The 72,089-nt window shown below is 43.0% G+C and overlaps 1 long non-coding RNA gene and 1 pseudogene across 1 annotated transcript; both read left to right on the top strand.

Moving 5' to 3' along the window:
* The first annotated feature begins 29,336 nt into the window (after positions 1-29,336).
* On the top strand, positions 29,337-53,629 carry LOC132397785 (uncharacterized). The gene is made up of 3 exons (XR_009513445.1): positions 29,337-29,365; positions 30,766-30,880; positions 53,526-53,629. It is a non-coding gene; the product is annotated as an uncharacterized LOC132397785 (long non-coding RNA).
* Positions 53,630-59,839: 6,210 nt separating this feature from the next.
* Positions 59,840-61,270, top strand: LOC132397650 (tigger transposable element-derived protein 1-like; annotated as a pseudogene).
* The last annotated feature ends 10,819 nt before the right edge of the window (positions 61,271-72,089 follow it).

Below are 72,089 nucleotides of genomic sequence, written 5' to 3'. Positions count from 1 at the left end.
TACAGTACATGACCACAACAGACTCACAGGTGAAGTGTCACTTCACCTGGAAGGACTGTTTAGGGCCCTGAATGGGAGTGCGGAAGGAGGTGTAAGGGCAGGTGTAGCACTGTACCACTTGCAAGGATAAGTGTCAGGAGGGAGATCAGTGGGGAGGGACGAATGGACAAGGGAGAAGCTTAGGGACGATCCCTGGAGAAAGCAGAAAGTTGAGTATAGGGAAAGATGTGCTTGGTGGTGGGATCCCGTTAGAGATGGCGGAAGTTTTGGAGAATTATGTGCAGGACACAGAGGCTGGTGGGGTGGTAGGTGAGGGCAACCTATTTTAGAAACATAGAAACATAGAAAACCTACAGCACAATACAGGCGTACTTCGGAAATTACCAAGGGTTACCTATAGCCCTCTATTTTTCTAAGATCCACGTACCTATCCGGGAGTCTCTTAAAAAACCCTATCATAACTGCCTCCACCACCGTCACCAGCAGCCCATTCTACGCAGTCACCACTCTTTGCATAAGAAACTTACCTCTGACATCTGCTCTGTACCTACTCCCAAGCACTTTAAAACTGTGCCCTCTCATGTTAGCCATTTCAAGCCTAGGAAAATGCCTCTGACTATCCACACGATCAATGTCTCACATCATCTTATACACCTCTAGCAGGTCACTTCTCATCCTCTGCTGCTCCAAGGAGAAGAGGCCAAATTCACTCAACCAAGGCATGCTCCCCAATCCAAACAACATCCTTGCAAATTTCCTCTGCACCCTTTCTATCATTTCCACATCTTTCCTGTACTAAGGTGACCAGAAGTGAGCACAGTACACCAAGTGGGATCCTATAAAGTTGTAATATTACCTCTCAGCTCTTAAACTCAGTCCCACAGTTGACAAAGGCCAATGCACCGTATGCCTTCTTAATCACACAGTCAACCCGTGCAGCAGCTTTCAGTGTCCTATGGACTCAGACCCAAAGATCACTCTGATCTTCCACACTGCCAAGAGTCTTACCATTAGTACTATAGTCTGCCATCATATTTGATCTACCAGAATGAACCACCTCACAATTATCTGGGTTGAACTCCATCTGTCACTTCTCAGCACAGTTTTGCATCCTATCGATGTCCCGCTGTAACGGATAGCCCTCCATACTATCCACAACACCTCCAACATTTATGTCATCAGCAAATTTACAAGCCCATCCTTCCACTTCATCATTCAGGTCATTTATAAAAATCACAAAGAGAAAAGGTCCCAGAACAGATCCCTAAGGCACACCACTGGTCACCAGCCTCCATGCAGAATATGACCCATCTACAACCACTCTCTGTCTTCTGTGGGCAAGCCAATTCTGGATCCATAAAGCAAGGTTCCCTTGGATCCCATGCCTCCTTACTTTCTCAATAAAGCCTTGCATGGGGTACCTTATCAAATACCTTGCTACATCTACTGATCTACCTTCGTCAATGTGTTTAGTCACATCCTCAAAAAATTCAACCAGGCTTGTAAGGCACGACCTGTCTTTAATAAAGCCATGACCTAATCATATTATGCCTCTCCAAATGTTCATAAATCCTTCCTCTCAGGATCTTCTCCATCAACTTACCAACCATTGAAGTAAGATTCACTGGTCTCTAATTTCCTGGACTATCTCTACTCTCTTTCTTGAAAAATGGAACAACATCCGCAACCCTTCAATCCTCTAGCTCCTATCCCTATTGATGATGCAAAGGTCATCACCAGAGGCTCAACAATCTCCTCCCTTACCTCCCACAGTAGCCTGAGGTACATCTTGACCCATCCCAGTGACTTTTCCAAATTAATGCTTTCCAAAAGCTCCAGCAGATCTTCTTTCTTAATATCTGCATGCTCAAACTATTCAGTCTGCTGTAATTCATTGCTACAATCACCAAGATCCTTTTCCGTAGTGAATACTTAAGCAAGGTATTCTTTAAGTACCTCTGCTATCTACTCTGGTTCCATACACACTTTTCTACTGTTACACTTGATTGGGTCTATTCTCTCACATCTTATCCTCTTGCTCTTCACATACTTGCAGAATGCCTTGGAGTTTTCCTTGATCCTGCTCGCCAAGGTCTTCTCATGGCCCCTTCTGGCTCTCCTAAGTTCACTCTTATGGTCCTTCTTGCTAGCCTTATAATTTTCTAAATCTCTATCATTACCTAGCTTTTCGAACCTTACACGAGGTTTCCTTTTCTTCTTGACAAGATTTTCAACAGCCTTAGCACACCACAGTTTCTGTACTCTACCCTGTCTCATTGGAACATACCTATGCAGAATGCCACACAAATATTCCCTGTACGTTTGCCACGTTTCTGCCATACATTTCCCTGAGAACATCTGTTTCCAATTTATGCTTCCAAGTTCCTACCTGATAACCTCATATTTCCTCTTACTACAAATAAATGCTTTCCTAACTTGTCTGTTCCTATCCCTCTCCAATGCTATGGTAAAGGAGATAGAATTGTGATCACTATCTCCAGAATGCTCTCCCACTGAGAGACCTGACATCTGACCAGGTTCACTTCCCAATACCAGATCAAGTACAGCCTCTCCTCATGTAGGCTTATCTACCTATTGTCTCAGGAAACCTTCCTAAAACTACCTAACGAACTCCACTGCATCTAAACCCTTGCTCTAGGGACATGCCAATCGATATTTGGGGAACTAAAATCTCTCAACATGATTACCCTCTATTATTACACTGTTCCAGAATCTGTCTCTTTATCTGCTCCACGATGTCCCTCTTACTATTGGGTGGTCTATAAAAACACCCAGTAAAGTTATTGACCTCTTCCTTTTTCTACCTTCCACCTACAGAGACTCAGTAGACAATCTCTCCATGACTTCCTCCTTTTCTGCAGCTGTGACACTCTCTGATCACCAGTGCCACACCCCTACCTCTTTTACCTCCCTCCCTGTCCTTTCTAAAACATCTAAAGCTTGGCACTCTAAGGAACCATTCCTGTCTCTGAGCCATCCAAGTCTCTGTAATGGCCACAACATCATATCTCCAAGTACTGATCCATGCTCTAAGCTCATCCACTTTATTCATAATACTCCTTGCATTAAAATAGACACATCTCAAGCTATTGGTCTGAGCATAACCCTTCTCTATCACCTGCCTATCCTCCCTCTCGCTCTGTATCTAAGCTTTCTCTATTTGTGAGCCAACCGCCCCTTCCTCCATCTCTTCAATTTAGCTCCCACCCCCCAGCAATTCTAGTTTAAACTCTCCTCAACATCCTTAGCAAACCTCCTTGCCAGGATATTTGTCCCCCTCAGATTTATGTGCAACTCGCCCTTTTTGTACAGTTCAGGCCTGCTCCAGAAGAGGTTCCAATGATTGAGAAATCTGAATCCCTGCCCCCTGCTCCAATCCCTCAGCCACGCATTTTGTTCCTCCAGCATTTTGTGTGTGTCGTTTGGATTTCCAGCATCTGCAGATTTTCTCTTGTTTATGGTAAAACCTCAGGCCTGGTGTCATCTGTTTCAGAGTGGCATGCTTATGTTGTGGGATTTGCTGACTGGGCTTACTGAGCCAGGGAAAAGAAAAGGAATGATGTATTGCTACCCAGCTGATTTGGAACATCAGCCATTTCAGCAAGTTCCCTATAGACCTTCACGGGTGCATTAGCGAGGGCTATGTAAATTTGATCAGGTGTATGCTGCTTGAAGAGTCTTCAAAAATTAAACAAGGATGGTGACTTTCCAGGAGAAACAGCAAGTGGTCCATTAGCTCCAAAGGCCTAGCATTGCCGAGAACAGGCATTTAATGTGCTCAGAATCCGATTGTGTAGATGTCTGTAAAAGGTGAGTTTTCAGCAGTTGGTATTTCTTATGTTCTAGGAGACTCACCACTCTCTCATTCGTGGAGTTGCTGTGTGACGTTACCACATTGTATACTTGGTGTTGTTGATTGTGATTTCTCATGGTGCAAACTGGGCCTCATCTTGTACAAGCCAAGCAACTCGAGAGGGTTCAAAGTGACTGTGTTGGCCGTCATGGTTAATAATTGTGGAATTATCCTAAAACATCAGGATCACCAATGTTGTGTTTTGTAAGTAAAACAAACTGAAGCGTTTTAGGTTTAATGAAACCTGTAACACATTTTATTGAACTCCAGAACCTAAACACAAAGTTGCGCTAAAAACTTCATGTAATAGCATCATCATGTCAGACCAGCCTCTTAAAGTGAAACCCCAACTCAATGTCAGTTGTTGAGAATTATATGACCATAAGATATAGCAGCAGAATTAGACCATTTGGCCCATCAAATCTGCTCTGCCATTTCATCACAGCTGATCCAATTTTTCTCTCAGCCCCAGTTTCTTATCTTCTCCCTGTATCCCTTCATGCCCTGACCAATCAAGAATCTGTACATCCAATTTATGTACATTTATCCCAGTTACAATTCCCTACAGATTCATTGTCTATTTAGAAATCTGATGGTGGAGTGAAGAAGCTGTTCTGGAATCACTGACTGTGTTTCTTCTGGCTCCTGGACCTCCTCCATTCAACTTGCTATCATCCAAAACCCATCTATTTCAGAAACTTCGTCACATATAAATGGCACTTGCACTTCTTCATAAATATCCTGGTAGATTTGGGGTAGTCTACTCAATCTTTCCCAACATGCTAATCCTTTCACTCTGCATCATATAAATTGTTGGATTTCCTTTTTAAAGTCAGTTGGTCAGGTCCATGGATAGAAAAGGTTTAAAAGGATATGGGCCAAACAAGTGGGACTAGCTTGAATGAGGATTTTGTCAGCAAAGATCATTTCAGCCAAAAGACCTCTTTCCATCCAATATAGTCCTCTGATCCTATGGCTCTAACACAAGCTTATTGTCCTCTAAATGAGAAATTTAAAACTCTACACCTGTCACTAGTTGGGGTGCCATCAAAACTATATATAATTCAATGAGTTAAGGGCTGTTGAACTAAAAATTTTGCATAGTCATTTTATTTTTCAGAAACCTTAGATTTCAAGGTCCTTCATGAGAGACTCATCCAGAAAGTCATAAGGCATGGGATAAGTGGAACCTTGGCTGTTTGGATAAAAAAATGGCTTAAAGAAAGAAAGCAGAGAGTAGTTGTTGAAGGAAAGTATTCTGCCTGGAGGTCGGTAACTAGTGGAGTACTGCAGGGATCTGTTCTGGGACTCCTGCCATTAGTGATTTTTATAAATGTCCTGGATGTAGAGGCAGAAGGATGCGTGAGTAAGTTTGCAGATGACACAAAGATTGGAGGAGTTGTGGATGGAGCTGTAGGTTGTTGAAGGTTACAAGAGGATATAGACAGGCTGCAGAGTTGGACAGAGAAGTGGCAGATGGAGTTCAATCCGGACAAGTGTGAGGTGATGCATTTTGGAAGGATAAACCAGAAGACTGAGTACAGGATTAATGGTCAGTTACTTAAGAGTGTGGATGAACAAAGGGACCTTGGGTTTCAAATCCATACATCCCTCAAGGTCTCTGCACAGGTTGATAGGATATTTAAGAAGGCCTATGGGATGCTAGGCTTCATTAACAGGGAGATTGATTTCAAGAGTAGAGAGGTCATGTTGCAACTCTACAAATCTCTGGTGAGAACACATTTAGAGTATTGTGTTCAATTCTGGTCACTTCATTATAGGAAGGATGTGGACGCCATGGAGAGGGTGCAGAAGAGATTTACCAGGATGTTGCTTGGTTTGGAGAACAAGTCATATGAAGCAACGTTAGCAGAGCTGGGACTTTTCTCTTTTGGAGCATAGAAGAATGAGAGGGGACTTGATAGAGGTCTACAAGATTATGAGAGGCTTAGATAGGGGGGATAGTCAGTACCTGTTTCCCAGGGCACCAATAGCAAACATCAGAGGGCATATGTACAAAATTAAGGGAGGGAAGTTTAGGGGAGATATCAGGGGTAAGTTTTTTACACAGAGGGTTGTGAGTGCCTGGAATGACTTGCCAGGGATGGTGGTGGAGGCTAAAATATTCAGGGTATTTAAGAGCCTCTTGGACAGGCACATGAATGAAAGAAAAATAGAGGGATATGGGGTTGTGTGGGTTTAGTGCTTTTTTAAAAGATTATATGGGTCAGCACAACATGGAGGGCTGAAGGGCCTGTACTGTGCTGTAGTGTTCTATAGTTCTATTGTTCAGTAACTGTCCTGTAATTTTATGATGTTTTTATGAAAATATTTTAGAACAATTTGAGTTTATAATACTTGCATCTCTCTGCCTAATCACAACAACCAAATGTTTGTAATGCGGCTTTTTAATTTTAATGATGACTAACACAAATAATCAACTCTTTAATATAAATTTGATCCTGAAGGCACAGATTTTTTTTGCTCCCATTTGCTGTGGTCATCTATTGTGTCCAGTGCTCCTGATGCACCACATTGGTGAGACCCATCATCGTCATCATATTGTGTGTTACTTTTCTCTTATTTTCACACTTCCCCCCACAAATTATAACCCAATAATGTACATCTGTAAATCATCTGCCCAATGATTTATCCTGATTAATTTTAAATAGAGTTCAACACTCTTGTAGGAAAATGACTAAAGCAAATTATTTTTAAGAAATGAATTTTTCTATGTTCTCTCCTGCTGAATCCATTCCAGATCCTAAGGATAAATTAGTTAAATATTGAAGACAAACATCACACCAGTGATGGTACCACAAACTTCCTTTTTGTACTAAGGAACTGGGAGTTAACATGGCATATTATAATTCAGATTCTCTAAATCAAGATAACAAAAATCATTAACACTAGAAATACAGCAGATGCTGGAAATACAAAGCCACACACACAAGATGCTGGAGGAACTCAGCAGACCAGGCTGCTTCTATGGAAATGAATAAACAGTCAATGCTTTGGGGCAAAACCCTTCTTCAAGACTGGAAAGGAAGAGGGAAGATGCCAAAATAAAGAGAGGAAGGAGGATAGCTGGTAGGGAAGCCAGGTAGATAAGAAGGTAAAGGGCTGGAGAGGAAGGAATCTGAGAGGAGAGGAGAATTGACCATAGGAGAAAGGGAAGGAGGAGGGGCACCATGGGGAGATGATTGGTACAGTGGGTGAGAAGAGGCCATAGTGGGGAATCAAAGAAGAGGGAAAGGCAGGGGAACAACTTTTTACTGGAAGAAGAAATCGATATTCATGCCATCAGAGTGAAGGCTACCCAGAAAGAATATGAGGTGTTGCTCCTCCACCCTGAGAGTGGTTTCATTGTGCATAAGAAGAAACCATGGATTGGGAACGAGAATGGGAATTCTGCTTTTGGTGGATAAAGTTTTGATGGAGGTGTGTTTCTTATTTTTGTTATGGGGGTTCAAGATTGATTACCTTGCCTAGCTTTCATCTCGTACCACACAGTATATCACACCTAAACCAGGATGTAAATCCCTTCTCAGCAAGAATTTTCTTATCTCATATGCCAGTGAGGGTAAGAATAGGATACTCTGCGGGATGAACACGTGGCTGAGGAACTGATGTAGGGGTCAGGGTTTCAGATTTCAGGATCATTGGGACCTTTCCTGGGGCAGGTGGGACCTGTACAACAGAGACGAGTTACATCTGAACTACAAGGCTAACAATATCCTTGCGTGGAATTTTGTTAGTGCTGTTGGGGAGGTTTTAAACTAGATTTGCAGGGAGATGGGAACCAAAGTGCCAGAGCTGATAGTGGAGTGGGGGTGAAAATAAATTCATGCAAAGTCAGAAATGGAAGGGTTGTATGTGGTGGTAATAATCTTCTGAGGTGTGTCTATTTCAATGCAAGGAGTACTGTGGGGAAGGCTGATGAGCTGAGGGTGTGGATTGACATGGAATTATGACATTATAGCCATTAGTGAAACTTGGCTACAGGAGAGGCAGGACTAGCAGCTTAATGTTCCGATGTTTCAGACGTGATAGAGGCAGAGGAATGAAGGGTGTGGGAGTGGCATTGCTAGTCAGGGAAAATCGTACAGCAGTGCTCAGGCAGGATAGATTAGAGGGCTTGTCTACCAAGGCCATATGGGTGGACCTGAAAAACAGGGAAGGTATGAGCACATTAATGGGGTTGTATTATAGACCACCCAATAGTCAGCGAGAATTGAAGGAACAAATCTGCAGACAGATAGCAAACAACTGCAGGAAACATAAAGAGCAAACACGAAGAATTCTGCAGATGCTGGAAATTCAAACAAAACACACAAAATGCTGGTGGAACACAGCAGGCCAGGCAGCATCTATAAGGAGAAGCACTGTCAACATTTCAGGCGAAGACCCTTCTCCTTATAGATGCTGCCTGGCCTGCTGTGTTCCACCAGCATTTTATGTGTGTTGCAGGAAACATAAAGTTGTGATAGTAGGGGATTTTAATTTTCCACATATTGATTGGGACTCAGGTCTAGACAGGTTAAAGTTTGTAAAATGTGTTCAGAAAAGTTTTTAAAATCAAAATATAGAGGTACAAACTAGAAAGGATGCAATATTAGATCTCCTATTAGGAAACGAATTAGGACAGGTGACGGAAATGTGTGTAGGGGAACACTTTGCTTCCAGTGATCATAACACCATTAGTCTCAACTTGATCAGGATAAAGATAGATCTGGTCCTCAGGTTGAGGTTCTAAATTGGAAAAAGGCCGAATTTGAAGAAATGAGAAAGGATCTAAAAAGCATGGATTGGGATGGGTTTTTCTCTGACAAGGATGTTGTTGGTAAGTGGGAGGCCTTCAAAGGAGAAATTTTGAGAATGCAGAGTTTGTATGTTTCTGTCAGGATTAAGCAAAAAGATACTAAGGGATAAAATTGGTCCTCTTGAAGATCAGAGTGGTTGGCTATGTATGGAACCAAAAGAAATGGGGGAGATCTTAAATGGGTTATTTCACATCTGTATTTACTAAGGAAACTGGCATGGAGTCAATGGAAATAATGCAAACAAGTAGTGAGGCATGGAACCTATACAGATTGAAGAGGAGGAGGTGCTTGCTATCTTTAGGCAAATCAGAGTAGATAAATTTCTAGGACCAGACAAGGTATTCCCTAGGACCTTGAAGGAGACTAGTGTTGAAATTGCAGGGGCCCTGGCAGATATATTTAAAATGCCAGTATCTACGGGTGAGGTGCTGGAGGATTGGAGGATAGTTCATGTTCCATTGTTTAAAAAAGGCTCTAAAAGTAATCTGGGAAAATATAGGCTGGTAAATTTGACATTGGTAGTAGGTAAATTATTGGAAGGAGTACTGAGAGATAGGACCTACAGGTATTTGGATAGACAGGGACTTATTAGGGAGAATCAACATGGTTTGTGCGAGGTAGGTCATGTGTAACAAATCTATTAGAGTTATTCAAGGAGGTTACCAGGAAAGTAGATGAAGGGAAGGCAGTTGTCTACATGGACTTCAGTAAGGCCTTTGACAAGGTCCCACATGGGAGGTTAGTTAGGAAGATTCAGTCGCTAGGTATACATGGTGAGGTAGTAAATTGGATTAGACATTGGCTCAATGGGAAAAGCCAGAGAGTGGTAGTGGAGGATTGCTTCTCTGAGTGGAGGCCTGTGACTAGTGGTGTGCCACTGGGATCAGTGCTGGGTCCATTGTTATTTGTCATTTATATCAATGATCTGTGATAATGTGGTAAATTGGATCAGCAAATTTGCTGATAATACAAAAATTGGAGGTGTAGTGGCCAGTGAGGAAGGTTTTCAAAGCTTGCTGAAGGATTTGGACCAGCTGGAAAGATGGGCTGAAAAATGGCAGATGGAGTTTAATGCAGACAAGTGTGTGGTATTGCACTTTGGAAGCACAAGCCAAGGTAGAACATACAAGGTAAATGGTAGGACACTGAGGAGTGCAGTAGAACAGAGGGATCTGGGTGTACAGATACATAATTCCCTAAAAGTGGCATCACAGGTAGATAGGGTAGTAAGGAGAGCTTTTGGTACATTGGCCTTTATAAATCAAAGTATTGAGTATAAGAGTTGGAATGTTATAGTGAGGTTGTATAAGGCATTGGTGAGGCCAAATTTGGAGTACTGGATGCAGTTTTGGTCACCAAATTACAGGAAAGATATTAATAAGGTTGAAAGAGTGCAGAGAAGGTTTACAAGGATGTTGCCGGGACTTGAGAAACTGAGTTACAGAGAAAGGTTGAATAGGTTAGGACTTTATTCAGTGGAGAGTAGAAGAATGAGAGAAGACTTGATAGAGGTATATAAAATTATGACAGGTATAGATAGAGTGAATGCAAGCAGGCTTTTTCCGCTGAGGCTAGGGAAGAAAAAATCCAGAGGACATGGGTTAAGGGTGAAGGGGGAAAAGTTTAAAGGGAACATTGGGGGGTGGGGGCTTCTTCACGTAGAGAGTGGTGGGAGTATGGAATGAGCTGCCAGATGAAGTGGTAAATGCGGGCTCACTTTTAACATTTAAGAGGAACTTGGACAGATACATGGATGAGACATGTATGGAGGGAAATGGTCCAGGTGCAGGTCTGTGGGACTAGGCAGAAAAATGGTTCGGCACAGCCAAGAAGGACCAAAAAGGCCTGTTTCTGTGCTGTAATGTTCTATGGTTCTAAGAATGAGACCCTCGTGGCCCTATCATTGGAAACTGCAACTGAAAATTAAAGTCAAGGTCAAGGTTATTGTGATCAGTGCAATAAAATATTGAGTTACAGTAGCATCACAGGAGCATAGCATCATTTAACCATGCACCCACCACTCCCTGTAAAACCTTACCTCTGATCTCTCCCACAGCCGCCCTCCCATACTTCACTCAAATCACCTTAGAATTATGCCTGTTGGCATTAGCCATTTCCACCCTGGGAAAGGTCTCTGGCTGCCCATTCAATATATGTCTATTATCATTGTGTAACCTCTATCAAGTCACCTCTTACCCTCCATGGCTCCAATAAGAAAAGCCCTAGCTCACTCTATCTATCCTCATAAGACATGCTCTCCTGGTAAAACAAGCAGCATCCTGGTAACGCTTCACTGCACCTTCCATATTCTTCCTATAATGAGGCAACCAAAACCGAACACAATGTTCGGTATAGAGTTCCAAGCTTATAGAGTTATACAAATGAGATTCTTCACAGGGCAGGTGCATATGAATAAATGTCTCTACTAAGATGTTAGATAAGAAATCTGTCCATGTTATCAACCTTCTGCAGAGACTACAACCTGTGAAGCATCAAGAATGCTGAAATAATCTGTCTGAAGTCAGTTTTACTTGGATCAGAACTGACTGTATATCCAGTGTTTATTTCTGCACATCAGAGGTATTCAATAAACATGACATCAAAGTGCTTTAGGGTCTTTCTGGGAAATGTGATAAAGTGTTACATAAAGTATGTGTGAACACGCAAAGTAAAAGTCAAATGGGAATTTTTGGAATTAGTTTTAAAAATCCTTGCAAGTAGTGAATTGTGGTGATTGTCCGTAGTGTCCAGCAATGACAGAGAACCTGTGGGGGGAAAATTTAAAGTGGAAAAGCTGTTTCACTGTGACAGTCCCACTCCCAACCTCAGAAATCTGGACCCCAGTGGTATGAACAAGTGTCACAAATCAGATCTTTCTTGGTTGCAGCGGATGGTCATGGTTTCTTCTGTGCCCTGTCATGCCTTCACTCTCCATGGAACGTTGTAGAACCACCTTCCTGGTGGTTCAACCTCACTGTAGACCTCATCTGCCCAGTCAGCTGGAGCTGTCTTCACATGCTAGGACAAGCATGTCCCTGTCTCAACAGGGTGTAGAGCCACCAGCTACCCTCATTATTACTACATTGAGGAAAAAAAGGAGCCAATTTATTCATATTTTCATTACATCATTTCATATGGATTTGTTAGTCATACTAAATGGAGAAGAAATTTCAAGCCATAATCATTAGAATATTTTTCTTTGCGGAGATTAATTCTGGATCTTTGGAAACCACCATACTAAGTACTTAACTAACAATTCAGAGAATTAGATTTACTATCACTAGCATATGCTGTGATATTTGCTGTTTTGCAGCAAAAAACAATGCAATACATAAAAGATAATTTGAATTATAATAAATATATATGTGTAACATGCTGTAAGGTTTCAGCAACCTCCCTGTTTGCTGTAGAAATTGTGGAAATCAAAATGCAAATCATTATCATATTTTTTGGGACTGCCCTGTTATCAAAAACTATTGGAGGGGGATACACTTTGCCCTACAAGACACCTTTAAATGTGAACTACCCTTGGAGAGTAAGACCATATATTTTGGACATATACCTCAAGAGTGGTTGAAAAAAGATAAATATTTAATGAATATACTGTTGGTGGCTGGTAAAAAGACTCTTACTAGGAAATGGTTATCACAGGAGAGCCCAACTTTAAGTAGATGGATGGAAATTACAATGGACATTTACAAAATGGAGAAGATAACAGCTGTTAATCATAGCAGCTGTTAATCATAAGCTGGAACAATTTGATTCATACTGGGAAAAATGGTTTAACTACATAATGCCTCATAGGCCTGATTATATTCTCACAAATCAATGAATCTGTTGTATAAAAAAAGATCACTCCCTACTTGTACATAGTTCTTTCCTTTTGCTTGTTTTCTCTTTCCACTCTTTTCTATAAATGTATACCCCAGATACATACTTTGTGGAGATTTTGTGGTATATATGATTATATGGTCTGAAATACATCTTACGGAAATGTTTGTTTGATGAAGTTTAATAAAAAAAAATTACAAAAAAAAGAGCATTGAGATGGGCATCGGCTGAGGGAAAGAGAGCTTAGTTTTAGTATTTCTAGTGAGAATTGGGATAGAATTCTTCAATTAGTTAATACATCATCGTTATGTGCCAAACATTCACTAATACAATTTAAGGTCGTACATAGGGCCCATATGTCCAAGGATAAATTAGCTCATTTTTACTCTCATATAAGTCCTATTTGTGATAGATGTCATTCTGAAATTGCGTCTTTAACTCACATGTTTTGGTCGTGTTCATTTTTGGAGAAATATTGGAAAGATATTTTTGATATTATTTCTGCGGTTTTGAATATTGATTTACAACCTCATCCTATTACCGCAATTTTTGGTTTACCAATGTTAGATTCACTGCATTTATCTTCTTCAGCCCGTCGAATGATTGCATTTCTAACTCTGATGGCTAGAAGATCTATATTGTTGAATTGGAAAGAAATTGATCCTCCCACTGTATTTAATTGGTTCTCTCAAACTATGTTATGTTTAAATTTAGAAAAAATTAGAAGTGGTACTTTTGAGACTTCTATTAAATTTGAAAAGTTATGGAGACCATTTATTCAACATTTTCATATGATGTAATATGACCCTGTGCCAAGTTCATTTGATTTCCCAGTTTTCAGCTTATGTATTTTGAGAGGACCGGAAGTGACGGCATTGATGAATACTTATTTTTGTGAGATATTATAAACAGCCCGTTTTTTTTTCCCTTTTTTGTTTTTTTTTCTTTTATATTACTTATTAGTTATAGTTATTAGATTAGATTAGCCAGTTCTGCATTATATAAATTTTTTTTTGTTTTTTTTTCTTTCTTTTTTCTGTTTTTTTTTCTATTATACATTATGAAATATTTAGATTTACTATGTCCATACATATATCTTATGGCTTATGTCTTGGTAAACTCATTTATATTGTAACTATTATGTATGTTTTTTTTTCATATGTAATGGAATGTCTATGTTGGTAATTTCTTTATCAATATATCATCTGTATTCTGTCCATATTACTAATATTAATAAAAAGAGTTAGAAAGAGATGGGCATCGGCGAGGTAGAGAATTATCTTCCTCAAAATTCCTTCCTATCTTTTGCACACAATTAGCCAGATCCTCAGAGAAATGGTATATATGTCAACCACATGTTTCTCTGGGATTTTCCATTGGCCTTCCACTATACAGCAGGAAATTGGGAGGGCATCTGTGATTATCCAACACGAAGCTTCATGTCATAGAACACTACAGTACAGAAACAAGCCCTTCTGCCCACTTAGTTCATGTCAGGCTATTAATCAGCACCTGGAACATAGTTATCCATGTACCTATCTAAATTTGCCTTAAATGTTAAGATCAACCATGAATCCACTACTTGTGCTGCCAGCTCATTCCACCCTCTGAGTGAAGAAGGTCTGCTTCATGTTGCCCTTAAACATTTCACCTTTTAGCCTTAACCCATGACATCTAGTTGTAGTCTCACCCAACTTCAGTGGAAAAAAAACCTGCTTACATTTACCCGATATATACCCCTCGTCTATCAAATGTCCACTCATTCTCCTGTGCTCCAGGGAATAAAGTCCTAACCTATTCAACCTTTCCCTATTAGTCCATGAGCCAGGATCCCAAATTTGGACCATTGGTACCATCTGGGGGAAATAATTCTTATAGTGATTTTTGGCAAGGTATAAACCCCTAGTACTAGCAAGTATGTGATAGCATTGCAGTGGTGGTAGTTTTCTGTGTGTCGCACCTTCATGCTATAAGAACCATGATCCCATGGTGCTTTGCCTATGAAAAGATGAATTATGCCAGGTACCTGTCCCCTTACTTTGCTCAGATAATGAACCTCCCAGAGAAGAATCCTTCTGTGTATGAGGCCTTCAAGGCAGGCTAATTCTCAGTGCAGCTGTCAAGTAACAACCCTTTTGGGCAGATCCCTGTGGGTCAGGCTATTGAAGCCTCAGTGAACAAAGACACACAGACACCTGGAGGCACATCACAGTTCAGCCTGAATGCTGGAGCTATCAAGCGTTACTACATACAGCTGAACACTGCAGTGCATTCCTGAGATAGTTAAGGGTGATGGTGCAAATCAGAGCTTTGTCATGTGGAGATACAGCGGCCAAGAATCTGGAAAGATGAGGAAGCAGTTTCAGCAGTGGTTAGCCTCATACGTGAATGGGTCAACCCTTTTGAAGAGAAGCGGGATCTCATTAGCATCTCTACGGCAATGGCAGCCCCCAAGGGCATTACCTCTGACCTGATGAAAGCATGTGAGATTGGTGAGCAATGCTATGCAACCTTCAAGGATGAGAGACTAGAGGAAGACCCACCAGCAAAGAAATTCCATGACCTAATGAAAACCAACAAGCTGAAAACATTTAGTGATATGTGTAAGAAAAGTGAGGTGAAATCAAATGGGAGGACAATCACCTTGAAAACAGACAGGTCTTTATTTGGACACATCAGAGTGATGGCACAAGGGCACAGTCTACGTATGGAGGATATCCATCCTCATTTCCTAGGACCATTTCCCTGAGCCCTGTCCACACCAGAATGATTGCTGAGAAAGATAAATAAAGCTACTTTAGCCACAACCTTGCAGAAAAATGTAGTAGTAGAAGAGCAACTCCTAGGAAACTGCAACAGTGGTTGATGGAATGAGCTTGGTCCAAGGAGTGAAAGGTGATCAAGTTACTTTCAGAGATGTTGCCACAACGATTCTGGGTATGGCTCTGAGGGAAGGCAGTCAGAGTAGATGAGAGTAGATGTTGTGTTTGACACATTCAAGCAAAACTCTATCAAGAATAGTTAAAGATCTCTATGGGTGAAGAGACTGGTCATGAGTTGCAAGGTATCACAGGCACACAGATGGTGAGGCAGTGGAGGAGCTTCCTGACCAAAGTCAGTAACAAAAATAGTTTCATTAGCTTCATAGTCTATGAATGGAGGAAGGCGGAGTACAGAGCAAAGCTACAGGAGAAGATTCTGTATGCAACTGTGAATGACAAATGTTACAGAATCACATCTTAAGGCAGTGAGGAGTTGTCAGCTCTTCAGTGTCAACAAGAAGGAGCAGATGGCCGCCTACTTCTCCATGCTGCCCATGCTACAAGAGAGGGATACCAATCTGTAGTGATCGGCTCAGAAGACACAGATGTCTTTCTCATGTCTTTAGCATTTTGTGATAAGATTGAGGCCCCATTTTTCCAGAAGTGTGGCACTAGAACACGTACAAGGCTTGTAGACATCAGGAAGGTTGCTCCACTGTTGGTACAAAGGTTTGTAGGGCTCTCATCGGGTTGCACGCATATACAGGATGTGACAATGTAAGAGCTTTTGCAGGCAAAGGGAAGACTAGTGCCCTAAAACTTCTGACCAACAACAGGGAAACTCTGGACACATTCTTTGAGTTGGGTCAGGAATGGGATCTCTCCCCAGAACTGATGGACAAACTAGAGGCATTTACATGTCTCCTGTATGCCCCAAAAGCATCGACCACCAAGGTCAATGATCTCAGGTATCACCTTTTCTGTGCCAATAAAGGTGAAATCGAAAGTCATCAACTCCCACCATGCAAGGACTGCTTAACAAAGCATGCACAGTGAGCCAACTACCAGGCTGGTATATGGAGAAGATGTTTGGAGAAGGACCCACAAGTGCCAAGCCCTGTTGGCAGAGGATGGAAGATGGAGAGAGAAGAGGAAGCTGAACAGTTGGTGGTGAACTGGATGGAAGGCCAGCTAGCACCCGATGCCATCCTGGATCTACTGGAATATGGAATATATACAAAAAGTGATTACTTATTTGAATTCCTGAATAAATTCTCTACAAATCCATGTAATTATAAGTGTCCTAGGGCTTTTATTGACTTTTCTCAACTAAACAACAGACAAATATTTTTCTAAAAATAAAATGATTCACTTGACTGAAATTGGGCACTGTGCCACTAATGACATAGTTTTCAATATAGAATTTTATAACAACATTTGATGAAAAGTGCTTGAACTTAGCTATCATTGTGACAAATTTCAATGTTGCGGGATCACTGATGATAAAATACCACTAGGTTGAATGTATATGTTGTACTTTATATTGGTTACTTTTCAGAAATGCTTATTTTAGGGTAGTGTTATAAAATGCATGAGACCACACTTAAAACTACCATTGGTGCAATGCTATCACATATTTTCCAACTCTAGAGATGTATATCTTGCCAAAAATCACTATGCGCATTATTCCCCTCAAATGGTACCGACCAACCCTACTAGCTCACAAACTATATAATTCAGGTCCTCAAGTCCTGGCAAGATCCTTGTAAATCTTATTCAATCTTATTGATACCTTTCCTGTAGATAGGTGACCAGAACTGCTTGCATTAACCCTAAATATATCCAACACAATTTTGCATACCTCTTTCAGATCTCCTCTTAGTCTTTTACATTCTAAGGAATAAAGTCCTGAGCTATTCAATCCTTCCCTATTACTCAGAGCCTCCAGACCCAGCAAACATACTCATAAATTTTCTATGTACTCTTTCAACCTTACTTACATCTTTCCTGTAGGTTGGTGACAAAAATCACACAGAATACTTCAAATTAGGCTTCACTAATACCGTATATAACTTCAACATTACATCCCACCACTTGTACTCAGTGCTCAGATTTATGTAGACCAATGTGCTGAAAGTGTTCTTTACAACCCTATCTACCTGTGATGCTACTTTCAACAAATTATGAACCTGTATTCCCAGATCCCTATGTTCTGCCACATTTCAAAATGCAATCCCTCACACTTGTCTACATTAAATTGCATCTGTCATTTTTCAGCCCATATTTCCAACTGGTCCAGATCTTCCTCGCAATCCACTACACCCCCACCCGGTGTCATCTGCAAATTTGCTGATTGAGTTAACCACATTAACATTCACCTTGTTGATATAGATGACAAACAGCAAAGGTCCCAGTACCCATCCCAATCCAATAGTCACAGACCTCCATTCAGAGAGGCAACCACCTACACCCTCTCTCTGACTTCTCTGACAAAGCCAATATCTAATCCAACTTACTACCTCAGCTTGAATGCCAAGCAACTGAACCTTCTTGAACAACTTCCCATGTGGGACCTTGTCAAATAGCTTACTAAAATCCACGTTGATTACATCCACTCCTTGCCTTCATCAACTTTCCTGGTAATTTTGTTGAAAAACTCTATAAGATTGTCTAGATATGATCTACCATGCATGAAGCCATGCTGACTATCCTTAATTAGTCTATGTCTATCCAAATACTTATATATCTGCTCCTTTAGAATACCTTCCAATAACTTCACCACAACTGATGTCAGACTCACTGCCTGTAATTTCCTGGTTTATTTTTACAGCCTTTCTTGGACAGTAGAACAACATTGACTTTCCTCCCATCCTTTGGGACTCATCTGTTAGTAAGGATGATTAAAATATCTCTTCTAGGGCCCCAGCAATTTCTCATCATGTGGGGTCCAAGGAAACACCTTGTCAGGCCCTGGGGATTTATACACCCTAATATCCCTCAGGACAGCAAACATGTCCTTCTCTGTAATCTGTACAGGGCCCATGAAGTTGATGCCACATTGCCTCACTTCTATAGACTCTGTGTCTGTCTTCTGAGTAAATACAGATGCAAAAAGAAATTAAGAGCTTCCCTATCTCTTTTGGTTCTATGCATGGATTACCATTCTGATCTTCCAGAGGACCACTTTTGTCTCTCTCAATCCCTTTGCTCTTAACATATCTGTAGAATCCCTTAGGATTGCCTTTCACCTTGTCTACTAGGGCAACCTCATGCCTTCTTTAGCTCTCCTGATTTCTTTCTTAAGTGTTCTCTTGCATTTCTTGTGCTTCATAAGCACCTCATTTGTTCCTACCTGTCTATACCTGAAGATTACAATATATTATATATTTATATTGTGAATTAACTGCCACTTAGATACCAGATATCAGGAAGTTCACTCCAGTTTAGACAAGAAACCTCTTAAGCCATTTGATTAATTCAAACATTTTATGATTCAAGATTGTTTATTATCATTCTTCAGTACATACAGTAAGTGTAAAGGGGAACAAAACAATTATTATCTCAGATCTGATGGAGCATGAAAAAACACAATATTTATAAAGAATACAATAAAAACAAAGAAACTCAATAAATCTAAATATCAAAGCAATCCTGTAAAGTACAATGTACAAGTGATTGCTACATACTTACACTGATTTATGTACATAAAGTGATGCTAGCTGTAAGTTCTGACAAAATTTTTTTACTTCTTTCAAGTGTGCAGTTGACTCTTTGATCCATCCCGTTCTTCTGCACAAACATCTGAGAAGGAGGATCTCCCCATTCTCTTAATGTCTCATAGAAAGATAGAAACAAAGAAAACCTACAGCACAATACAGGCCCTTTGGCCCACAATGCTGTGCTTGACATATACTTACTTCAGAAATTACCTGGGGTTACCCATAGCCTTCTATGTTTCTGAGCTCCATGTACCTGTCAATGCGCTCACATCTCTCCACCACTGTTGCTGGCAGCCCATTCCATGCACTCACAACTCTCTGCATAAACAACTTACCCCTGACATCTCCTCTGTACCTTCTTCCAAGCACCTTGAAACTATGCCCTCTCATGTTAGCCCATTCAGCCCTGAGAACAACCCTCTGACTATCCACAAAATCAATGCCTCTCATAATCTTATACACTTCTATCAGGTCACATCTCATCCTCTGCTGCTCCAAGGAGAAAAGGATGAATTCACTCAACCTATTCTCAGAAGGCCTACTCCCCAATCCAGGCAACATCCTTGGGAGTCTCCTCTGCGCCCTTTCTATAGCTTCCACATCCTTCCTGAAGTGAGGTGACCAGAACTGAGCACAGTACTCCAAGTGCGGTCTGACCAGGGTCCTATCGAGCTACAACATTGACTCTTGACTCATAAACTCAATCCCATGGTTGATGAAGGTCAGTGCACTATATGCCTTCTTAACCACAGAGTCAACCTGCGCAACAGATTTGCGTGGCCTATGGACTCTGACATAAGTTTCCTCTGATCCTCCACATTACCAAGAGTCTTACCATTAATACTATATTCTGACATATTTGACCTACCAAAATGAACCACATCACATTTATTTGGGTTGAACTCCATCTGCCATTTCTCAGTCCAGTTTTGCATCCTACTGGTGTCCCAATGTAAACTCTGACAGCCGTCCTCACTATCCACAACACCCCCATCCTTGTCTCATCAGCAAATTTCCTAACCCATCCGACCACTTCCTTATCCAGGTTATTTACAAAAATCACAAAGAGTAAGGGTCCCAGAACAGATCCCTGAGGCACAACACTGGTCACCAACCTCCATGCAGAATATGACCCATCTACAACCTCTCCTTGCCTTCTGTAGGCAAGCCAGTTCCAGATCCACAAAGCAATCTCCCCTTGGATCCCAATGCCTCCAAACCTTATCAATAAGCCTTGCATGGGGTACCCTATCAAATGCCTTGCTGAAATCCATATACACTACATCTACTGCTCTACCTTCAACGTGTTTAGTCAAATTCTCAAAAAATTCAGTCAGGCTCATAAAGCACGACCTGCCTTTCACAAAGCCATGCTGACTATTCTTAATCATATTATGCTTCTCCAAATGTTTATAAATCCTGCCTCTCAGGATCTTTTCCATTAATTTACCAACCACCGAAGTAAAACTCACTGGTCTATAATTTCCTGGGCTATCTCTACTCCCTCTCTTGAATAAGAGAGCAACATCTGCAACCCTCCAATCCATTCGAACCTCTCCCATACCCATTGATAATGCAAAGATCATTGCCAGAGGCTCAGCAATCTCCTCCTTCGCCTCCCGAATTGGCTGGGGTACATCTCATCTGGTTTCGGAGAGTTATCCAACAATGTTTTCCAAAAGCTCCAGTACATCCTCTTCCTTAATACCTACATGCTCATGCTTTTCAGTCTGCTGCAAGTCATCCCTACAATCACCAAAATCCTTTTCCATGGTGAATACTGAAGCAAAGTAGTGATTAAACACAAAGTATACTGTAGATGCTGTTGCCAAATCAGCACATACAAACAAGCTGGATGAACTCAGCAGGTCGGGCAGCATCAGTGAAAACGAACAGTCAACGTTTCGAGCCGAGACTCTTCTTCAGGACCCGATGAAGGATCTCGGCCCAAAACGTCGTGAGTGACTGTCTCTACGGAATCAAGTTTGAAATGAAGACAGAGAGACTGGAGAGAGTGATCTGGAACCAGTGGGAGGACTTACTAGTTGAAGAAAACGAAGAAAGTTGTCTAACTGAGGGCAACAGCAAACTGAGAGCCTGGAGAGGGGAGTCTGCGAAGGTGAAGAAATTGTGGACAAATCTCGGAAGAGGGAATCGGACACTTGAAGGGAACCTGAAGATGACCATCGACAGTTCAAATGAAGTGCAAAGCCTGAAAGTCGATCTGGAAGAAGTCATGATGAAGAAAATGCTGGAGAGAAGTGCAGTGAATACTGAACTGGAGGCTGACCAATCTTTAACCGCTGCCTTTCAGGTCAGGGTGGAAGAAGCTATTGGAGTAACTGCGTCCCAGATTGAGATGGCCGGAATGCATGTTTCAGAACTGCTGAGCCTGTGGCGAGGGTTGGAGGGGCCAGAGAAGAAGCTGATCTCTGGATTGCAGGAGGTTGAAGAGACCACAGGAGCAGTGCAGGCCACGTGTTTCCGTTTGGAGAAGATCAAACAACAGCTACCGATCACAGAAATGAGGAAGAATACGGATTCGAAGGATGATGTGCTGGACGTGTGGTACATGCTGCCTTTTGCTGACTTCCCCTCGACTGAGGAAGAGACCCTTGGCCCTTCTCCCACTGAGTCAGGTGTAGTGGGAAGGGTTAGCTATGAGCAGCAGGGGGCTCACAGTTGCAGTGGGGGCATGAGTGAGAGGTTGAGAGAGGAGTTGGTAGCGGGCCCGAGGTATCCCCAGTTGTGTCCGAGCCTGAAGGGTTTAGGTGAGGGGGTACGGAGGGTTAGGAAACTCCCAGATAAGTTGGCCTATGTAGCACCTGAGGAACAGTGCGTAAGGTTTACTGTTTGGGAAGCAATGTCACTGTTTGTGCCTGGGTTAGGGTTTGTGTTGGCAGGAAGAGTGGGCGAGTTATTTAATAGTCACGAGGACTTGACTTTTATTTGGTGGGGGGAGAGTATAAAGGATGTTTCTTCTTTTACTTTGTTACTGCGTATGTTAATCAAAATGGCTTCTTTGTTTTGTTAAAAGTAGGAACGCTTCTTTGTTGAGAGAGAGTGTTGGAAGCTTGTTTGGGTTAAAATTTACTGATAACGAGAATTGTATTCCTTTGTAAACCAATTGGGATTAATATTGTTCTTTCTTCTGAGTTTGTAAGAATCGCCTGTCTGACCCCCTCCCCTCACAATAGGGTCCCCTATTACTGCTGCCATCCTTTTCCTTTCCCTACTCTTCTGAGCTACTTGGCCAGACTCTGTGCCAGAGGCACGACTACTGTTGCTTCCCCCAGGTAGGCCACATCCCCCAACAGTACTCAAACAGGAATGCTTATTGTTAAGTGGGACAACCACAGGGATAATCTCTAGTGTCTTCCCTCTCCTGACTGTTACCCACTTAGTTGTCTCCTGAGGCCCTGGTGTGACTACTTGCTTATAGCTCCTCTCATCTGCACACATTCTCTGGTTTTCACATGTATTGTGACTGTGATGTACAGTCCTTATGACTATTGTTCACAGTCACAAAGAGTGTCAAGCCTTTTAGCATCCTGACTGCACTTGGCATGTTACCCTGAAGTCTCACTGTAAAAGGTCAGACATATGATTCAGTAGGAGCAGTTCAGCCCTGTGAAAAAGACCTGTCTGTTGAGGGGCATCATTGGTTCCATTGTTCTACTTGTTGTAATAACATAGAAGTAGTCTGTTTTGTCCACTGAGTCTGTACTTGCTCTCAGACCACTCCTATTGGTTCCATCTATATTGTACGCTGAGGCCATTTGGTCCACTGAGTCTGTGCTGGCTCCCTGATCATCTGTGTCATAATTTTCTTTTAAGCTATTCTTTCTGACATGCCCATGTCATGGGTGACATGACACCACCTCTCCTTACTATGTTTCTCATTCCATGTATCAAGAAAAGGGGCCAATTAACCTACCAGCACTTCTGTAGGACAGTCTCTACAGCATAGAAACAAGTCTTTTGGCCCATCTAGTCCATGCTGACATGGTCTTCTGCCTAATCTCATCTACCTACCCTAAACTGAGAACATAGCTCTCCATGCCTCTCTCATCCATGTGTGGCCTTCATGCCCCCAGTTGACCCCCGTTCACCTAGAGTAAACCACCGTCGCCCTGCCAATAGTGCAATACTTTTGTGCAAATACGGTGTAATGCCCCCCGAGTCCATGCTCACAAGACAAATACCAGACAATACCCAAAAGTGAGTAAATAATTGCAACTTTATAGTGATTTCTTAGTGATGGGTTAGTAGAAAGATAACCTCAAGGCGCCAAAGTAATAATTAGTTTGTCAGTTTGTGCACTTATTTTAATACGTTGGAGCTCACGCTTCCGTTTCTCTTCCACCATGACCTTCCGAGCCTTCAGCCACCGTCCGAACCACCGACATCCAGTATCCATCACTCGGGAACCACTGCCCGCTCCACACACGTCTGTCCTCCTCGTTCTCCTCCCAAAAAAGACCGTGAACTCCCTCTCAGCTTACACAGACAAGATAGCATAACAATTCTCCATTGGTTATTTCCCCCCTTATCAGTAGCCATAACCCAAACATATAGACACAGGATCCCATTACAGCATTACAGAGAAGCCATTTCATTGTAAAATACAGAGAAGCCATTTTGTTAGCCTGAACAGTTAACACCACAGTTACTGGTGCTAAGAACCCTACATATGTATCTATCCAAACATTTCTTAAATGTTACGATTGAACCCAAGTCTCCCACTTCCAATGGCAGGTCAGTCCACACTCTCACCACCAACTACGTGAGGAAGCTCCCCCTCAGATTCTCCTCAAATATTACATCTTCCAACTTTAACCTATGACCTCTAGTTCTATCCTAATTCAAATCAAGTCAAGTCAAGTTAACTTTTATTGTCATTTCGCCCATAACTGCTGGTACAGTGCATAGTAAAAATGAGACAATGTTTTTCAGGACCCTGGTGTTACATGACACAGTACAAAACAACTGGACTGAACTACGTAATTAAAAAAACACAGCGAAAGCTACACTAGACTACAGACCTACACTGGACTGCATAAAGTGCACAAAAACAGTGCAGGCATTACAATAAATAATAAACAGGACAGGTGTCAGTCCAGGCTTCGGGTATTGAGGAGTCAGATAGCTTGGGGGAAGAAAATGTTACATAGTCTGGTTGTGAGAGCCCGAATGCTTCGGAGCCTTTTCCCAGACGGCAGGAGGCAGAAGAGATTGTATGAGGGGTGCATGGGGTCCTTCATAATGCTGTTTGCTTTGCGAACGCAGAGTGTAGTGTAAATGTCCGTGATGGCAGGAAGAGAGACCCCGATGATCTTCTCAGCTGACCTCACTATCCGCTGCAGGGTCTTGCGATCTGAGATGGTGCAATTTCCAAACCAGGCTGTGATGCAGTTGCTCAGGATGCTCTCAATACAACCCCTGTAGAATAGATGAGGATGGTGGGGTGTGGGAGATGGACTTTCCTCAGCCTTCGCAAAAAGTAGAGACGATGCTGGGCTTTCTTTGCTATGGAGCTGGTGTTGAGGGACCAGGTGAGATTCTCCATCAGGTGAACACCAAGAAATTTGGTGCTGTTTACAATCTCTACCGAGGAGCCGTCGATGTTCAGTGGGGAGTGGTTGCTCCATGCCCTCCTGAAGTCAACAACCATCTCTTTTGTTTTGTTCACATTAAGAGACAGGTTGTTGGCTCTGCACCAGTCCGTTAGCCGCTGCACCTCCTCTCTGTAAGCTGACTCGTCGTTCTTGCTGATGAGACCCAGCACGGTCGTGTCATTGGCGAACTTGATGATATGGTTCGAGCTGTTTGTTGCAGCACAGTCGTGGGTCAGCAGAGGGAACAGCAGTGGACTGAGCACACAACCCTGGGGAGCCCCCGTGCTCAGTGTGATGGTGTTGGAGATACTGCTCCCGATCTGGACTGACTGAGGTCTCACAGTCAGGAAGTCCAGGATCCAGTTGCAGAGGGAGGTGTTCAGGCCCAGTAGGCTCAGCTTTCCAATCAGTTTCTGAGGGACAATTGTGTTGAATGCTGAACTAAAGTCTATGAACAGCATCCAAGCATATGTGTCTTTTTTGTCCAGGTGCGTTAGGGCCAGGTGGAGGGTGGTGGCAATGGCGTCATCTGCTGAGCGGTTGGGATGGTACACAAACTGCAGGGGGTCCAGTGAGGGGAGCAGCAGGGTCTTGATATGCCTCATGACGAGCCTCTCAAAACACTTCATGATGATGGATGTAAGTGCAACGGGACAGTAGTCATTTAGGCAGGACACTGAAGACTTCTTTGGCACGGGGACGATGGTGGCGACCTTGAAGCACGTTGAAACAGTGGCGCTACTCAGGGAGATGTTGAAGATGTAGGTGAGAATATCTGCTAGCTGGTCTACACATTCTCTGAGCACTCTACCAGGGATGTTGTTTGGTCCTGCAGCCTTCCGTGGGTTGACCCTGCACAGTGTTCTTCTCACGTCGGCCATGGAGAGACACAGCACCTGGTCATTTGTAGGAGGGGTGGACTTCCTCACCGCCACATCATTTTCTGCCTCAACGCGGGCGTAGAAGTTATTCAGCGCATCTGGGAGGGAGACATCACCTGCACAGTCAGGTGAGGTTGTCCTGTTATCGGTGATGTCCTGGATGCCCTTCCACATGCACCGCGTGTCGCCGCTGTCCTGGAAGTGGCTGTGGATTAGCTGGGCATGTGCATGCTTTGCCCCTCTGATGGCTTGGGACAGTTTGGCCCCTGCTGTTGTTAGAGCTGCCTTGTCGCCTGCTCTGAAGGCGGACTCACGGGACCTCAGCAGCGCACGCACCTCTACGGTCATCCATGGCTTCTGGTTAGCGCATACATTGATGGTCTTGGACAGAGTAACATCATCAATGCACTTGCTGATGTAGCTGGTCACTGATGCTGTGTACTCATCTAAGTTGGTAGAGTCACCATCGGTTGCAGCCTCCCTGAACATGTGCCAGTCAGTGTGCTCAAAGCAGTCTTGAAGAGCAGAGATGGCTCCTTCTGGCCAGGTTTTCACCTGCTTCTTAACTGGTCTGGAGAACCTGATGAGCAGTCTGTATGCTGGGATTAGCATAACAGAGATGTGGTCTGAGTATCCGAGGTGGGGGTGGGGTTCTGCCTGGTACGCATTGGGGATGTTTGTGTAAACCAGGTCCAATGTGTTCTCCCCTCCTGTTGCAAAGCCCACATAGTGATGGAATTTGGGGAGCACTGGCTTGGGGAGCATGGTTAAAATCACCAGCAACAATAAACAGACCATCAGTTCTCTAATGCAGACCGTTCTCTAACTGCAGACCATTCTGCAGTTTTCTAATAGCCCCGTACAGTTCACAGAGCGCCTCCTTAGTTATTAGCATTGGGGGGAATGTAGACACCGAATACAAGGACAGAGGTGAATTCCCGTGGCAAATAAAATGGTCTGCATCGAACTGCCACAAACTCCACTAGCAATGAGCAGTGTCGGGAAACCAGCACAGAGTTCTTGCACCATTCCATGTTGATGTAAACACACAAGCCAACACCGCGAGTCTTACCCAAGACAGCTGCATCTCTGTCCGAACGAAACAAAGCTAGCCCATCTAGTTGGATGGCAGCGTCTGAAATCCCATCAGTGAGCCATGTCTCTGTGAAGACAAACGCAGAGCAAACTCTGTACTCCCACCGAGTATTGCGTTGGAGTCAGATGTAGTCCATTTTATTGTCCAGGGAGCGGACATTGGAGAGCAGAATGGACGGGAGAGCCGGCCGGCTAGGGTTTGCTTTTAGCCTGGCACGGAACCCTCCCCGTTTGCCTCGCTTCCGCTTCCTTGTACATCACTTTCAACGTCTCCATCTCCGGCTCCCAGAATCAGGCAATTCTGAGAAATGTAGGCCTGTTCCCCTCAGCAAGCTGATGTCGCATAATTCAGCCAGCAGATCTTTGTGGAGGTTTGTTTTTGGACAATCTCTGTATTGTAGTAGTATCTGGCGATGGTAGATAGCCGCTTTGTTATCCATGTGCCCTAATCGAAAATTGTGTATCAAACTTAAAATAGAAAACTAAATTAAAGTAACATTCAGCCTGAGGTAAAAAGATTACATGCACTCACCCGATCCAAACCCTCATAATTTTGCATACTTTGATGAGATCTCACAACAGTCTCCCACTTTCCACGGAATTAACTCTAACCCTTCCCAATAACTCAGGTCCTTAAGTCCTGATAACATCCTTGTAGATTTTCTCTCCTCTCTTTCAAGCTTATTGTTATCTCTCCTGGATGTAGAAATGCAAAAAATACTCACAGATTTAGGCTCACCAACTTCAACGTAACATCTTAACTTTTGTACTCAGTGTCATAATTTCTGAAGACCAATGTGCCAAAAGCTCTTTTTCAAACCTATCTACCTGTGATGCCACAGGTAAATAGGACCATAAAGGAATGTATCAGGAAGCTTCAGCACCTCAGTAGCCAGAAAAAAACTCATGGTTACAGGGAGTAACATGTAAAGCTCCACACCAGAGGTTACAATCAAATGTGGGTTGCTGGACCCACACAATAGAATTTGCCCAGGGCTAGTCTGTTTAGCAGGAGACATTCCAAGACTTTGCTTGTTTCTGAGATAGAATGTTAACTTCATGCATCATCATGAAGAAGCCAGAGATTGGTAGTGGGGTAGTGGAGGCCTGTGACTAGTGCTGTGCCACAGGGATCAGTGCTGGGTCCATTGTTATTTGTCATCTATATCAATGATCTGGATGATAATGTGGCAAATTGGATCAGCAAATTTGCTGATGATACAAAGATTGGAGGTGTAGTGGACAGTGAGGAAGGTTTTCAAAGCTTGCAGAGGGACTTGGACTAGTTGGAGGAATGGGCTGAAAAAAGGCAGATGGACTTTAATGTGACCAAGTGTGAGATATTGCACTTCGGAAGGTCAAACCAAGGTAGAACATAGAAGGTAAATGGTAGGAGTGCAATAGAACAGAGGGATCTGCGAGTGCAGATACATAATTCCCTAAAAGTGGCGTCACAAGTAGATAGGGTCGTAAGGAGAGCTTTTGGTACATTGGCCTTTATAAATCAAAGTATTGAGTATAAGAGTTGGAATGTAATGGTGAGGTTGTATAAGGCATTGGTGAGGCCAAATTTGGAGTATTGTGTGCAGTATTGGTCACCTAGTTACAGGAAGGATATTAATAAGGTTGAAAGAGTGCAGAGAAGGTTTACAAGGATGTTGCCGAGACTTGAGAAACTGAGTTACAGAGAAAGGTTGAACAGGTTAGGACTTTATTCCCTGGAGTGTAGGAGAATGAGGAGTGATTAGATAGAGGTGTATAAAATTATGATGGATATAGATAGAGTTAATGCAAGCAGGCTTTTTTCCAATGAGGCTAGGGGAGGAAAAAACCAGAGGTCATGTGTTAAGGGTGAAGGGGGAAAAGTTTAAATGGAACATTAGGGGGGCTTCTTCACACAGTGCATGGTGGGAGTGTGGAATGAGCTGCCAGAGGAAATGGTGAATGCGGGCTCACTTTTCACATTTAATAAAAACTTGGACAGGTATATGGGTGAGAGGAGTTTGGAGGGATATGGCCCAGGTGCCGGTCAGTGGGACTAGGCAGAAAAATGGTTCGGCACAGCCAAGAAGGGCCAAAAGGCCTGCTTCTGTGCTGTAATGTTCTATGATTCTATGGTTCTATCACTTGGCTTGCCTGCTTTAGCAAAAGCCACCATCACTGATTGATGTCAATGACCAGCATTGCCCTTAATCCATATGAGTGACTTCCCTAGTGGAAGTTAAAAGCAGAACCTTTTTTTGGATATTGCAGGATCAGTCTGTCTTCAAGAGATACTGGTTAAGGGATATTTATTTCTAAGGTTTATTCTGAGGAACTGTGCCAGCACAGGTTATGAAATATTAGAACTTTGCCGGTTTACTGGCCAGTATCAGTTAATTTATTTCAGGAAAGAACAGAGTGTCAACAGAGATTCATTATGTTCATTAAACCTCGCTTGGGTAATCCATTTTAATGGATAATGTCACAAGTGCCCACAACTAACTTGATGAAGACTTACTTCTCTTGAATTATTTCTGTGTCTCAAACTGGCAGCTTTTTAATTTTTTAAAGTGATAACTATAAGTGGATTAATTTTCCTCAGAGATTTATCAGGTCATTCTCACAGAAATAACAAGAATGTCAGAAACAATGTTGATTTATTTTGTTATTTTTCATTAAGAAACATTACTCCCTTCTAGCTGTGTTTTTTCAAACAATCAACCAGGAGTTTTTGTATGCCATGGACCAATACCACTAAGCAAGGGGCCTATGGACCCCAGGTTAGTAATCCCTGCAATAAACTGATGTAGACGAGCATGGATTAGAAAACAGAATGAAGGGTTGTAGGAAGGGAATGGGAGTAGTTTGTAGAAACGGCAGATATAAAAGGATGAATGTTGACTCTCCATATTGTGTGGGTTGGAAACAGGTTATGGAGATGTGAAGTTTTATAGCAGAGGAACAGGCCATTTGGTTATCATGTTCATATTGACCTGCTAGCTTCTATGGTTGTGTTTTGTAATTTCCCAGAGGACCACAGCCTGGCCATGGTCTCGAAACCTCCCAGAGGACCATAACATTGTCATTGGATGTGGAGGCTAAATGTCTTGTAATCTCTCAGAGGACCACAACCTTGTCATAGTTTGGAGGTTTGCGTGCCTCAATGATTTTGAGAGTTATGTTGGCTGGAGCCAGGGCTTTATGCTTTAGTTTTTGGTGGGGTAAACAAGTCAAAGGGTAGAGGCCAGATTACGACTGGCCCAGTGGGCCTCTAGGTTTGGGGCAAACAATCTTGAATGGTCAAAAAAATTGTTATGAAAAAAGCAATGAAGAGTCCTTCTATGTGGCCAAGGACAAACAAAAATGGAGGACCTTCATTGCTGCTTTAAATGCCAGAGGTGTAATGGGCAATTAATTAAAAATAAATGTCTCATAAACATTGTTATTGTGTTTGGCTCTACCACTACCCTAAGCAGCTTTTTACAGATATCATTTAAGGAAAAATTTCCACTCAAGTCCTTTTTACAATTACTCCTCTCACATTGAACTTATGCCCTCTAGTTTTTGATACTGCTGCCATCAGAAAAAAAATAGTGCAACGTTCCACCTTATTTATGCTTCCTTTATTGTAATCCGATCACCCTTCAGTCTCCCATGCTCTTGGAGAAATAAACCCCAATCCTACCAATTTCTCCCCACAACCAAACTACTCAAGTCAAGGGAATATGCTGATGAATCCCCTCTGCACTGTCCTCAGTCAATCATGCCATCGCTACAATGTGAGGAGCAGACTGCATTCCAATGTCCATCTGTTCATCGACATTCCTTGGTGTCTTTCCATTTACAATATATGCCTACTTTTTTATGACCTTTGAAAATGCATCACTGTATACTTGTCATGATTAAATTCCATCTGCTATCCCTCTGTCCAACTTGCCATCAAATCCAAATCTTGTTGTAGACCTTAGGCAATACTTCTTACTATCTATGACAACATCAACTTTCAAGTCTTTCTCAAACTTACTAATCAGACCTTCCACATTCACATTCAAATCATTAACTTCCATCCTAAACAAGCGTTACAGCACTAATCCCTGCTATACACCAATAATTACAGACTTCAATTGGAAAAAAATCCTTCAACAACCAATATTAGTGTTAATATATCCATTATTTGCAGATGTTGGAGATGTTGGATCAACAGATGATCTGCAATTATGTGCAGATGTTGGAAATCTTGAGCAACATGCACAGAATGCTGGAGGATCTCAGCAGGTCAAGCAGCATTCATAGAGGTGAGAAAACAATTGATATTTCAGGCCAAGAGCCTTCATCAGGAGTGGAAAGGAAGAGGGAAGAGATCAGAATAAGAAGGTGGGGGAGAGGAAGGAGTATAAGCTGGCAGGTGGTTGGTGAAAACAGGTGAGGGGAAAGGTGGCTGACAAGGGGAGGGAGGATGAACTAAGAAGCTGGGAGGTGATAGGTGAAAGAGCTAAAGGGCTGACGAAGAAGGAATCTGATAGGAGGGGACAGTGGACCATGGAAGAAAGGGAAAGAGACGGGGTACCAGAAGGAAATAATGGGCAAGTGAGAAGGAACCAGAATGGGGAATTGAAAAAGAGAGAAGGGTAGGGGTGTACAAATTACTGGAAGTTAGAGGAATCAATGTTCATGTCATCAGGATGAAGGGTACCCAGATGGATTATGCTCCTCCAACCTGAGGGTGGCGTCAGCATGACTGTAGAGGATGACATGGACTGACATATTGAAAGTGAAAGGGAAGTAAAATTGAAATGGGTGGCCACTAGAAAATTGCACATTTTGTGGTAGATGGAATGAAGGTGCTCGATGACGCTATGTTAGGTCATACAAATGTAGAGAAGGCCATTCTGGGAGCACTAGATATAACAGATGACTCTGATAGACTTGCAGATGAAATGTCGCCTCACCTGCAAGATCAGTTTGGGGCCCTGGCTGACAATGAGGGAAGAAGTGTAAGATCTAACCCCAGTGAAGGGACCCCAGTGAGGGGACCCGAATGGAAGGAACCCCAGTGAAGGGTCCTCAGTTGGGGGAACCCAGCAAAGGAACTCCAGTCATCTTGCATTCCATGCCACTGGACCCTGACCACAATCTGTCACGGACTGTGTGGTGGTTGCACCTGCATCAGCCTCCCCATATTAAACAAAGTCACACACCAGCATTCTCTATTAAGGGAATCCACCCTAACATCCCAGATTAAGTCCTGTGGTGATCAGCAACTGGTGAAGGGGATGGGAATGTGAGGTCTGGAAGCCCTTCACTTGAATATGTGGATCCTGGACTGGCCATTACAGCTACCTGAAGACCCACCAATAGACAACCACTTTGGAGAGCATCATACTCAACTCGAGTGAACACACTGTTACTACTACTTTGGAACAGCCTATAGCCAAGAAAAGCCCTGATTCTCAGGATTAATGAAAGGCATATACTGTATATTAGATACGGTCTATTTCTATTATCTACACTGGAAGGTGTGTCAGATCAATTGATATACCAAGATAGAATACAGAGAACCAATGGAATTCCAGTTCTTGAGAGAAATGGAGCACCACTTTGAAGGTGTGAAGTTCAAAGCCAGTTCAGCATTCCATTAATTAAAATCCTTGACTGATAACCAGTGGGTGTAGAGCAGGAGGGCGTTTGTACTTGTGTCCTTAAGGTGAATAAAGAACTCAAATAAACTGGCTTTATTTAGAGCGGTTTATGACAATTACCCAATTATCTTAGAGGGCGTAGAAGAAAGTGCCTTACACTCAAATAAAAAAAACATTACTTTTCAGTGTCCTCTGTTGGGATATGGGTGTTTCTGGCAAGGAAACAGCAGCTGATGGTAATTCCTAACAGCACATGACAGTGGCTGTCAGCTTGAACAGCTACAACCCCTGTGGTGTGGTGCTCCCACAATGCTGTTAGGTCGAAATACCACTGACCCTGCAATGATGACAATATGACAAGCCTTTTTCTGTCAAACACTTCTGAATGCAAACTCCTTTATCCTGAGACTGTGTATTATTTCTAGCTCCTGGCCTTCAGAGGAAGAATTTCAGCTTTCAGCCTGTAAATCCCTCTCAGAAACCTTTGCCTCAGTGAGAGTGCTCCTTATTCTTCTTAAGGTCAATGAATATGGGGATTTCTGGAATTGCAGTAGTCAAGCTACCCTATGGCAGCTCCAAGGCAAGTAGATGGGTTTGTTAGTAAGTGGGTGGAGAAATGGCAGATGGAGTTTAATGCAATCTAATGTCAATATTGCACAGTGGGTGATCAAATATAAACAGCAAGACCCTTAACAGTGTTGATGAGCAGAGGGATTATGGAGTACAATGTCATAGCTCCCAGAAAGTGGCTGCAAAGGTTAATAGGGTGGTAAAGAAGGCATATGCAAATAACATAGAGAACACAGATCTTTGCAGGCACTTTGATCCACAACGTTAAGCTAACATTTTAAACTACTGTAATATCAATCTAATTATTTCTTCCCACATAGCCCCACGTCGGTGCCTATCTATGAGCCTCTTAAAAATTCTAATGTATCTGCCACTACAACCATGCCAAGCAGCATGCTCCATGTACTTTGTCGACAATCTACCTCTGACAATCTCCCTATACTATCCTCCAATCACTTTAAAAACAGTTCCTGTCATATTAACCATTGCCTCTCTCGGAAAAAGATGCTTGCTGTCCACTCGATCTATGCCTCTTGTCATCTTATATATCTGTCACAATGTGGGAGGGCAAGGGTGCTGGAGGAGAACCCACATTTAGGACACAAACACGCTTTGTAAGGTTAACTAAATAGAGTTTATTACTATTTACAAGAAGAACCGTGATGCAAGGATAGGACAGAGAGAAACCAAGGAGAGCAAAGAGGAAGCGGGAATAGGCATAAAGGACAAGGACTCGGGCCTGGGACTAGGCTGGCACTCAAGGTCTGGGGGCTAGGACTTGGAGCTCGGGGATCAGAGTCAGGACTCGGAACATGGACCTTGGACTTGATACTTGGAACGCCAGACACAGAGCCGAGACCCCTCCTTGGGAACAGGACATAGGATTGGGGCTTTACAGAGTCAGGACCCCTCCTAGGGGACAGGACATAGGGCCGGGACTCATACACAGAACACAAACGACAGTCCAGTCGAGTAGCGGCAAATGGCCTGCCTACTGAGCTGGATACGAGACGATAAAACTACAATGGACGGTACTATAACTGGGCCCAAGTTTGCTCCAAGTAGTGGGAGCTCTTGACTCACCCTGGTGGGTTAACCTTGCTCTGGCAAGGGAAGGCGGTTTGCTGGCACTTGATCCAGGAGGAGTCTTGGCTTACTCCGGCAAGAAACTTAGTTGGTTCCGGTTAGGTGACTTTGGTTTGCACTAGCTACGGTGATTTTGTTAACGCTCACACACCAAACGGCTGAAGCTGGAGACTTATAAACTGCCAGTTCGGTCGAGAGTAAATTGCCTTTAATCGCCAAGTCTGAGGGACACGGGAAAACAGGGAATTAAAGGGAAACAGGTCGACGGTCCAGATCGTAACACAAACTAGGTAAATTTAAAGGGAACCCAATCTGAACTATGACAGTATCTCTATAAAGTCACCTCTCATCCTCCTTCTCTTCAAAGAGGAGACTCCTTTCACACTTAATCTTTCCTCAGAAGACAAATTCTCTAATCTGAGCAGTATCCTGGTAAAGCTCCTCTGCACTCTCTCCAAAACTTCCACTCTCTCAAAATCCTTCCAATAGTGGGGTGACCAGAACCGAACACAATATTCCAAGTATAGACTAACCAGGGTCTTAATGAGCCGCAGTGTTACCACATGGCTCTTGAACTCAATCCCCTGAATAATGAAAGCCAGAAAACCATTTGCTTTCTAAATTACCCTGTCAACTTTGGGGGATCTATGGATGTGGACCCAAGATTATCCTGTTTCTCTACACCACTAAGATTTCTGCCATTAACTTTCTACTTTGCTATCAAGTTCAACCTTTCAAAGTGAATCACTTCACATTTTTCTAGATTGAACTCCATCTACCATTTCTCAGCCCAGCTCTGTATCCTGTCAATGTTCTGTTGTAGCCTACAACCCTATCACTAACATCACTAACCTTCATGTCATCTGCAAACTTACTAATCCACCTTTCCACTTTTTCATCTAATTCATTTATAAAAATCACAAAGAGTGGGGGTCCTAGAACAGAGTCACCAAACTCCAGGCAGAATATACTCCACTAAGATAGGTGGCGTTGTGGATAATGAAGTAGGTTTTCAAAGCTTGCAGAGAGATTTAGGTCAGTTAGAAGAGTGGGCTGAAAGATGGCAGCTGGAGTTTAATGCTGATACATTAAGGTGCTACATTTTGGTAGGACTAATCAAAATAGGATGTACATGGTAAATGGTAGGGCATTGAGGAATGCAGTAGAACAGAGTGATCTAGGAATAATGGTGTATAGTTCCCTGAAGGTGGAATCTCATGTGGATAGGGTGGTGAAGAAAGCTTTTGGTATGCTGGTATCAGAGCATTGAGTATAGGAGTTAAAATTGTACAAGGCATTGCAGGCCAAATTTGGAGTATTGTGTACAGTTCTGGTCACCAAATTATAGGAAAGATGGCAACAAAATAGAAAGAGTACAGAGGAAATTTACTAGAATGTTACCTGGGTTTCAGTACCTAAGTTACAGGGAAAGGTTGAACAAGATATGTCTTTATTCTTTGGAGCGTAGAAGGTTGAGGGGGGACTTGATAGAGGTATTTAAAATTATGAGGGGGATAGATAGAGTTGATGTGGATAGGCTTTTTCCATTGAGAGTAGGAGAGATTCAAACAAGAGGACATGATTTGAGAGTTAAGGGGCAACAATTTAGGGGTAAAGCAAGGGGGAACTTCTTTACTCAGAGAGTGGTAGCTTTGTGGAATAAGCCTCCAGTAGAAGTGGTAGAGGCAGGTTCGATTTTGTCATTTAAAAAAAATATTGGATAGGTATATGGACAGGAAAGGAATAGAGGGTTATGGGTTGAGTGCAGGTTGGTGGAACTAGGTGAGAGTAAGCTTTCGACATGGACTAGAAGGGCCAAGATTGCCTGTTTCCGTACTGTAATTGTTATATGGTTATATTTACTATCACCTTCTGCCAATTCTTAATTGACACAGCCAGGTTTCCCTGGATCCCATATCTCCTGACATTTTGAATGAGCTTACCATGAAGAACCTTGTTGAAAGCCTTACTAAAATCCATTTTCATCACATCCACCATTCTGCCTTCAACAATTTGTTTTTGTCAGTTCCTTGAAGAAGGCAATTAAGCTCTGAGGCTGGACCTGCCCTCACAAAGCCCTGCTGACTATCCATAATCAGACTATGCATCTCCAAATGCTCATACATACTGTCTTTGAGAATCCTCTCCAATAGTTTGCCCACCACTGTTATATGACTCACTGGTCTCTAATTGCCAGGATTATCCCTATTACCTGGTTGGAACACAGGAATAAAATTTACCATCCTCCAAACTTCTGGTATTGCTTCTGTGACCAATGAGGACGCAAAGATCATCACCAAAGACACAGAAATGTCTTCTCTCACTTCTCTTAGGAATCTGGTGTATATTCCATCTGGCTGCAGGACTTATCTATCCCAATGATTTTCAAAAGCTCCAGCATATCCTCTTTCTTAGCACCAATATGTTCAAGAATATCACCATCTTCACAAACATCAAGGTTCCTCTCATTGGTGAAATCTGTAGCAAAGTGTTCATTTAGGACCTCTCCAACATCCTGTGACTCCAGATTTTTGTTTCTTCTTTTATCTCTGTCAATTTTATTCTCACTCTAGTCATCCTCCTGTTCCTCACAGACATGGGGTTTTCCCTAATGCTGCTCACCAAGGCCTTCTCATGTACCTTCCAGCTAGCTTTCCTAAGTCTCTTCTTAAGCTCCTTCTTGATTACCTTATAACTCTTATAAGCCATGTCTGATCATTGCTTTCTAAGCCTTAAGTATGTTTATTTCTTCCTCTTATAACCATATAACCATATAACAATTACAGCACGGAAACAGGCCCTTTTAGTCCGTGCCGACGCTTACACTCACCTAGGACCACTGGCCCACACTCAGCCTCCATTCCTTTCCTGTCTATATACCTATCCTCTTGACTAAATGTTTCACTTCTTTTGCCACCACCCTACTATCCTTTCCCTGCCTCAATGGAACAAACCTATCCTGAACCTCATGTGTGCTCCCAAAACAATCTCCACATTTCTGATGTGCATATTCCTCATTTCCCTGATTGAAATCTGTTTCAATTTATGCCCCAAAATTACTGCTTGACAGCACCATAATAAGCCCTTCACTTATTAAATACTTCTCCATGCTGTCCGCTCCTATCCTTCCCCAAGATTAGGGAGTTGTGGTCACCGTCTCCGAAATGCTCACCCACCGAGAGATTGGACACCTGACCTGTTCAACTGCCTAGTATTAGATCCTCTAGTCAGCTTGTCCACACATTGTGTCAAGAACATTTCTTGGACCCTCCAAACAAATTCTGCTTCATCTGAACCTCTTCCACTAAGGAGATTCCAATAAATTTAATTAATCAAAAATAACAGGGATGTTGTCATGGCTCAACTTCAACTTGAAGTCTGCCAATTCAAACTTAGATTAACTCAAACTTTTGGAAGCAACAGGACATCAGCTACCATTGTTAAGATACGTCATTATTAGCATAGAATGCAAAATGGAATTTATCTTGTGAAAGTCATTCAGCTTGTTCATTGCATGTGAATAAGCAAGCATACTATCCCCAATTGCACTTGTGAAGAACTACAGCTGCTTCCTTAAACCACTGAAGTTCTTCTGGTCAACATGAGGAAATCTACAGATGCTGGATATTCAAGCAACACACACAAAATGCTGGTGGAATGCAGCAGGCCAGGCAGCAACTATAGGGAGAAGCGCTGTCAACGTTTTGGGCCAAGAACCTTCATCAGGACTAATTTGGATAGCCTGAAACATCAACAATGCTTCTCCCTATAGATGCTACTGTTACGAACCCCGTAACTGGGTCACTTACCAGCAAAGATGGAGACGTCCGTTGAAGTCTGATGATACTATTTTTAACAGTATTTATTAGTAAAAATACACAAAAATAATATCAATGCAAATATACAGATAATATACGTCATCAATACTAAATCTAAAAGTGCGGGTATAATAATAATCAATAAGAAATAAGCTCTATCGTTGTCTAGGGGACAATGTATTGTCCGATGGAAATATAAAGTTCACTCAGTTCAGGCAGGCTGCAGCCTTTGGGGACCACTGTGTTGCAATGGTTGGAGAGAGAGAGAGATTTTGAGAAAAACTTGCCGACTTTCCTTTTATGATTTCGATCCATCAGGAGTCTCATTGTCGTGGCCTTTCACTTGTGGCCTCTCCTTTAGCTAAACCATTCTTCTGTGATGAGCCCGCCACCCTGGCATGGGAGGACGCACATGAGCTCTCACTGGCTTTTACTATAAATGCTGTCACTGGATTTCCAGCGTATCTCCTGGTGCGTCTAAAGGGGTTGTTCCCCAGACCCTCTTTTATCCTTACTCACGGGGTCTCAGATGTCAATCAGGTTGGGATGATGCAATCCCTCAACCATCCCACTCTGGTTGTCCCCTGAAGGGTTTCAATGAAGAGTACAGACCTCAATACACAATTCCGTCTCCAAGAGACAATGGCCGTTATCCGTGGTTCTGTTTCGCTGAGGTCAGGACACATTCCAAACCTTGTGTATTCTGGACGTCTCTCTCTCATTTCCTGGGTCCCAGACCCAAATTAATAGTGATCTTGCGATTCTCAAAAAGGAGGGGGCGACTTTGTGCCCTTCGGCCCTTCAAAGTTGCATCACATTTGTAACAGCCCCTTCCTTCTAAGATTTTAACTTCAGGTAAAAATTAATTAATACAGAGTCTTACAGGATTTCAGAATCTAACGCAATACGAAAGAGTTTTTTTCACTACAGAGTAACACAGTTATAAATTCAATTCAGCATCTAAACAGTTAGCGATTACGTTGTCGCTTCCTTTAATATCTTAACATCTCGTACCTTAATAAATTCTTGTAGCATCAGACTCCAATTTAATAACTACCTATCTTTATTCCTTTTCTTCAGCAAACAAAAACTAAAGAGTTGTGATCTTAGCTTACATGTATATTACAAAAGTTCATGCAAATACTAATCTTTATTTTACTTTCAAACTTAACAGTCAATCTTCCATGGGGGTTGTCGTTATTATTTACATGCTTTGTCGAAATCCCTTAAAACCGGATCCTGTTATTTAAAGTGACATCCCGTCAACCCTCGCCCCTTTTCCAGTTAACTCCCACATGGCGAGCTTGTGCACCAGTGTGGAATAGGCTTTCGCCTGCTCCTTTCATAGGATTTATTTTATCAACAATGTTTTCCAAACGTACCCAATTTACTGAATCTCCACACAATTCTTTATTTTTAAGCAAGTCATTAGTTTTATCTTCAGGATCCTTCATTCTATTAGTTTTCAGTTTAAAATCTGCAAGCGATCCCTCTTTGTCCAATCAGCATTTCGAATTCTGCCTCTTCACAGTACACTCTTGAATAACAATAGCGTGTGGGGCACCTTTACATTCCAAATCAACCTGTAATTGATTCGCTGGCATCATGTTATCAAGCCATTGTCCCTGCAGCCTGGTTAATGCTTCAATTCAGACTTTAAATTTTCTTCATTCAATTTAGGAACTGCACTTTTCCCTTTCCCTTCAATAATAGTATTCACCTCACCATCTTTTATCTCCTCACTAACTTTTAACACACCTTCTAACACAAACCACTGGGAATTCTCACTTCCCACTAGTACCACGGTTAACCTTTTCTTCACTGAACCAAGTCCATCTGACCCACAAGGACTGCATTCCTTTTCAACTTAATCGAATACCTCAGACTTTTTCTGAGTTCCATTACTAGGTTCAGTACCATGTGCATCCACATCTTGAACACACTCAAATGGGACATCTGCCTCTTCCAGGTTTTCAATACCCGTACCCTTTTCAAATTCTAAGTTCCCCTGATCCTCCCAGTTACTCTCTGGGCAACTCCCCTCTAGAGTAAACTCAACCCTGCGGGCTGAAACAACCTCATTTACCAACCCAGCAGACTTCTTCAAGGTAATGGCATCCTTTTCATCTAGGACTGCCCTCACTTCATTATCGGTAACACCTTTAAAATTTTCAACTTCTTCAAATAGTTCTGTCAAACCAGACAGATCATCCATGTCCAACCCTGGACCTTCTAACAGCCTTATATGTTTCTCATTTTTACTCTGTGCCTCTATAAATCTCCTCCTGGCTAAGGGCAGGTCTACCTCCTCTCCCTTACTCTCTTTCACTTTCCTATTCTCCGTTTTACCACCCTCTAACTCCTCTTGGTACAGGGTCGGTAAAAACGTCTCAGCCAAATCGATACTGGCTTCTTTCTCAGCTGCCTTTCTCGACATGCTGTGAGTGGTTGCGCATGCGGGATAGATCTTGGAATCTAGGGGCAGGTCCTCAACACTTACAGGCTGGCTCGTCAGCTCCATGGCCGACCAAGCATCACCACCAGCTAAATTGTTACCCAGAAGGAGGTCTAAGTCAGTTCTCGGGAATTCTGATCGCACCCCTATTTCAACTGGTGCAGATACCAGCTCACAATTTATAATGATCCTATGCAAAGGCACAGCTTCTGTCCCTTTTCCTATGCCTCTCAAAGCTACCTCTCCCATCTAAAGGACCAAAATCTAGTACCGTACTGTGAATCAATGACAGCTCAGCTCCCGTGTCTCTCCAGATCTGCACTGGAACTGGTGTTTCTCCCTCTTTCACAGACACGGTTCCATCTGAAATAAATTTCTCAGACCCCTGACATATTCTGTCTACCTGGGGCTTTCTCATTGATTTACTGATCACCACAATATATTCTGTAGGGACTGCTGCTCTCCCTTTTCCTACCTCCTTCCTCGGAGCAAGGCACTTAGATGCAATATGACCCACCTTTCCACAATTAAAACAGGTCAAGCCAGGACCTCTCTAGCCGTCTTGTCTTTCCTCCTCCTTAATTTTACCACTAGCTCCCGGCTGGATCTCTGCCTCAGCTGGCGGGCTTTCTCTACCATTCCCACGGTCTTTCTGGTAACTCTTGTTCGAGGAAAACTTTGTCTTGTGGGTTAGGGCATATTCATCTGCGAACCTAGCAAATTCGGATATGGACTTCTCATTCCAATACATCTGGATATCATCCGAAACACAACCTTTAAATTCCTCAATCAGAATTAACTCCCTGAGATGCCAAAAATCCTCTTCCACCATTTCTGCTGCACACCAACGATCCAAGAGCACACCCTTCTCATAGGCAAACTCTGCATACGTCTGATTCCACCCTTTCTTTAAATTTCTGAACTTTTGTCTATAGGCCTCAGGTACCAATTTGTTGGTCTGAAGAATGGCCTCCTTTACTTTCTCATAATTCTTAGAATCCTCCTCCTCCATGGACAATGCCGCATATGCCCATTGTGCCTTCCCTTTTAACACACTTTGTAACAACACCACCCACTGATCTCTGGGCCACTTCTGACTCACTGCCACCTTTTCAAAATGCAGGAAATAACTATCAACATCCATCTCCTCGAACGGAGGTATTAACCTAAACTCCCTACAAACATTAAATCTCTCCTCTCAGTCTGGCCCTTGAGCTCTTTGCTCTTGCCTTAACTTCTCCAGGTCCATCTCATGTTGCCTCTGCTTCTCCTTATACTCCCTCTCCTTTTTGGCTCTCTTGTTCTCTTTTTCAGCTGCTTCCAGCTGTTTTAACTTAATTTCATGCTCCCTTTCTTCTCAGCTCTTTCCTTCTTCTCAGCTCTTTCTTTTTCCTTTTCGGCTGCTTCCAGCTGTTTTAACTTAATTTCATGTTCCAACCTTAATTTCTCCAACTCTAACTGAGCCATCCCACTAGCTGGTGCCTTTTCCGGGATATTTTCCAATACCTCAGCCGAAAATACATTCTTCACAATATAATACTGAGTTATGGCCCTCTGCGCCGCCCGCTTTTTCATCGACAACCTCACCTCTGCGAGGTTTAGTCCTTTCGCAATATTTATCAAGTCTGACTTTGTGGCTGCCTCTAGCACCTCCAGAGTCGGGTTTTCAATAAATTCATCTATGTCCATCTTTGCTAGCTTCCCATCTTGTTACCAGATCCAAGTTTGGACTTAAAAGCCCAATTTACTGGCCCTCCAATTTGGTTTCAAATCTCGAAACGAGGCCCCACGTTGTTATGAACCCCGTAACTGGGTCACTTACCAGCAAAGATGGAGACATCCATTGAAGTCTGATGATACTATTTTTAACAGTATTTATTAGTAAAAATACACAAAAATAATATCAATGCAAATATACAGATAATATACATCATCAATGCTAAATCTAAAAGTGCAGGTATAATAATAATCAATAAGAAATAAGCTCTATCATTGTCTAGGGGATAATGTATTGTCCGATGGAAATATAAAGTTCACTCAGTTCAGGCAGGCTGCAGCCTTTGGGGACCGCTGTGTTGCAATGGTTGGACAGAGAGAGAGAGATTTTGAGAAAAACTTGCCGACTTTCCTTTTATGATTTCGATCCGTCAGGAGTCTCATTGTCATAGCCTTTCACTTGTGGCCTCTCCTTCAGTTAAACCATTCTTCTGTGATGAGCCCGCCACCCTGGCACGGGAGGACGCACACAAGCTCTCACCGGCTTTTGCTTTAAATGCTGTCACTGGATTTCCAGCGTTTCTCCTGGTGCATCTAAAGGGGTTGTTCCCAAGACCCTCTATTATCCTTACTCACGGGGTCTCAGATGTCAATCAGGTTGGGATGATGCCAATCCCTCAACCAGCCCATTCTGGTTGTCCCCTGAGGGGTTTCAATGAAGAGTACAGTACTCAACACACAATTCCGTCTCCAAGAGACAATGGCCGTTATCAGTGGTTCCGTTTCACTGAGGTCAGGACACATTCCAAACCTTGTGTATTCTGGACATCTCTCTCTCATTTCCTGGGTCCCAGACCCAAATTAATAGCGATCTTGTGATTCTCAAATAGGAGGGGGCGACTTTGTACCCTTCGGCCCCTCAGAGTTGCGTCACATTCGTAACACTACACACACAAAATGCTGGTGGAATGCAGCAGGCCAGGCAGTATCTATAGGGAGAAGCACTGTTGACTTTTCGGGCCAAGACCCTTGAGGGAAAAATGCGAAACTATAGGAGAAGACTGGAGGGGGTGGGGTGAAGCTGAGAGTCAGGTGATTGGCAAAAGGGATACAGAGCTAGAGAAAGGAAAAGATCATGGGACAGGAGTCCAAGGGAGAAAGAAAGGGGGAGGGGAGCACCAGAGGGAAATGGAGAACAGGCAGAGTGATGGGCAGAGAGAGAGAAAAAGATGATAAATATATCAGGGATGGGGTAAGAAAGGGAGGGGCATTAACGGAAGTTAGAGAAGTCAATGTTCATGCCATCAGGTTGGAGGCTACCCAGCCAGTATATAAGGTGTTGTTCCTCCAACCTGAGTGTGGCCCCATCTTAACAGTAGAGGAGGCCATGGGTAGACGTATCAGAATGGGAATGGGACGTGGAATTAAAATGTGTGGCCACTGGGAGATCCCACCTTCTCTGGCGGACAGAGCGTAGGTGTTCAGCAAAATGGTCTCCTAGTCTGCGTCAGGTCTCACCAATATATAAAAGGCCACACCGGGAGCACCGGATGCAGTATACAACACCAGCCGACTCACAGGTGAAGTGTCGCCTCACCAGGAAGGACTGTCTGGGGCCCTGAATGGTGGTGAGGGAGGAAGGGCAGGTGTAGCACTTGTTCCGCTTGCAAGGATAAGTGCCAGGAGGGAGATCGGTGGGAAGGGATGGGGGGGATGAGTGGACAAGGGAGTCACATAGGGAGCGATCCCTGTGGAAAGCAGAAAGAATGGGGGACGGTAAGATGTGCTTGGTAGTGGGATCCCGTTGGAGGTGGCGGAAGTTACGGAGAATTATACATTGGATCCGGAGGCTGGTGGGGCGGTAGGTGAGCACAAGGGGAACCCTATCACGAGTGGGGTGGTGGGCAGATAGGGTGAGGGCAGATGTGCGGGAAATGGGAAAGATGCATTTGAGAGCAGAGTGGAAGAAGGGAAGCCCCTTTGTTTAAAAAAGGAAGACATCTCCTTCATCCTGGAATGAAAAGCCTCATCCTGAGAGCACCTATAGATGCTGCCTGACCTGTGTTCCACCATCATTTTGTGTGTGTTGCAGTTCTTCTGGTGTCAGGCTGGTATGTGACTTCGATGAAACATCAACAATCCCTTACCCTCCACACCTCTGCGGATGCTGCTCAACAAGCTGACTTTCTTCAACCGATTGTTTGTGGATCCAGATTCCAAGGTCTCCAATTTCTTGTAACTCCAGACCATGATACAATGCAAGGATTTGTCACGACACAGGAAAAATTCAATCCCATTAATTCATGGTGGTAAATTTGTTTCTAATTATTGATAGTGCAACACAATCAACAATTGTACCAAGTATTAGAATCATATGAGCATGAAGGAAGTATCATTTCAGACCAAGCACTCTTTTAAATCACTGAGGCATATTAGATAATTAGGGTCCATTATGATTGAATGATTCATTGATTTTCATTTCAGATTTGTCTAAAATCAAGAACAGTGAAGACAGAAGTCTACTCCTGTTTGATAATTCACATTTTCTGATCAGGAATAAAGCAATAAATGCACACCAATTTCATAGAACTTCTACTTTATCTGGTTTGTGTTCATAAAATTAAAACTAAATTACTTCGGGTCATAAATTTTTCAACCCACCGAATTCAAATTTCACTTATGTAAAGCAGGTTGCTGCCATTGTACATTTGTGAAATAAATCTGAACATTACTTTTCAAAATAATGAATTTGATCCACCCTTTCAATAGCTTTGGTTGGAGCAGCTCTTAATGCTGCCTCCTGACTCAACACATTTGTCAGGCATTTAGAATATTACTCACTTGGCCAGATGCTGAAGCACCTTCTTCTTGCTTGGAACTTTTCACAGGGGTATGTAGTATTAGATCTGTACCTTGGTTCTACATTTCTTATGCAAGCAGTGTCATTAAAAACATATTCCACAGCAAATCTCATTCCTAAGCAAAGCTTTTCTCAACAGTAGTGGCCTTTGTATTCAAAGGGTCAAAATTAGAAGCCAGCTGAAAGCTGGGAGACTTGCTGTGGTAGTAATAGAAAGAAAACTTGTGAAAAAGTGAAGATTTAATGATCATGAAGTCATGAATGTTTCAAGCACTGCAGTGCAGGTTTCTAGGCTTGAAGAATGTGAGAGGACACACTGGCAGTCATTTTGGCTCTGTGAATCCACATAATGTGAGCTATTGCAAAGCTCTTTTACATCTTACCCAGTTGATATTTCTGATGATTGCTGGAAGCCATCTTGAAGCTCTGAGATCAACACTTTATCAGTCAGACCAGACTATCCCAAGTTCATGATAAGCAGATGCTCTCCTGTTTCTGAAGCCTAATCATTATCTAAGTAGTCAGCATAAGCTGCCATTTCTTGAAAATTGGGAGAAGCTGCGCAACTTTATTTCCTTCTTGCTTTAATTAAGACTGCATTGATCCCCTAAATCTGTGGGGCTGGAAACTCAATTGCATGCGGAGCTAATTTAGAGAACTTTGACTCAGCTTGAAGTTTGGAACTAATGTCACTTACAGTAAAAAGTCCTGACGAAGGGTCTTGGCCCGAAATGTTGACAGCGCTTCTCCCTATAGATGCTGCCTGGCCTGCTGTGTTCCACCAGCATTTTGTGTGTGTTGCTTGAATTTCCAGCATCTGCAGATTTCCTCATGTTTGTACAGTAAAGAGTTATAGTTTTAGTTATAAAATATTAGAAGTCAACTATTATTTCTTTTTCTCTCCCTCTTTCTCTCTCTCCCCCATCTCTTTCTCTCTCTTTCTCTCGCTCTCCCTCCCTCCCCTCTCGCTCACTTCCCTGTCTTTCCCTCTCTCTTTCTCTCTCTTTCTCTCTCTGTCTCTCTCCCTACTAGACACTCCCCACCCTCACCCTCACTCTCTCTATTCACTCTCTCTCTCTCTCTCTCTCTCTCTAAATACTTATTTGCAAAAAGAGGTAATTTATCTTAGCCAATTAACCTACCAACCTGTCTTTGGTTTGTGGAAAGGTAGCAGAGTATGAGGAGGACTTTATGCTGTCAGAGGAAGAGCATGCAAACTCTACACAGACAGCTCCCAGGGTCAGAACTTGAGTACTTAGATGGACAGCAGAAACAAGTGCACATGATTCATCATGAAATTTGTGGATTATCATTCATAAAAAATCTGTATCAGGTATCTTTTAAGGAAGTACCTTGATCCTACCCTGTCTGGTGTCTTTATGTGGCTTTCAGTCAAATAACATCTTAACTGCTTTGGTAGTAATTCTCTAATATTCTAAATAATTACATTAAGAAACAAATCACAATAATAGAAACAAAGAAACATAGAAAACCTGCAGCACAATACAGTCCTTTGGCCCACAAAGCTGTGTTGAACATGTACTTAATTTAGAAATTGCCTAGGGTTACCCATAGCCCTCTAATTTTCTGAGCTCTATGTATCTGTCCAGGAGTCTCTTAAAAAACCCTATCATATCAGCGTCCACCGTCGTCGCCGGCAGCCCATTCTATGCACTCACTACTCTCTGCATAAAGAACTTACCCCTGACATCTCCTCTGTACCATCTTCCAAGCACCTTAAAACTGTGCCCTCTTGTGTTAACCATTTCAGCCCTGGGAAAAAGCCTCTGACTATCCACACGATCAATGCTTCTCATCATACACCTCTATCAGGTCACTTCTCATCCTCTGACACTCCAAGGAAAAAGGGCTGAGTCCACTCAACTTATTTTCATAAGGGATGCTCCCCAGTCCAGACAACATCCTCGTAAATCTCCGTTGCACCCTTTCTATGGTTTCCACATCTTTCCTGTAGTGAGATGACCAGAAATTAGCACAGTACTCCAAGTGTGTTTTGACCGGTGTCCAACGTAGCAGCAACGTTATCTCTCAGCTCCTAAAGTCAATCCCATGATTGATGAAGGCCAATGCGCTATATGCCTTCTTAACCACAGAGTCAAGCTGCGCAGCAGATTTGAGTATCTCATGAACTTGGACCCCAAGATCCCTTTGATCTTCCACACTGCCAAGAGTCTTACCATTAATACTATATTCTGCCAACATATTTGACCTACCAAAATGAACCATCTCACACTTAACTGGGTTGAACTCCATCTGTCACTTCTCAGCCCAGTTTTGGATCTTATCAATGTCCTGCTGTAACCTCTGACAGCCTTCCACATTATCCACAACACCTCCAACCTTTGTGTCATCAGCAAGTTTACTAACCCATCCCTCCACTTCCTCATCCAGGTCATTTACAAAAATCACGAAGAGTATGGGTCCCAGAGCAGATCTCTGAGGCACACCACTAGTGACTGGCTGCCATGCAGAAGGTGACCCATCTACAACTACTCTTTGCCTTCTGTGGTCAAGCCAGTTCTGGATTTACAAAGCAATGTCCCCTTGGATCCCATGCCTCCTTATTTTCTCAATAAGCCTTGCATGGAGTACCTTGTCAAATGCTTTGCTGAAATCCATATACATTACATCTAATGCTCTACCTTCATCAATGTATATAGTCACGTCCTCAAAAAATTCAGTCAGGATCATAAGGCACAACCTGCTTTTGACAAAGCCATGCTGGCTATTCCTGATCACTTTATGCCTCTCCAAATGTTCATAAATCCTGCTTCTCAGGATCTTCTACATCAACTTACCAACCACTGAAGTAAGACTCACTGGTCTATAATTTCCTGGGCTATCTCTACTCTCTTTCTTGAATAATGGAACAACATCTGCAATCCTCTAATCCTCCAGAACCTCTCCTGTCTGCATTGTTGATGCAAAGATCACCAGAGGCTCAACAATCTCCTCCCTCGCCTCCCACAGTAACCTGGTGTACATCTCGTCCCGTCCCAGTGACTTTTCCAAATTAATGCTTTCCGAAAGCTCCAGTATATCCACTTTCTCAATATCTACATGCTCAAACTTTTCATTGCACTGTAAGTCATCCCTACAATCGCCAAGATCCTTTTCCACAGTGAATACAGAAGCAAAATACTCATTAAGTACCTCTGCTATCTCCTCCAGTTCCATACACACTTTTCCACTGTCACACTTGATTCTCTCTATTCTCTCATGTCTCTTTTTCCTCTTTTTCTTCACATGCCTTGAGGTCTTCCTTAATCCTATCCTCCAAGGCCACCTCTTGGCCCCTTCTGGCTTTCCTAATTTCTTTCTTAAGCTCCTTCCTGCTAGTGTTATAATCTTCTAGTTCTCTACCATTACCTAGTTTTATGAACCTTTTGTAAGCTCTTCTTTTCTTCTTGACTAGATTTACAACAGCCTTTGTACACCACAGTTCTTGTACCCTACCATCCTTTCCCTGTCTCATTGGAACATACCACACAAATATCCCCTGAACGTCTGCAACATTTCTGCCATACATTTCCCTGAGAACATCTGTTCCCAATTTATGCTTCCAAGTTCCTGCCTGACAGCTTCATATTTCCCCTTATTCCAATTAAATGCTTTCCTAACTTGTCTGTTCCTATCCCTCTCCAATGTTATAGTAAAGGAGATAGAATTGTGGTCACTATCTCCAAATCCTCTCCCACTGAGAGATCTGACACTGACCATGTTCATTTCCCAATACCAGATCAAGTACAGCATCTCCTCTTGTAGGCTTATCTACATATTGTGTGAAGAAACCTTCTTAAAAACACCTAACAAACTCCACCCCATCTAAACCCCTCACTCTAGGAACAAGCTAATCGATATTTGGTAAATTAGAATCTCCCACCATGACAACCCTGTTATTATTACACCTTTCTAGAATCTGTCTCTCTATCTGCTCCTCGATGTCCCTGTTACTATAGAGTGGTCTATAAAAAACATACAGTAGATTTATTGACCCCTTCCTGCTCCTAACTTTCACCCATAGACTCTGTAGACAATCCTTCCATGTCTTCCTCCTTTTCTGCAGTCGTGACACTGTCTCTGATCAACAGTGCCACATCCCCATCTCTTTTGCTTCTCTCCCTGTTCTTTCTGAAATATCTAAAGTCTGGCACTTGAAGTAACCATTCCTGCCCCTGAGCCATCCAAGTCTCTGTAATGGCCACAACATCATAGCTTCAAGTACTCATCCACGCTCTAAGCTTATCCACTTTGTTCATAATACTCCTTGTATTAAAATAGACACATCTCAAAACCTCAGTCTGAGCGCATCTCTTCTCTATCACCTACTTATCCTCCCTCTCGCACTGTCTCCAAGCTTTCTCTATTTCTGAGCCAACAGCCTCTTCCTCTACCTCTTGAGTTTGGTTTCCACTCTCCAGCAATCCTAGTTTAAACTCACGCCTAGGAGGTTCATCTTAGCAAACCTCCCCTGCCAGGATATTGATCCCCTGGAATTCAAATGCACCCTGTCCTTTTTGTACAGGTCGCTCCTGCCGCAAGAAAGGTCCCACTGATCCAGAAATCTGAATCCCTGCCCCCTGCTCCAAACCCTCAGCCATGCTTTTATCCTCCATCTCACTCTATACCTATACTCACTGTCACGTGGCACAGGCAGTAGTCCCAAGGTGACTACTTTTGTGGTCCTGCTTCTCAACTTTCTTCCTAACTTCCTGTAGTCTGCTTTCAGGACCTCCTCCCTTTTCCTGCCTATGTCGTTGGTACCAATACATACCACAGCCTCTGGCTGTTCTTCCTAGTTCAGGATTTCGTGCATACATTAATAATTTTAGCATATATTGGAAGCATATCTTTATTGATAGGTAGGTTCTATGCCTTGCAAAATTAATGTTAGATAAGTAAATTAAAGCAATTATTAAACAATATTTATTGAGATATGAACATGAGAATATACTATTTTGCCATAAAATGTTATTTTTACCCAATCCAAGCCTTGACAGTGATCTCATCATAACACTGTTTCCCTTAAAAATATTGACATCCTTTTTTTCAAGTATCTATATTCTTGATGTCCACTGGGAATTACATAAGGAAAGAAATCAATGTTCAGGTTCTGTTGGATCCTTGTGTAAAATAGACTAGACACAAGGATAAGTGGCATGAATGAAGTGACATGTTTGAGAACCCATCGACAACTGTCTGCAAAGGTAGATTTATTAAAGTACCAGACTAGCTTGAGCTTGGTCATTGATCTGGGATGCTCATGTGTCCTCTGGGTATACAGTCAATTCTTACTATTAGATGAGAACTTCAAGGTAGTGAAACTTTGGCTGAACTGATGCCTTGTTCTGTCAACTTGAGAACAGCATGTTGCATTATTGATTCCTTTTGAACAACACAAGCATTTTCATGTTAAATGAATATATGTAGATTTCTTCTTGTTTCTCAAAGAATCTAATTGGAAACCTGTTGATCTCTTGAATAATATCAAATATTTTATCAAGACATTTCTTTTTCTTAAATTTCCAATTGTTACTGAAAGCAAAAGGCTTAGCCAGATGTTCTGACAGGTCCTGTAATTGGCCTGTAAAATGTTTTTCAATCAATAAATAATCAGTGTCCATTGAAGAGAACTGTATCTACATGAAAGTACTGAACTGTCAGGATGATTCAGGTTTTGGCTCAGGGAGTTCTGTTGCTTTTCAATGGAAAAGGATAATGTAGAACAGGATCTCCCAACCTTTTTCATGTTATGGACCAATACCATTAAATAAAGGATTTGTGGTCCCCAGGTTGGGAAATCCTAACTTAGAGAGATGGGTGGCAGTGGGGATGGGGAGGGAAGGAGAACGAAAAAGAAGATTCAGTACTCTATTCAAGGGTGATGGCAGGTTGACCAAAAGACAATAGGAGCAGAGAGGGAAGGTTTTTTCTTTTCCAGCCTGTTCGTCTATTTGGTCAGATCATGGCTACCTCGATTCTATTTAAAACCTTTTTTTACATTTCCCTTGGTATCTTTCCCCAATAGAAACCCCAGTTAACCCAGTATCCACAGGTTCTGGCAAAGGCTGAGTATGCTCAGTGAAGAGAGTAGGACAGAGGACTCAAATATTCCTGATAGGCACTACTCTGATATGAAGAGCCAGAAGAGCAAAGGGTGATTTCTAATTAAGGACTTAGGAAAGCTTTTTCGCAGAGTAAAGACAGGCAAACTCTACATGAAGAAGTTCCTCTATGATGATAGAAATTCAGTCCAAGTTCTGTCCAGCTTACAGCCACAACAATGTGTGACAAGCAATTAATCTAAAAGATTCTCACTTCTGACATGAAAATAAATGATATTGCAAGATTGGATTCAAACACTATATCCTCTACATAGCCCTCTTAACACCTTTTTTACAATGAGTTAGTCAGCCAGTGTAAGTGTTATAGCGAATGATAGCCATTTGGAAAGTCTATTTTGATACTTAGTACTAATTAATTAATTGTTTGGCAAGTACATTTGCAGCTTCTAACAAATCATATAGTGTACAAACACTGGATCTGCTCTAAAATCTGAGTAGTGCTTGAGGACAGCTTATTTCAACTAGAATTAAAACACATTTTATTTCACCTTAAATATTGCTAAGATCGAAATAAATTTGTGCAAGCTCTCAGTCTGTTGTTTTTATGCTTTGCTGAAGTCATTACATTGTCTTGGCGAAACATATAGATGGTAATCAGCTCTGGAAGCTGTTCATGTCTATAACTGCCAGTCACAGATATGTTTACTAGCCTTGTATCTTGTCGCCTTTCTCAATATCAAATAATAGCTATTACTTCATGCCTCACAGAAGTTCAATTAGTCAGATAAGACAGTTAGATATTAAATGACATAAAAGTGATTAGTAAGTAACAAATAATGTCTGTCCCAAAACATGATCATTTCAGTCAACACCCATCCATCTAATCTCAACAGATTTCCTGTTCAGCAACTACCTGAGATGTAACATCTTGAACACTGACAGATTAAACCAAGCTTATAGTTCTGCAAATTGAACTGATTAGGGAGCTGATGAGGGGATTGACTGATCTTCATGCATGACACACATAAGGTGTAGAAAAACTGTACAACGTCCAAGTCAGACATAGGGAGCACCAGAATGGAAGTCGATGCTGCGCTCTAAGTTGTGCTAGTGTGGGGCCGTGCAGTAACTAAAATACCCCCGTGCAAACATCTTTTGTTGCTGCACAGCTAGAACTGGAGGCAGCTAGAAAAAGTTTATGAAACATGGAAGTCTTGCTTTGTTGAACTGTATTCCATTATCCCTTCAATTCATATATAAAATCAGAAGTTTGTGATTTTTCATTTTTCGCTCTAAATATGCATAAGTATGCATATTACAAAAAAAAAACATCTGAAGTGCCACAGTTTTCAGACCACGTAAAAATTTCCTGAACAGAGCGATGCTTGGTCTGCACAGCTGTAAAAAACGTAGAGGGAGTGAGGTGATTTTGTTCTCTAATTGCATTCACCAGTTGGCATAAAGAGCATATTTCTATGCTACATATTCTGTGTAAAATTATGTCATTTGTGAAATGCAGTGGAACTGAGGGAAATGAATGTCAGTTACAGAATAGTTTTGCACAGAAAGGCTCGATTAAGTCTACACAGGGTCTTTCTGAAGGCAATCCAGTTAATCCTATTTTTAATCCTGAAGTCAATCCCAGCATTTTGTTTACTCCTTCATCATATAGGGAATAGAAGATTCATCGATGATCCAGTGCAGTTGTAATGAGAAGATAGGTCACTGGTTCCCATTCATTGCATCCTGTACAATTCAATTTAATGCAATCCCTCTATTATTTTCAGAAACTGGAACAGTATAGCACACTACAGACCCTTTGCCCCATGATGTTGTGCCAACCTTTTAACCAAGATCAATTTAACACTTCTCTCCCACATAACCCTCCATTTTTCTTTCATCCATGTGTTCACCTCAGAATCTCTTAAATGTCCCTAATTAACCCACCTCAACCACCACCTCTGGCAGCAGGTTCCACGCACCCATTCATTGTGTAAAAAACTTATATTTGACATCCCCTCTATACTTTCTTCCAATCATCTTAGCATTATGCTCCCTGGCATTATGCTTGGATCCTCAGCTTCCTAACCAGAAGACCACAATCTGTGCGGATTGATGATAACATCTCCTCCTTGGTGACGATCAACACTGATGCACCTCAGTGGTGAGTGCTTAGCGCACTGTTCTATTCTCCATATACCCTTGCCCATGTGGCTAGGCATAGCTCAAATACCATCTATAAATTTGGTGACGATAGATTCTTAGGTGGTGACAAGAGGGCGTACAGGAGTAAGATATGTCAATTAGTGGAGTGAAGTGGAGAGAGTGAGTAGTTTTTCAGGTTCCTGGGTGTCAAGATCTCTTAGGATCTAACCTGGTTCCAACATATTGATGAAGTTATAAACAAGGCAAGACAGTGGCTATATTTTATTAGGAGTTTGAAGAGATTTGGTATGTCAGCAAATATACTCAAAAACTTCTGTAGAACCGTGGAGAGCCTTCTGACAGGCTGCATCACTGTCTGCTATGGGGGGGGGGGGGTGGCTACTGCACAGGATCAAAAGAAGCTGTAGAGGGTTGTAAATTTTGCCAGCTCCATCTTGGGTACTAGCCTACAAAGTACCTAGGACATCTTCAGGGAGTGGTGTCTCAGAAAGGCAGCATCCATTATTAAGGACCTCTAACACCCTTTTCTCACATTTACCATCAGGTAGAAGGTACAGAAGCCTGAAGGCACACACTCAGTGATTCAGAAACAGCTTCATCTCCTCTGCTATCTGACTCTAAATGGACATTGAACCCTTGGACACTGCCTCACTTTTTAAAATTATATAGTATTTCTGTTTTTGCGTGATTTTTAATCTATTCAATTTACTTATACCGTATAAAGTATACAGAAAAAGATTTACTTATTTATTATTATTTTTTCTTCTGTATTTTGTACTGCATTGAACTGTTGCTGATAAGTTAATAAATTTCACTCACATGCTGGTGATAATAAACTTGAAAGTGACTCTGATTAAGCATTTTGCTCTGGTATGAACGTATCCTTGTTACTGATCTGCTTGCTTAGGGCTCCCTAAATCAATCTCTCTTCATGCTGTTTACTATGTTGTTTGGTGTGTGGTAAACTTTGGTTATGATTGATGAACATACCAGAGGTCAAATAAATAACAAAGAACAATCATTATCATAAACACAATCATTATCTACTGTGGTTATTAATAAACTCTGTACATGCAAAAAATGCGCAATACACTCAGAGAGAAGATCAATGTAATGTAAATAGGCTATTTTCAATTCTTTCATTGATTGAATTCAATCCAGTAAACATAATGATTGAGTAAACCATAGCCATAACTTCCTACATCCTCTTAGCAGTCAATCATTTGATAATGGAATTTTCAATATTCTTTGCTCTATATATGCAAGACTTACTTTGAAATATAACCCTAACTGTTCCAATTATAGTAGAGGATGCATTGTGAAAAAATGTTAGTCCTGACATATAATGTAATTGTTCGCTGTTACTGTCTAAGTTTCTTTAGTCTATTTGTAACGGAACTCATAAGAGAAAATGTACATGTTAAGACAACAAATTGCAATGTATCAAGATGCAAAAAGTAAAAGGGGTTCTAAGTTTCAGGAAGCAATTAGCAAATGGATATAGATTCTTTATTGGTTGATCTGCAAGCTGACAACAGAAAGTAGGGCTGGATAGGAGGAGAAATCATTCATGTTCTGAGTATTAAGATTTTTCATGCTTACTTCAGGGAGATTACAACCACATGCATCACACCCTTAACTTATTACAGTTCAAAGTTCAAAGCAAATTTATTATCAAAATAGATATATATCAGCTTATACTCCCCTGAGATTCACTTTCTCGTGAGCATTTACAGGAAAATAAAGAAAAGCGTATAACAGAAGTTATGAAAAACTATAAATAACAGAGAAAGGCAAACAATCTGTGGAAAGTGGCCAGTGAGTGAGTGGGCCAGTGAAGGAGTGGAGATTTGAGGCTTTGAATTGAGAGGCTTCGACGAAAAGAGGCTGAGGACGAGCTTCACTCCAAGTAGGTAAGGCCGGATAAGTTCCTTTCAAAGGAAAAAGTTTCAAAAGTTGAGGCAAGTATTGGGGAGGTTATGGCAGCTGAGATCAGCCCTATGGTTTGTTCATCCTGCAGCATGTGGGAAATCAGGGATACTTCCAGTGTCCCTGACTACTATGTGTGCAGGAAGTGTGTCCAACTGCAGCTTCTGGCAGACCGCATTGAGCGTCTGGAGCTGCGATTGGATTCATACTGGAGCATCCGTGATGCTGAGAAAGTCGTGAATAGCACATTCAGTGAGTTGGCCACACTGCAGGTAAAGGCTACACAGGAAGAAAGGGAAGGGGTGGCCACTAGACAGCGTAGCAGTAGGCAGGTAGTGCAGGAGTCCCCTGAGGTCATCTCCCTCCTAAACAGATATACTGTTTTGCATACTGTTGGGGGAGATGTCTCATCAGGGGAAGGCAGCAGCATCCGAGTTCATGGCACCATGGGTGGCACTGCAGCACAGGAGGGAAGGAAAAGGAGTGGGAGAGCTATAGTGATAGGGGATTCGATTATAAGGGGAATAGATAGGCATTTCTGCGGCTGCAAACAAGATTCCAGGATGGTATGTTGCCTCCCTGGTGCAAGGGTCAAGGATGTCTCTGAGCGGCTGCAGGACATTCTGGAATGGGAGGGTGAACAGTCAGTGGTCATGGTGCACATAGGTACCAACGATATAGGTAAAAAACAGGATGAGGTCCTACAAGGAGAATTCAGGGAGTTAGGAGATAAAAAATAAGATAAAAAGTTAACTAAAAAGTAGGACCACAAAGGTAATAATCTCTGGATTACTACCAGTGCCATGTGCTAGTCAGAGTAGAAACAGGACGATATTTCAGATGAATACGTGGCTTGAAAAATGGTGCAAGGGGAAGGGATTCAAATCTCTGGTGCATTGGAACCAGTTCTGGGGGAAGTGGGACCAGTATAAACAGGATGGTCTGCACCTGGGCTGGGCTGGACCAATGTCCTGGGGGAGCGTTTGCTACTGCTGTTCAGGAGGCTTTAAACTAATGTGGCAGGGGGATGGGAACAAGTGCAGAGTAACAGAGGGGTGTAAAATGAGGGTAGAAGCAAAAAGTAGTAAAGTGAAAAGTAAAAGTGGCAGGCAGGCAAATCCAGGGCAAAAAACAAAAAGAGCCACTTTTCAACATAATTGTATAAGGGCTAAGAGTGTTGTAAAAACAAGCCTGAAGGCTTTGTGCATCAATGCGAGGAGCATTCATAACAAGGTGGATGAATTGAATGTGCAGATAGTTATTAATGAATATAATATAGTTGGGATCACAGAGACATGGCTCCAGGGTGACCAAGGATGGGAGCTCAACATCCAGGGATATTCAATATTCAGGAGGGATAGACAGGAAAGAAAAGGAGGTGGGGTAGCATTGCTGGTTACAGAGGAGATTAACACAATAGAAAGAGAGGACATTAGCCTGGAGGATGTGGAATCGATATGGGTAGAGCTGTATAACACTAAGGGGCAGAAAACGCTGGTGGGAGTTGTGTACAGGCCATCTAACTGTAGTAGTGTGGTTGGGGATGGCATTAAACAGGAAATTAGAAATGCTTGCAATAAAGGAACAGTAGTTATAATGGGTGACTTCAATCTACATATAGATTGGGTGAACCAAATTGGTAAGGGTGCTGAGGAAGAGGATTTCTTGGAATGTATGTGGGATGGTTTTCTGAACCAACGTGTCGAGGAACCAACTAGAGAGCAGGCCGTTCTAGATTGGGTATTGAGCAATGAGGAAGGGTTAGTTAGCAATCTTGTCGTGTGAGGCCCCTAGGGTAAGAGTGACCATAACATGGTGGAATTCTTCATTAAGACAGAGAGTGACATAGTTAATTCAGAAACAAAGGTTCTGAACTTAAAGAAGGGTAACTTTGAAGGTATGAGACATGAATTAGCTAAGATAGACTGGCAAATGATACTTAAAGAGTTGACAGTGGATATGCAATGGCAAGCATTTAAAGATTGCATGGATGAACTACAACAATTGTTCATCCCAGTTTGGCAAAAGAATAAACCAGGGAAGGTAGTGCACCTGTGGCTGACAAGAGAAATTAGGGATAGTATCAAGTCCAAAGAAGAAACATATAAATTAGCAAAAAAAAAAGCGGCACACCTGAGGACTGGGAGAAATTCAGAGACCAGAGGAGGACAAAGGGCTTAATTAGGAAAGGGAAAAAGATTATGAGAGAAAGCTGGCAGGGAACATAAAAACTGACTGTAAAAGCTTTTATAGATACTTGAAAAGAAAAAGGTTGGTCAAGAGAAATGTAGGTCCTTTACAGTCAGAAACAGGTGAATTGATCATAGGGAACAAAGACATTGGCAGACCAATTGAATAACTACTTTGGTTCTGTCTTCACGAAGGAGGACATAAATAATCTTCCGGAAATAGTAAGGGACAGAGGGTCTAGTGAGATGGAGGAACTGAGGGAAATACATGTTAGTAGGGAAGTGGTGTTAGGTAAATTGAAGGGATTAAATGCAGATAAATCCCTAGGGCCAGATGGTCTGCATCCCAGAGAGCTTAAGGAAGTAGCCCAGGAAATAGTGGATGCATTAGTGATAATTTTTCAAAACTGCTTAGATTCTGGATTAGTTCCTGAGGATTGGAGGGTGGCTAATGTAACCCCACTTTTTAAAAAAGGAGGGAGAGAGAAACCGGGGAACTATAGACTGGTTAGTCTGACATCGGTGGTGGGGAAAATGCAAGAGTCGGTTATCAAAGATGTGATAACAGCACATTTGAAAAGAAGTGAAATCATCGGACAAAGTCAGCATGGATTTGTGAAAGGAAAATCATGTCTGACGAATCTTATAGAATTTTTTGAAGGTGTAACTAGTAGAGTGGATATGGGAAAGCCAGTGGATGTGGTATACTTAGATTTTCTAAAGGTTTTTGACAAGGTCCCACACAAGAGATTAGTGTGCAAACTTAAAACACACAGTATTGGGAGAACGGTATTGATGTGCTTAGAGAATTGGTTGGCAGACAGGAAGCAAAGAGTCATAGTAAACAGGACCTTTTCAGAATGGCAGGCAGTGACTAGTGGGGTACCGCAAGGCTCAGTGCTGGGACCCCAGTTGTTTACAATATATATTAATGACTTATACGAGGGAATTAAATGCAGCATCTTTAAGTTTGTGGATGACACGAAGCTGGGCGACGGTGTTAGCTGTGAGGAGGATGCTAAGAGGATGCAGGGTGACTTGGATAGGTTAGATGAGTGGGCAAATTCATGGCAGATGCAATTTAATGTGGATAAATGTGAGGTTATCCACTTTGGTTGCAAGAACAGGGAAACAGATTATTATCTGAATGGTGGCCGATTAGGAAAAGGGGAGATGCAACGAGACCTGGGTGTCATTGTACACCAGTCATTGAAGGTGTGCATGCAGGTACAGCAGGCGGTAAAAAAGGCAAATGGTATGTTGGCATTCATAGCAAAAGGATTTGAGTACAGGAGCAGGGAGGCTCTACTGCAGATGTACAAGGCCTTGGTGAGACCGCACCTAGAATATTCTGTGCAGTTTTGGTCCCCTAATCTGAGGAAAGACATTCTTGCCATAGAGGGAGTACAGAGAAGGTTCACCAGATTGATTCCTGGGATGGCAGGACTTTCATATGAATAAAGACTGGATCGACTAGTCTTATACTCACTGGAATTTAGAAGATTGAGGGGGGATCTTATTGAAACGTATAAAGTTCTGAAGGGATTGGACAGGCTAGATGCAGGAAGATTGTTTCCGATGTTGGGGAAGTCCAGAACGAGGGGTCACAGTTTAAGGATAAAGGGGAAGCCTTTTAGGACCGAGATGAGGAAAAGCTTCTTCACACAGAGAGTGGTGAATCTGTGGAATTCTCTGCCACAGGAAACAGTTGAGGCCAGTTCATTGGCTATATTTAAGAGGAAGTTAGATATGGCCCTTGTGGCTAGAGGGATCAGGGGGTATGGAGAGAAAGTAGGTACAGGGTTCTAAGTTGGATGATCAGCCATGATCATACTGAATGGCAGTGCAGGCTCGAAGGGCTGAATGGCCTACTCCTGCACCTATTTTCTATGATTGTATGTTTCTAATCAGTGTGCAAAAAAGAGGAATTGTGCAACCAATTTTTTTTAAATTCTGACTGTAGCAGGTAGAAAGGATAAGGAATAAAGGCTAGGTAGTATCTTCTCTAGGCAAATCATGAGGCAAGGAATCTGTGATGGGATGAAGCTGGAAGTGGATTTCATGATAGGTCAAAATTCAAAGTAATTTTTTTATCAAAGTGCATATATGTCACATATACAACCCTGAGATTCAGTATTGCCCTTCTCATTTAAGGTGGTGTTGGTGAAGTCCAGCTGCAGTTTACAGGTAGCAAGCAAAACAAATACAGGCAGTCCCCAAGTTACGAACGTCCGACTTATGGACAACTCGTACTTACGAATGGCCTGTCATAAAGCCTATTATATTGAAAATCTGAGTTACTGTAAATACAGTACAATGGTTTGTAGTAACGAATGCACGCACTACATTATGACGCTCATGAAAACATTGCGCGGCTTCAGCAGTTCGTCGCCTCGTGAAAAGCTGTCCCGCCATTTAAAGTCGGATCACCTTGCCATTGACACTGTGCTGAGTGTGTGACTTTGTATTTGGCTTAAATTTTTCTCTTAATTACCCTTGTAACAAAATGGCTTCAAATTGTAAATCCAATGCAAGTGTTGGTGATGCATCAAAGAAAAGGAAAACAATCACGATTGAAAATAAAGTTGAAATAATAAAGTGATCGGAAAGACGTGAGATGCCATCGGTCTTTGGAAAAGCGTTAGGCTACAGTCGGTCAATGATCAGAACAATTGTAAAGGATAAAGTGAGAATAATGGAGCATGTGAAAGGCCCTACACCGACGAAAGCTACAATTATTACTAAGCAATGCAGTGGTTTGATTATCGAAATGGAAAGGCTATTAATTTGATTAGACGATCAAAATCAGCATAATATTCCTATTAGCCTTACTTTACTGCAAGAAAAAGCTCGAAGCCTTTTCCATGAATTAAAAGCTGCATGTACAACAAGTGAAGATGCTTGTGATGAAGAATTTGTTGCGAGTAGGGGTTGGTTCAATCGTTTCAAAGTGAGGGCAAATTTACATAATATTAAAGTGCAAGGTGAAGCAGCGAGTGCCGATTTAAGTGCTGCGAATGATCTTCCTGAAATGTTTAAAAAAATTATTGAGGAGGGAACTTATTTGCCAGACCAAATATTTAATGTAGATGAGACTGGCTTATTTTGGAAAAAAATGCCTGAAAGAGGAAAGAGGAAAAAAGTGCACCAGGGCATAAGGCCTGGAAGGATAGGCTAATGTTATTGCTTGGGGTGATGCATCCGGGGAGTTCAAGCTCAAGCCTTTGCTTGTGTATTGTTCTCTAAATCCGAGGGCACTTCGCCAAATCATTAAGGCATCTCTTCCCGTTATTTGGAAGGCAAATTCAAAGGCTTAATTGCCATCTTTGAAGATTGGTTCTTGAAGATTCTCCTTGTGTTTGACAACGCACCCGGACAATCAAGTACCTTAGGTGACCTTCACCCCAATGTAAAAATCATATTTTTACTCTCCAACACCACATCCCTACTTCAGCCAATGGTTCAGGGAGCCATGGCCTCCTTTAAGGCCTATTATTTACGGCGGACCTTCTCACAAGCAGTCAGTGCTACCCAGGATGATGTGATGAGCTTAAGGGAGTTCTGGAGGGATTATAACATCCATGACGCCATCAGAAATATTGCTGATTCTTGGGATGAAGTGAAGCAGTCAAATATGAAAGGAGTGTGGTTTAAATTGTGCCCCCAGTTTGCGCATGCTTCTCAGGGATTTACAGCTGATGACATCACCGAAGCCAGGCAATCTGTGGTTGATATTGGTAATGAACTGCAGTTAGACATCAGTGAAAATGATGTAGAGTTGTTCAACTCCCATGCTGAAGAACTGACCAATGAAGACCTTATGGAACTAGAGCAGCAGATGAGAGCATTTCAGAAAAAAGAAGAAGACTGTGACCTAGGAACAACAGAAGCGAAAATGTTTGCGATGAAAAAGTTAGCTGAAGCCTTTCGTCTCATTGAAGCAGGGATGGCAAAGTTAGAGGAGCAAGATTGTAACACAGAGAGGTTCACCAAAGTTTACTGTGCAGTTACCGAGAACCTCAGCTGCTACAAGGCCATTTCTGACGAAAGAAAGAAAAGCTCTGTACAAGCCTCCCTTGATGCCTACTTCAAGAAATTGACTCTAGTAGTAAACCTGTCCTCTCCAGCAGCAGAATCAAAACCTGACTCTCCAGCACCAGGTCCATCATAATGTTACCTCACAAATGCCCCTTCCAGTATGCAAGACATCGATGCAATCGTATGTAGTTACTTTTATTATTATTATGTACAGTACTGTATTATGATGTTTAAGATGCTTTAGTGTACATATTTGGGTCAGCACCGCCCTCACTTGTCCCATCTAACCTGTCGCAGTGTGGTGGATTTTAGGACCCGGGGCAGATCAAGTCGCGTCGCTCGTGGTATACAGTACAGTACGTACTGTACTGTATCTGTTCCATTGACAGAAAACGATCATGGCTGAAAATTCTTTAAGCTGGAAGTAATAAAGCGATTGAAAAGAGGTGAGACGCATTCGGTCATTGGAAAAGCATTAGGCTGCAGTCGGTTACCGATCAGAACAATTTTAAAGGATAAAGTGAGAATAATGGAGTATGTGAAAGGCCTTGCCCTGATGAAAGCTACAATTATTACTAAGCAACATAGTAGTTGAAATACATACTGTACATTTCTTATGTGTTTTATATGCATAGAAAGGTAAAATATATACTACATACCAAGACAAACGTTTGACTAACTGATGCTAAATAATACCAGATGTACCTATTCCAACTTACGTACAAATCCAACTTAAAGACAGACTCAGGAATGGAACTTGTTCGTAACCCGAGGACTGCCTGTAATACCACTAAATATTTTATTAATAACCTTTTTTCTTATAAAACATATTGTAAATGATCACTGCAAACAATGGCGATGTAAGCAAAGGTGAGGCTGAGTGAAGGGTTGAAGTTGAGGCGAGTACGAAATGAAGTCAAGCTGAGTTCAAGGCATGTTCGAGACAACTTCAGGACAAACAGAGTGGAACCAAGTCAGAGCGGAGGAGAAGCAGATTCAAGGTGCATTCACCTAAAATGAGAGCGAGGTTTGATTGTTCTAAGCACCAGGACAATTTGAAAGTTCAGATATGGGCAGGGTCCAGGCCTGGAGCGTATCGATGCAGCAGGGCCTAGGTCCTAGTGTGAGGAACATCCTGATGTTTGGACAATTTAAATGCTGCGCCAGATGGGTTGAAAAGGCAAGGTTTCAGGGTAAGAGTTGAGGGTCGGGCCAGTTTTACTCACTGCTATGCAAACTCACTGAAATGAGGCTGAGGTTGTGGCCTGCTCCAAGCTTCATGTTTATGGACTTGCTTTTGTTCTGAATGCTAATTGATTACTCTTACTGTTTGAAAAATTTGTTTTTGTTGTTTTTATTCTCTCTGCACATTGGGTGTTCGATGGTCGTCTTTTTTATGGGTTCTTTTGGGTTTCTTTGTTTTGTAGCTGCCTGTAAGGAGATGAACCTCAAAGTTGTATATTATGCATACTTTGATAATAAATATACTTTGAAATTTGAACTTTGAGATTCCTTTTCTTGTGAGCATACTCAATAAATCTAATAACCATAACAGAATCAATGAAAGACTACACCAGCTGGGAGTACAACCACTGTGCAAAAGAAAACAAACTGTGCAAATACAAAAAGAAAGAAATAATAAATAAAGAATAATAACAGTAATAAAATACATAATAAAACACCAACAAATTGAAGATGATAAATGTAGAAAATAGCAAGGAAAACCAGAAACAATCCAACACATTACAGAAATCTATAGCGGTTTAACTCAATCTGATTCTTACATGGGAACAATCCAGTGACAACCATCTTCACCAAAACCTTGCTTTAAAATACAAACTCATAAAAGACACCATACCTTACTATAAATACACACCTGATCCAGATTTAGAGTCAAAATCCCACACATTATATTATGACTGATCTGTTATTCTAGATAGGATTATCCACAATAACCATCCAGGTATAATATTATAGGATAAACAAGCAAGAACAACTTACTTAATGGATATAGTCATTCCAAACACACATAACATTGAAATCAATAAGTGAAAAACACCAGAAAGATGCTGAATTAAAAGAAGAAATTGAAAGTCTATGGAACATGAACAGGGTGCATATTGTCTCAGTAGTAATAACTACAGCTGGTATTGTCCCGAAGTCACTACACAATAGCATTAAACAAAACTGGGGTAGGGAGCAAAGCTGGCCCACACAAACCGGTGACCACTCCTGAGTTTGGACTCAGAACAAGAAAGGGCACATGAGCTCTGATGAAAGGACAGTATTAAAACTAAGGTAATTAAGACCTTGAGATTAGAATTTCCCCAATTGGCCAAAAGAAAAGGGTAAGGGGATTATTTCGAGTATAAGATTAATTGTTTTTGAGTACATGTTTTTGTATGTTTTAAGTGTGTACAGTGTTGCAAGAAAGTTTGTGAACCCTGTAGAATTTTCTCTATTTCTGCATAAATATGACCTAACTTATAATCAAATCTTCAGATGAGTCCTGAAGCTAAATAAAGGGACCTCAGTTAAATTAATAACACAAAAACATTATAATTGTTTATTTATTTATTGAGAATAATGATCCAATATTACACGTATTTGTTGGAAAAAGTATGTGAACTTTTGCTTTCAATAACTTGTGTTACCTCCCCCTCCCCCCCCAACATACAACAAGAACTTCAATCAGACATTTCCAGGAACTGTTGATCAGTCATGCACATCGGCTTGGAGGACCTTTAGGCCATTCCTCCTTACAATACTGCTTCAGCTCTGGGATGTTGCTGGGCTTCCTTGCATGGACTGCTAGCTTCAGGTCCTTCCACAACATTCCTATAGGATTAAGGGCAGGACTTTGACTTGGCCAAATTTTCTTCTTTTTAAACCATTCTATTGTTGATTTACTCTTGTCTTTTGGATCATTATCTTGTTGCATTATCCAACTTCTATTAAGCTTCAGCTGTGGACTGCTACATTGACATTCTCCTGTAAAATGTCTTGATACAATGTTGAATGCGTTGTTCCCTCAATGATTGCAAGCTGTCCAGGCTCTGAGGCAGCAAACAAGCCCCAAACCATGATGGTCCTTCCACCACGCTTCTCAATTGGGATGAGGTTTTGGTGTTGGTGTGCAGTGCCTTTTAGTTTCCAAACCTAGCAATGTGCATTTCTGCTAAAAGTTCAATTTTTGTATCATCTGTCCACAGAACATTGTCCTAGAAGCATCCCAGTGTTTGTTTGCAAACTTGAGACGTGCAGTAATTATCTTTTTGGAGAATAGTTGTTTCCTCCGTGGTGTCCTTCCACGAACACCATTTCTTGTTCATAGAACATAGAATAGTGCAGCACATTACAGGCCCTTCGGCTCACAATATTGTGCCGACCCTCAAGCAGACAGATAGACAGACATACTTTATTGATCCTGAGGGAAATTGGGTTTCGTTACAGCCACACCAACCAAGACAGTCCAAACGGGATTTGGACCAAAGATGACCGACTCTTCATCTGTTCACGCAGTTTCGCTAAAACTGCCGATTTTCTGGACGCTGGTTTAGCTAAGCAGAAGCCCAGTTCCAGATTCGGCAGATATCCTCTGATTCCACGCGTTACTACCATGTGGTGAGTACCCTTGACAAGGAGACGGCCGCCCAGGTTGCAGATTTCATACAGTTGCCCCAGAAGAAGGCAAATATGAAGCATTCAAAGTGCTGCTCATTGGGACCTTTGGCCTCTCACGGCATGAGCGGGGTGCCCGCCTGCTTCATTTGGACAGTTTGGGAGACAGACTGCCATCAGCATTGATGAACGAGATGCTGGCCCTGGTTGGCGGAGACAAGCTCTGCCTTATGTTCGAGCAAGCGTTCCTAGAGCAACTGCCCAAGGACATACATCTGCTGCTGGCCGACACAGATTTCAGCGACCCCCGGAAGGTGGCGGCCTGGGCAGATGTGCTGTGGGTCCATCGATCAGATTACCAGGCCATGCGCCCAACAGTCGACCAGACCAGGCCCGGCAGGGGAATGCACACAACACAGAGGCAGGAGTGAGGAGGACAGTGTACAGTGGTGTTTCTGCCACCAGCGGTGGGGCATAGAAGCCTGCTGTTGTCGCCCTCCCTGCAAGGGCCAGGGCCAGGGCCAACAGCCGCTTATAACTATGGCAGCTGGCCACCAGGACAGTCTCTTGTATGTCTGGGACAAACAATCGGGATGCCGCTTCTTGGTCGACACCAGAACAGAAATTGACGTCTTGCCCCCAACAGGGTACGACACCTGCAACAGGAAGCCAGAACCCACCCTGAGGTCTGCAAACTGCAGCACGATACGGACCTACGGCACCCGCACAGTGCAGCTGCATTTCAGCACCAGCCAGTTCACATGGGACTTCACACTGGCCGCGGTGGCCCAACTACTCCTGGGGGTGGACTTATTGCTAGCTCACAGCCTGCTGGTCGACTTGCAAGGGAAAAGACTGGTACATGCCGAGAATTTCCAGACATTCTCCCTGGGTTGCTGGCCCCACACCCTGACTCCATCACGCTGTTGGACAACAAATTCAACAGATTCCTGGCAGACTTTCCATCGACTCTGGCACCGCAGTTCACGGCAGCCATGCCCGGACACGGGGTACAGCACAACATCCCAACCCAGGGACCGCCCCTCCATGCCCGCGCACAAAGGCTTCCCCTGGAAAAGCTTCGCCTGGCGAAGGAGTAGTTCAAGCGGATGGAGGAATTGGGGATCATACAGAGGTCCTACAGCCCATGGGCCTTCCCCCTGCACATGGTACCCAAAGCAGCCGGGGGTTGGAGACCATGCGGCGACTACCGCAGACTGAACGAGGCTACAACTCCAGACCGCTACCCTGTGCTGCACATACAGGACTTTGCAGCAAACCTGCACGGGGCAAGAATCTTTTCCAAAGTAGACATACCATCAAATCCCGGTGCACCCTGAAGACATCCCCAAAACAGCACTCATCACTCCGTTCAGCTGGTCGAGTTCCTCCGAATGCCGTTCGGCCTGAAGAATGCAGCACAGACGTTCCAGCGGCTAATGGATGCGGTGGGACCCGACCTGGACTTTGCGTTCATCTATTTGGATGACATCCTTATAGCCAGCAGTAGTCGTCAGGAGCATCTGTCCCACCTCTGCCAGCTCTACTCCCGCCTGAGTGATTTTGGCCTCACGATCAACCCGACCAAATGCCAGTTCGGTCTCGATACCATCAACTTCCTGGGCTACAGGATTACCAAAGATTGAGCAACACCTCTGCCTGCCAAGGTAGACGTGATCCACCACTTTGCCTGGCCCAGCACGGTCAAAGGCCTGCAGCAGTTTGTTGGTATGGTGAACTTCTACCACCGCTTCCTCCACTCAGCAGCCTGTATCATGTGGCCTTTGTACACCCTGATGTCGGGTAAAGGCAAGAACATTACTTGGGATGAGGTGGCCACGGCCGCTTTCATTAAAGCCAAGGAAGCCTTGGAAGATGCCGCGATGCTGGTGCACCCCAGAACGGACGTTCCAACTGCCCTCACAGTGGACTCATCAGACACAGCAGTTGGTGGGGTGCTGGAGCAGCTCATCGAGGGGTGCTGGCAACCCCTGGCGTTCTTCAGCAAGCACCTACGACCACCCGAACTCAGGTACAGTGCTTTCGACTGGGAGTTGTTGACACTGTATCTGGCAATCTGGCATTTCAGGTACTTCTTAGAAGGCAGGCCATTCACCGTGTTCACCACGTTCACGGATTACAAACCATTGACCTTTGCGTTCATGAAGGAGTCCGATCCCTGGTCGGCTCGCCAGCAGCGACATCTGTCCTACATCTCCGAGTACACAATGGACATCTCGCATGTCTCGGGAAAGGACAACGTCATGGCGGACGCACTCTCCAGACCAGCTGTCCAGGCCCTGTCCCTGGGGGTGGACTATGCAGCACTGGCAGAGGCGCAGCAGGCAGACAACGAGATGCCCAGCTACAGGACCGCAGTCTCAGGTTTGCAGCTGCAGGACGTTCTTGTAGTCCGAGCTGAGAGGACCCTCCTGTGCGCCGTGGCTACCGGCCAACCTCACCCCATCGTCCCGGCAGCCTGGAGGCGGCGAGATTTCAACTCCATACACGGTTTGGCACACCCACCTATCAGGGAAACCGTCCGGCTGGTCTCCAGCAAGTTTGCGTGGCAAGGACTTTGCAAGCAGGTCAGTGAATGGGCCAGAACGTGCGCACAGTGCCAAACAGCCAAGGTGCAGCGGCACACGGAAGCCCCGCCACAGCAGTTCGAACCCACCACTAGAGGTTCAACCATGTTCATGTGGATATCGTGGGGCCCCCTACCAATGTCCCGAGGAGCGTGGTACCTCCTAACTATGGTAGAGCGGTTCACAAGGTGGCCAGAGGTGGTCTCGCTCACCGACACATCTACCGATTCCTGCGCCCGGGCACTGATTGCAACCTGGGTAGCACGTTTCGGGGTACTGGCCCACATTACCTCTGACAGAGGTGCCCAGTTCACCTCCAGCCTGTAGTCGGCTGTGGCCAGCCTGTTGGGAATGCAGCTGCACCACACTACTGCCTACCACCCACAGTCGAACGGATTAGTGGAACGCTTCCACTGTCACTTGAAGTTGGCTCTCATGGCCCGCCTGAGAGGACCTAACTGGGTGGACGAGCTTCCTTGGGTCCTGCTTGGAATTCGCACAGCACCCAAAGAGGATCTGCATGTCTCATCGGCTGAGTTAGTGTATGGCGCACCTCTGGCCATCCCAGGAGAGTTCATACCAGCCCCGAGGGGGCAAGAGGAAGAACCCGCAGCAGTCCTGGACAGACGATGCGAAACCTCGGCAACCTGGCCCCCGTACCGACTTCACAGCACGGACGGACCCAGACCCATGTACCCAAAGACCTGCAGAACTGTAAGTTTGTGTTTGTACAAAGGGGCAGACACCAGGCACTGTTACAGCGGCCGTATGAGGGGCTGCTCAAGGTGATCAACAACAACGGGTCCACATACATTCTGGACATTGGGGGGAAAGAGGAGGTTTTCACGGTGGACCAACTCAAACCAGCCCATGTCGCAGCTGGTCGAGGTTCAGGCATCACGGCGCAGAGGCAGAACTCCCAAACAGAGGCTGATCCAGACTGTGGACATTGGGCGGTGTATTGCCAGTTCTGGGGGGGTGTTATGTGGTGACCCACTTTCTGCGCAGGCAAACCAGCTCACAAATAGCCAGCGCGTGGGGAGAGACTTTGGTAATGCACCTCTGACGTCATTTCCGCCCAGAAAGGGTGGGCGCTAGGGATTAAATGCCAGCGCTGCGAAGTTTGAATAAACTAGTCTTGAAACGACATACCGACTGCGTGTCGTCTCTAGCTCTGAATGTAGTACATCACTACGGCATCCTCTCTTCAGACATCACCGTCAGAGAGTCCAGTTCCACCCCAACAACATCACTGGCCTTACAAATGAGTCTGTTGATTCTGTTGGTGTCTGCTACCCTCAGCCTGCTGCCCCAGAACACAACAGCAAACATGATAGTACTGGCCACCACAGCCTTGTAGAACATCCTCAACATCATCTGGCAGATGTTAAAGGACCTCAGTCTCCTCAGGAAATAGAGATGGCCCTGACCCTTCTTGTAGACAGCCTCAGTGTTCTTTGACCAGTCCAGTTTATTGTCAATTCATATCCCCAGGTATTTGTAATCCTCCACTATGTCCACAGTGACCCCTTAGATGGAAACAGGTGTCACCAGTGCCTTAGCCCTCCTCAGGTCCACCACCAGCTCCTTAGTCTTTTTCACATTAAGCTGCAGATGATTCTGCTCACACCATGTGACAATGTTTCCCACCGTAGCCCTGTACTCAGCCTCATCTCTCTTGCTGATGCATCCAACTATGGCAGAGTCATCAGAAAACTTCTGAAGATGGCAAGACTCTGTGTTGTAGTTGAAGTCCGAGGTGTAGATGGTGAAGAGAAAGGGAGACAGGACAGGACAGTCCCCTGTGGAGCCCCAGTGCTGCTGACCACTCTGTCTGACACACAGTGTTGCAAGCGCACGTACTGTGGTCTGCCAGTCAGGTAATCAATAATCCATGACACCAGGGAAGCATCCACCTGCATCACTGTCAGCTTCTCACCCAGCAGAGCAGGGCGAATGGTGTTGAACGCATTGGAGAAGTCAAAAAACATGACCCCCACAGTGCTCGCCAGCTTGTCCAGGTGGGCGTAGACACAGTTCAGCAGGTAGAATCTAAAACCCTGCCTCCCATATAACCCCCCACCTTAAATTCCTCCATATACCTGTCTAGTAGTCTCTTAGACTTCACTAGTGTGTCTGCCTCCACCACTGACTCAGGCAGTGCATTCTATGCACCAACCACTCTCTGAGTGAAAAACCTTCCTCTAATATCCCCCTTGAACTTCCCACCCTTTACGTTAAAGCCATGTCTTCTTGTACTGAGCAGTGGTGCCCTGGGGAAGAGGCGCTGGCTGTCCATTCTGTCTATTCCTCTTAATATCTTGTACACCTCCATCATGTCTCCTCTCATCCTCCTTCTCTCCAAAGAGTAAAGCTCCCTTAATCTCTGATCATAATCCATACTCTCTAAACCAGGCAGCATCCTGGTCAATCTCCTCTGTATGCTTTCCAATGCTTCCACATCCTTCCTATAGTCAGGTGACCAGAACTGGACACAGTACTCCAAGTGTGGCCTAACTAGAATGTTATAGAGCTGCATTATTACATCGCGTCAAGTGTTCCAATCAATGAGATGAGATCGGGGGTCTGGTTTGAAGAGATACCCTGCCCTATAAAAAAGATGCACAAAGTCAGGTTATTGACAGGGCCTGCACTTCTCAAGAAAGATCTGCCTTGATCAAAATAACTCTCAAAGGACCTCAGAAGGAGAATTGTAGAGATGAATGAAACTGGAAAAGGTTACAAAAGTATCTCTAAACACCTGAGTGTTAATCAGTCCACAGTAAGAGAAATTGTCTACAAATGGAAGAAACTCAGTACTGTTGCTATTCTCTCTTGGAGTGGGCATCCTACAAAAATCACACTAAGAACACAACATGCACTGCTGAAAGAGGTGAAAAAGAACCCAAGGGTAAAATCAAAAGACCTGCAGAAATCTCTAGAACTTGCTAAAGTCTCTTTTCATTTGTCCGTTATAAGAAAAAAACTGGTGGAAAGTGGCCAGTGAGTGAGTGGGCCAGTGAAGGAGTGGAGATTTGAGGCTTTGACTCGAGAGATTCTGATGGTCTCAACCCGAAACATCGACAATGCTTCTCCCTATAGATGCTGCCTGGCCTGCTGTGTTCCACCAGCATTTTGTGTGTGTTGTTTGAATTTCCAGCATCTGCAGATTTCCTCATGTTTGCTCTTTGGGTCCCTCACAGACAAGGTTTGGTTGGAAATGGGAAACAGAAGGTACTCTGTAACTTTTTCTCATGATCTCTGTGGGTGCAGGTGTGGGGGTTGGTCTTATGGTGGATCCTTTGATTTTAAATGTTTCAGTATTGGCAAAATGAAACAAAAGCTGGGAATGGAGATCTTAATTGAGATACAGAGTATACGATGTAGTGTTTTAACAAATGAGAAGAGGTGGCTAAACGACACCAGCCTCTAAAGGGTAAAACTAAAAGAAAGAGGAAGAACAAATTATGCAAAAGGCTGAGATGCCTCCATCAGGACCTTCAGCTCTGAATGCCTCAGACACCGGATTATATCCTCGAATAACACCCCCTTCCCCTTATCTGGAACTTCTAGATGATTTGGAAACAATAGAAATGGCTGTTAGGCTGTCCCAACATTGTGACCTCCAACAGCAGCAGCAACAACAACAGCGGAGGTAACTGGTGGTTTCAGTGGGGGAGCAAATATTGGGATAACAAGACTCAGGGACTGGTAGGGTAGAGCCAGATTCACAGAACGGGTCAAGATACAGAGCTGTGACAAGACCACAGAACATGGTCAATCTGAGGAGGGGCAAACAAATAGCTCAGACTCACTGCTTCAGGATCCTCACAAAATGAAAGTGGATATCCTGATACTTAAGATCCTGGACCCCAGCGGAGCTACGTGAGATGATTAACAAAGCACCCAGTCCACCACACAAACCAGTCGCCTTCCATAATTGGTTGGTCCAGATATTACCTGGAAATGTCCAGGCATTGCTTAAGGTAGCCCATGGAACTTCCTGACCAGCAATTAGAACAGGATTTCCCAGTGCTCCCCAAGTACCATTGAGGTCCCACTGAGACAAATCAGCATACAGAGCGGAGGTACAGAACTGGTGTTCAGAGAACAACCTGTCTCTTAATACAGCAAAGACGATGGAGCCAATTATCAACTTTGGAAAGTCACGGGATGATGAGTACTCTCCAGTCTACATTAATAGAGACATAGTGGAGAGAGTGTCCAGTTTCAGGTTTCAGGGAATACACATCTCAGAAGATCTTACATGGTCCACTAACACCACAACAATAGTTAAGAAAGTACAGCAATGCTTGTTTTTCCTCAGGACGCTGAAGAAAGCTGGTCTACCTGAACAGATGCTGGTGACCTTTTACTGCTGCACCATAGAGAGCATCTTAACATACTGCATCTCTGTGTAGTATCTCAGTTGTGCAGCAGCTGATAGGAAAGCACTTCAGCACTCTAGCACACAGAAGATCATTGGCACACAGCTCCCAGCCCTGGAGGACACCTAGAGCTCATGCTGCCTAGGGAAAGCTACAAGCATCTGTAAGGACAATACACACTCATGCAAGCATCTGTTTGAACTTCTTCCATCTGGCAGACGTTAGAGGATTTTCTATGCCTGCACTTCCAGACTGAAAATTAGCTTTTACCCCAGAGATATAATTGCTCTGAACCAATCGATCAAGCATCATCCATAAATTTGTTATATTGTTACTTTTAATACTGGTTTTATGA

This window comes from Hypanus sabinus, chromosome 8 (assembly GCF_030144855.1).
Source record: "Hypanus sabinus isolate sHypSab1 chromosome 8, sHypSab1.hap1, whole genome shotgun sequence".
NCBI classification, from domain to species: Eukaryota; Metazoa; Chordata; class Chondrichthyes; order Myliobatiformes; family Dasyatidae; genus Hypanus; species Hypanus sabinus.
The sequence above is the reverse complement of the archived record's forward strand: the minus strand, read 5'-3'. Positions and strand labels throughout refer to the sequence as shown.